Here is a 72,089-nt window from a genome sequence, read left to right on the forward strand (position 1 = left end):
CAATGCAATAAGCTATGCTTCAATTTCTGTCCAATGGATTAGTAGAATTATTCATCCTATTCTTAAAGACCCATTTGGTTCCAACTACACTTTGTCCCGTAGGTCTTTCTACAAGCTTTCAAACATCATTCCTAATAAATTGGTTTAACTCCTCTTGTGTTGCTAAGATCCAAAACTCATCAGACAGGACTTCGTTGATGTTGGTGGGTTTAGTCATTGAGATAAAGATAGAGTGGTTTACTTCCTTTCTAAGTCCATGTCTAATCCTAACTCCTACAGAGGGGTCTCCTAAGATTAGTTCTTTGGGGTGACTCAAAGAGTATCTGTAATCTTAGGCAAGGTGTGTGTAGGTTCAACCCTTTCCTCCAGATTTATATTTTCTACTCCTTAGGTAATCTCATCTACTCCTTCAGTGTTTTGGGGCTCTACCCTCTTCTCCAAATTTTTAACTCCAGTGGTAATCTCTCCAACTTCATCTTTATCCTCAACTCTAGACTTCCTATGATCAAATTCATCAAACATAATATGAGTAGTCTCCTCCACCACTAATGTTCTCTTATTAAACACCCTAAAAGACTTTCCAATACTAGAATACCCTAAGAACACTCCTTCATTAAATTTTAAGTCAAATTTTCCTGAGTGAGACTTCCCATTATTATGAATGAAAACCTTACAACCAAAGACATGAATGTGGAAAAAATTGGGTGTTCTACCATTAAGGATCTCATAAGGGTGTCTTATCAAGTTTGGCTCTAACATTCATCCTATTTAACACATAATAAGCTGTGTTTACCGCTTCAGACCAAAAGTATTTTGGAAGTGAATACTCAGCAAGCATGGCTCTAGAGTCTTCAACTAAGGTCTGGTTCTTCCTTTCAGCTACCCCATTCTACTGAGAGGTCCTAGGAGCTGAGAAGTTATGGCTAATCCCCTTATCCTCATAAAAGACTCCAAATCTCTCATTTTCAAACTCTCCCCCATGGTCACTATGGAGTGTCAAGATCTCACAACCTAGCTTTTTCTGAATCTAAGTGAAGAAGGCTCTAAACTAATCAAAAGACTTATTCTTATGTGACAAAAATCTAATCCAAGTAAACCTCGAGTAGTCATCGACAATCACAAAACCATAGACTTTCTCTCCTAAGCTTGTAGTGCTAATGGGTCCAAATAAATCCATGTGAAAGACTTCAAAAGGTCTAGAGGTGCTAATGTCCTTAATGGAGTGAAAAGTGGAGTGGACTTGCTTTCCTAATTGGCAGGCATCATAAATGTGGTCTTTTGAAAACTTAAGCTTGGGGATACCTCTAACTAGGTCTTTCTGGGTCACTTTGCTAAGGGTTTTCATACTGGCATGACATAATCTCCTATGCCACAATCATGAATCATCAGCAACTATTTTTTAAGAAAAATGAAGAAGCATATTCAATATTATTTAAATCAAGCATGTAAATATTATTGATCCGCTTTGCCTGCAAAATAGTGTTATTATTTAAGCTTATAAAGCAAGTGATTGCCAAGAATTTTAGGATGAAGCCTTTATCTCATAGCTGACTGATATTGAGCAAGTTGTATTTTATTCCATCTACAAGCAAAATATTTTCAATTAAAAGGCTCTTGGAGTTTTTGATTATACATACGCCTACCACTTTCCTGGTGGTGTTGTCTCTAAGAGTGACCTTGCCTCCAGCACTGGCCTCAAGTGAAATAAATTAATTAGCACCTCTAGTCATGTGTCATAAGTATCCGCTGTCCATGTACCACATGCTCTCAAGATTCCTTCTATGAGAGCAAACCTACAAAATTATCAAACATCAGATTTAGGAACCCAAACATATTTGGGTCCCTTCTTATGGAAAGTAATATGTATTGCATGTGTGTTATGCTATGAATCATGCAATTTGGGTCTTCACACCTAATATGTACTACGGTGAATGGTGCAAGTGTGTGTTATGTGTCCTAATATGTCATATAAAAAACATCTAACTCTAGGAAAAGGATGTACAAATCTACTCATGTGGTTATTCTTCTTTTATATGATGCATGCATTGAAGATTTTTTATTTTCAGAGACTTTGAAATTTGCTAACTCTTTTTTTAACTCAGCATGGGATGACTTTAAAGAATTATGTGCAATAGATAATTCATTGTGCCTTTTTTTAATACATCAAACTTATCAAGTAAAGACATGTGATTGTTATCTATTGTAGAATGATCTTTAAGAAGAATTTCATGTTCTTTTTGTAAATTTAAAAATTCTAATTTCAAGCTAGTATGTGTTTTCTTAAGCTTCCTATATGATGCATAAATTTTTTCAGAAACTTCAAGTAGTTGCACATAGGTAAGTTCACATATCTCTTCTTAGTCACTTTGGCCAAGATGATCATCTACCATTAAGCACAAGTTTGTTGTCTCCTCTTCAGCTTCAATCTTAGAGGAGTCTGATGTAGAATCTGCCCAGAATGCCTTTTGGAACCTCTTCTTATCCTTTTTGGACTTGGGTTTCTCCTCTCCCTTCTCCTTGCTTTGGTGAGATTTAAGTGTAGGAAAATCATCTTTAATATATCCTGTCTTCTTGCATTCAAAATAAATCATATCATTAGAACTCTTAAAATTTTTTTTTCTCTTACCTTTATACCACTTTTGATGATTCTTTCGCTTCTTCCTTAGAAAGCTTTTGAATTGCCTTGTGATTAAGGCAACATCTTCACTTTTAGATCCGGAAGAATCAATTTCCATGTTGTTGGCCTTCAGTGCCATAGTTTTCTCCTTCTTTTTCTCACCTGCATCAAGATTTCTTTGATTCCCCCCTTGCTCATAAGTAAGAGTGATCCAAGTAAATTATCAATCAAATAAGTATTAAAATCTTTGGATTCAGTGATTATAGTAATCTTAGCATCAAAAGAAGAAGGCAAGCATCTTAATATTTTATTCACTTTTTCATAGTTAGTGAGTTCTCTTCCTAAGGCATGCAAAGAGGTAACAATTTGAGTAAACCTTGTATACATTTCAGAAATTGATTCAGAAGATTTCATATAAAAAAGTTTGTAATCATGCAATAGAATATTCAATCGATAATGCTTAACTTCATTAGTTCCTTCATAAGTAATATATAATTTATCCCAAATCTCTTTACTAGTAGTGCAAGTTGAAACACGCATGTAATCTCTAGATTTTAAAGCACAAAAAAAATAGTTTACCAGTCGGAGGTGTATAAACATCCTTAACAAGCATCCACATGCGATAGTCAATTGATTGTAAAAATGTAGACATGCGAGTTTTTCAAAAATCAAAAGGAATATTATCAAACAAAGGTGGTCGGGTAATAGAATACCCTTCTACAGTATTATGATTGCCGGAGTTAGCCATGGATCAAAATTCAAAAAACAAAAATCAAACTTTATTTTTATGAATCTCACTCTGATACCACTTGAAAGTTTATTAGGGATGTTAAGCCCCTATAAACTAGCCCAAGGCTAACCAAGAGGGGTGAATTGGAATTTTAAAAAATTTCTTTCAATTAAAACTCAAAACATAAATCACAAATCACCTCAAAGAAAATTAAGAGTGCAAAAATTAAATGCAGAAAAAAAATAATAGTAAAAGAACACAGAGATTTCTAATGGTTCGGTCAACTAGAACCTATGTCCACACCCCGGAGGTGCCCTTTGAGTATTGCACTAAATTCAGTTACTCTCCTTTTACTCACATAGCAAAGTGGAGAAGCCCTTATAAAACCTCCATTCAACCGACACCGATGAGGCAGAAAACCTGACTCCTTTTTCTTCCTCCTGAAGCAAACAGAGAACCTTTACTAGTTGCTGAAGTAGACCTCCCTTGAACCCCCAAGGATAAGGGATGACGATCGGACAAGATGACTTGGAACCTTGCTTGGAGCAACCATTGTGAACCCTCTCACAAACTCTCCCTCATAAGTTCCTCTCTCTCTCTCTCTCCCTCTCTCTCCCTCTCTTCTAGGCTCTCTCAGGTTAAGACAGTAGTAAAAGATACCCTCATGGGTGATATAAGAGAGCTTATATAAAAGAGCTTCAAAATAGCTCATTAATTACAACTTGCTGACTTTATCGTCCAGGATGATATTAATATCATCATGTACGATCAGTGAAAATTAAGCTCAATCAGCTAGGACGATTTAAGATGATCAGAAGGTTTTTGTTCATATAAACCAGGATGATTAAATATCATCCTATATGATTAGTTCAAACCATAGAATATCAGCCAGACCATCGCACTGAATGAATGTCTAGATGATTGAAAAATAGCTTAATCGTCCCGGACGATTAGTGCAAATCCGTTAAAATTATCCAGAACATCGCCCTGAATAGACGCTGTCCGATATGTGATCGTCCAGGAATAACTAAGGTTTTTGAACTGATCATCCCAGACGATGTGATCGTATCCATTAAGCCTTAATTGCTTTCCTTAATCATCAGATTAATTTAGGCATAATTATGTTACATCATCTAGGATGATGTCCTAGATAATGTCCAAAAATAAAAAATACATAAATAGATATGGCGACTGATTCTTTTTTCTTTGAGCATATCATCCCAGAGGATACAAATATCATCCAAGATGATGATCTTAATGATGGTTGCCTTAACTATGATACCCTAATTAGGATTTTTATTTTTAACTAATCGTTCAGGATGATATTGGGATCTTCCTGGATGATGTCCTCAAAACAGAGAACTCTAAATTAGATAGAAAAATTCTCCCAATTGTGTGTGTGCAAGGTTATTTAGCATCAGTAATCACATTTATTATAAATAGACTCAAGAAGAAAAAAGGTTTACAAACTGACTAAGATACCCAATCTTAAGCTGGTTCAAATTGCAGTCTTGATCCTGTGGACCTGAAATGTAAGTAGGAAAGGCAGTCATAGAAAAATAGAAGTGTTTGCTATCATCAAAATTCTATTTTTGAAAGTAGATACGCAACATATTTTGTGATAGAAAAGCCCCCCTCAACTTAAGGGGAAATTCTATAAGATGTTGGTGAGATATACAATGCTCTATGGTGTAAAATGTTAGCCAATAAAATAGAAGTTTAATATTAAGTTAAGCATTATAGAGATGAGGATGCTTAGGTGGATGAGTGTCTTTACTCGTAGAGATAGGATACAAGAAGTGCAGATTTGTGAAAAATGTTAGAGTAGCTCCATTAAAAGATAAGATTAGAGAGAGACACCTTAGATGGTTTGGTCACATAAAATAATATCCTTTTGATGACCAAGTTATGAAAGTTAAGAAAGGTAGAGGTTGGCCTAAAAAGACATGGTTATAAAGTATTAAATTTGGCTTTTATTTATTAAATTTAAATGAGAATTTAACTTTGAATAGGACACAATTGAGAAAATTTATTCATGTATCCAACCCCATATAGTGGGATAATTACTTGATGTTGTTGTTATTTTTATTGTTGATGCTTTTGATTAAATGGAATGTTTCTTCTAATATGTTATTTTTCTATATGGATGTTATTGGTCACTCAAGCAGAGACACTTAAATAAATGATTATAAAACAATATTTTTTTTCCCTAATGAGACACTTAAATGATAATGTGGATAAGAGCATATGCATCCCTAGATCTCTATCAAGTTTGTAGGGGTGAAAATAAATATTCTGTACCTTCCTGCATTTCTAATATCTTCAAAGAACCTTGAAGGATAAACATTCTATGTCTAGGTATGCCAATATTCCTATTAATTTTAGTATTCCTCTGAGGTCATGTATCGCAGTAAATGTTAACTACAAACATAGCCATTATATGCATTAAATGGAGAATGGTAGATATTAAAAACATCCATAATTTCATTAAAGGCATAATAGTTTAAATCAATAATTGTATTATTTTTACTTCATTAGCAAGAAAACCTAAAAATTAACCATACATAGATAGAATTGAAATCAAACTCAATTTCATTTCACTCATAAAAGGAAAGATATAAGATAAAGAATAAAGAATAACATCACTAAGGTATTATAATTAACTTCTCCCCACTCCTTCCTCTACAAATGTAGGTTTTCTTACATTAGATTGGATAATATCTCCAATGAAAGTATATTTCCCTTCGTTGGCTTCCCTTAGATTTTTCTTTATGGGGACACTAAAGAGCTACACTAAATATTACATGACTCTACTAATGGTGACATAAGTTCTAAATAAAAGAACTAAAAACTATTTATAGTAAGTGTAAAAATAGCCTAAAGCATCACAATGCTCAAGATAGTGGTGCTGCCTCATTAGAAATTAAACTAGAGCCTCAACACTATTAAGCTTGCTCCACTGCGGCATTATGCTGGCTCGGCGTGTTTGTTGGCTGAAACTGTGTGTATGTTTATTGAATCAGTGTTGCTCTATCTTTTGTAAACTAATTTGTTGTGGTGCTAAAAAAAAGTTGAATGTTGTGGCACTTGAATGTGGAATCTAGCAATGTGGCGTTGTGATGGCCAATAGTCTGACATTTAACTTCCTAAGACTCAAGTGTTGCGGTATATATTTCAGGAGATGTATTCTTGTAGAGTGATGTGATGTTGACCTTTGTTTCATTAAGGGGATAAATAATTTACCATTTTTCCTGAGATGATAACATTATAATATCCTGATTTGGCACTAAGGCATAGTAGATGCTGCAGTGTATAATTGGGCCACCATGGCTTTGGTTCAATACATATGGATTTTTTCCTGTTCCTAGACATTTTCTACCCAAACATAACTAAAATAATATATTCTCACTAAATTTAAATATAAGAAATAGTTCAAAATTTATACTTAATAAATTCCCCCAACTTAAACTCTTGTTTATCCTCTAATAATGGTCTAATCACCTAATGATTAACTTAAAAGCTCAAATAAAAATTGGTAATTTTAAATTACCAAAGTGTCAGATAATGCGTCATGTGTTGAAGTAAATTGAAATAATTATAGTTGTAATGCTAATTTGAAAAACCATGTGTAATTAGCTTAAGTAATCATCTTTTTGTTACTTTAATTAAACTTATCCACTATCAGCATATGTGCAATATTAACTTTTGAATTAAAAAATGAGTAATATATTATTTAGAGATTAGTTGTGCTTTTAGTTAAATTTGAAGTTCATGAGTGCATTGTGATATGTATTAGTTTACTTATCTTATCTTATTTGATTTAAAGTATTATGATGCTTTTTGAACTTAAGTTTTAACAGATATAAATTTCTGAATGTACTCATCTTTTCTTTAACTTTTTAATTTTCTCTTTCTTGTAATTTTTTATGTTTTTAATTTTTCATACTTGGAGTACATATTAATGATTTTGAATATCATTTTTCTTTCAGTCCTTCAGCAACCCTACTTGAATTCATGTAAGGATTTATTAAGATCAATAATTTTAAATTCAAGTTTACTATAATCTTTCTAATTTTAGTGTCACACTTCTTTTCCCTAAAATCAATTATTCATTCTCAAATGTAATAGTCAGTGCAATAGTGTACAGTTTTGAAGTTCAATTCAAATCAATAACTTAAATTATTTTCTTTGTTAATTATTAAGATTTCTAAATTATGAACTACTATACTTTATTCATTCAATTTATCATCTAAGGTTTTATTATTTTCCTAATTTTATATAATTTTTAATACAATTTTTATTTTAGCTAAATAAATAACCTAAGTGCAACTACTATGTAGAGGATAAATTTTAATATTTAAGCATAAACATGAATTTAAATTAAATGTAAATGACAAGATGAAATAATATAAATAATAGTGAACAATGACTATAATCAAATACCAAAAACCTAACACATAATATATTCAAACAAAACACAATTGTGTTGCCTCTCATCAGGGTAAAGTTTATAGTCTTCAGCCATACTATGTCAATTATTCTTTTTTAGGATGAACAAAATTAGTAATATTCTTCAAATGATCTATGTTCCCAACTAAATAACATTTCAATCTATGAACACTAACTTTAAAGATGTGCAAGCCTTTATTGTCCTTATTTTCAAGAGCTCCATTGGGAAATACTTTGATAACAGTGAATGTTCTTATACACCTAGACTTTAGTTCTTTTATAAATAATTTTACTTTAGAGTTAAAGAGAAAAATCTCTTATTTAGAGGTGAATTATTTCATAATAAGCTTACGATCATACCTTTTTTTATTTTATCTTTATAAATCTTAGGATTTTAATAAGCCTTACTTCTAAATTCTTCTAACTCATTCAATTGTATTAATCTTTTTTCTTCCACTCTCTTAATATTGAAATTTAATTCTTTCACTGCCTAGAATGCATTATGCTTTAATTTTATAGGAAGGTGGAAGGCTTTTCTATAAACAAACCTATAGGGAGACATTCCAATAGATCATCTAGTTTAATATCTCAATCTTTCCTATTAGCACTAATATTTTTTTCAAAATTCTTTTAATGTTTGTATTACTTATTTCGGCCTGGCCATTAGTTTGAGGATGATAAGCTATTGTAACCCTATGATGAATACCATATTTAATGAGTGTTTTTTCACTCTCAAATTATAGAAATGACTTCCCCCATCATTGATTAGCACTCTAGGCTTTCAAAATATAGAAAATATATTTTTTAAAAAAATTTTAACCATAACTTGAGGATTAGTTCTAGGTGTTGCCACTCCTTCAATCCATTTTGACATATAATCAACAAAAAAAGAATATATTGGCATTCATGGGATTTCACTAATGGTACCATAATATCTAATCCCTAAACATAAAATAACTCAATCTCCAAAACATAATTAATTCCTTTGATATCAATTATCATCCATCTAAAAGCTTTCTTAAAATATCCTTAAACCCTAATCAACTTTCCTTCCTATTCTTTTTTCATGCTAGCAAAAATTATCACTGTGAAAGTTGAATCTCTGCTTAAAAAGACATGCTTAAGATGGCTGGGCAAGACTTTAAGTTCTAAAATAGGGGCTTCCTCTATAGATGGTCTTAAAGTTGTCAACATATAATGTATCTAAAGTATCAAACATACCCTAAAATGGTTTAGTTGTATCTCCAATAGATTAAATAGAGTCTCATAAGTCCTTAAATCTTCTTTCTAATTCCATCTGCTTAGATTTTTTCTTCCATCAATTCTTCTTTGAAACCCTCTACCACAAATAATAATTATCTTCATATCTTCTTTCAGGTTCGTGATTATAAAATCAATAAGGAAGATAAACTTATCTACCTTAATGAGAACGTCCTCTAACACTCCTTAAGATAAGTATAAGATCCATCAGCTATCTGAAGAGTGATAGAGGTAGGTTGAACCTCTCTACATATAAACTTCTAAAAATAAATAATGGCATAAGATTGATACTAGATCCTTAATTACATAAGGCTTTTTTATAAATTTATCTCCTATTTCAATGGGAATGGCGAAACTCTAATTATCTTTCAATTTTTTTTAAAGTTTCTTTTTAATTATAGCACTACACTTTTTAGTTAAAGCCGTAGTTTCAAACTATTCTAACTTCATTTCCTTATTCAAAATATCCTTTATGAAATTAGTAGAAGTGGGCATTTGCTCTATGGATTTAGTGAAAGGTATATTGATGGTTAGCTTCTTAAAGACCTAGAAGAACCTAGAGAATTGTTTATCCAAATTTTTCTTAATTAACCTTTAGGAAAAGTTGTTAGTGGTATCTCTACAACCTTCCTAATGGGTCCTTTACGTTCTTTGATAGGTTCAAGTTATTGGGTAAGAGATTCAGTTTCTATGGGATCTTCTACACCACTCTCCTTTTAAGGTTGATCATTGTCCTAAAAGGGCCTCCCAAATGTTTTCCACTCCTAAGTTGAATATTATTGCATTGGACTTTCAATTTTTTATTATTGATCATACTAATAAGTTGTTATATCTTGTTTTCTATCTTTCTAAGGGCTATAGATTGATCCTATAATTGAATTCCCATTTGCATTAATACCTCATCTAAAGGTGTCATTCTATTTATGAACTTATTATTTTGATCACAATCTAAATGGTAACACTATGGTGCTAAAATGTTAGGTGCAATGGCACTCACACATCAAGAATCAATAATAAGATTAGTGTAAATATTATGCATATGTGATCCAGCACTAACTCTAATTATGTATAATTTCTTAGAAATTATAGTTACTTAAGTAGTCAAAATATATAAAAACCATTTGATTAATCAACACTTTCTACTCTCTTAGGATTCATCCTATCAGAAGGTCAAAGGAAAATATTTGTAGTCATTTCCTAAATTAATTCATATGCTTCCTCAAATAGCTTACACATTAAAGTTCCTCCATCTATTGATTTTATAAATAGCCTAAGAGATCTTACTAATCCATTATAAAAAGTATGAATAACCAAACAATTAGTTAAAGCATATGAATGGAAGTTAGGAGATGAATTAGACTGTGTTAATGTAGGCGAAGGAGAATTTTTATGGAGAGTGGTTTTGAAGATGATATTAGAGGATCTTTGGCTGTCATAGGTTTTTCATTAGTCTGGCGTGGCCAACAAAGGTTCTTCATCTGGATTTTCTGCCAGGGAGGCATTCATATTAGGTTTTGGAAAAAAATTCACCCAAGTATATTGTCTTCCCCCAATCAGAGCGGATAAGTTTTTCCATATTTTATAGAGGTTTTGTGGGTGAAGGCGTGGCCAATGTAGGCTTACAGTATGGTTTTTCTAATGGATTAAGATTTGAGATTATTTGTGGTAATTGGAACTTAGATTTGTTTGGGTTATGTGTTTCTTGAGTTAGTGTTTGGAGCATATTTTTTTTATTTTTTATTTTATTTTTTTTTTTTTTGAATTGGTGTTTGAAACGGAGATGTTCTTGGTGTGGGATCTTTCATTGTTCAAGAAAGTGTTGTGTGGGTTTTTTACTTGTAGATTTGGACTTTTTGTTCAAAAGATTTGTTTATAATTGATGTGTTGATCCTCCATCTTCAATTAAGAACGGGAATTCTTCAATCGAGGAATGGAATTCATGAATTTTCTTGCTCAATTTCTCCAAACCAGGTTATTGAGTTTTGGAGCAATTTTTGTAGTTTCTTCAAAATATTGGAGAAAGGATTGATGCAATCTTGGTAGATATTATTACCACCTGGAGAATTTGGTTTGTTTTTTCTTCAGTATTTCAATGGATTGGAAGATTTGAAATGAAAGTAGGGAGTGAAGATGATTTTCCTCCTATTTTCAGGTTTGATGCTCTTTCACTTATTCTTATGTTGGAATGCTCAATTGGTAAGAATTCGATTTAAGTATGGAAATTTGTTGAAATTTCTTTTAGGATGTTCGTGGAGGTGTTGTTGATGTTGGTTATGTTTATGAGTTTTGTTATGGTTCCATGGCTATGAGAATTGGCAGCGATCTTATAGGGAATGATGATCTATGTGTTGATGCTTCTACTTTTGGTTGTGTAAAGAATGCAATCCTGATTATCCAAATACCCACTAAATTATTAACTACTAACATAATAACCCATTGACCATGTTAGCTATTTATTACACGTGCTTCTACTCCCTCCCTCTCTCTCCTATTTAAGACACACATGCATAAATTATATTTTTTTTAAAGAGCAATAAATGCATTACTAGAAAAAAAAAAGCAAACTACAATGTTGGTTCCTTCTTCAACAAACTAACGAAAGAAGGAGGAATCTTATTCAAACACAAATCCTCCCAAATGAAATTACTAACAAGAGCAAGATTAGCACACATATCTGCTAACTTGTTGCTACCTCTATCTACACATTTAAAGATGACATAATTAAATTCTTTAATGAACTCAAGTCTTCCATCTCATTGAAGCCATCAAGAAAAGCGTGATGTAGAATCCTCATTACATTCGAATTATCACCTTCAATAATTGATCCCTTATATTTGAACATCCAATCTTTGATGGCTTCTTTCAATGATTTGATAGCTAAAAGCTCCAATTGAGAAATGTCCCAATGTATGCAAGATTTACCAAAAGTCAATAAGAACCCCCCTTTGCAGTCATGGATCACACTTCCAATATCGGCTCTATAAAAAGAAACAAGTGAAGCATCTACATTGATCTTTAACCGATCGGATGGAGGGGGATGCCAAATATTAGACAGCCTAAAAGACTGATTAACATCCCATCTTTCCAAGCTTATGTTAAAAACCATTTTAGAAAATGAAGAAAAGCTGACGGCACTTGTAGCAATTGCATTTGCACTTTCTACAACTCCATCATGTAATAATTTGTTCCTAGCCTTCCATGAAAGATAAACAACATTACAAAACAAGTTGAGAAGCATACCATTATGTTTTGCAATTGATTCCATCCAAGAGCAACATTCTTCAAAATTTATGAACACGAGAATTCCAGGTCTCCACTTGTTTAACAGTGAAATCTTATCTTTCAATTTTATACATTTGAAAAGTACATGTTCCACATCCTTAATACCATTCCAGCATCTTGGACATGTTTCATTGATTTGCAATCTTCTATGTGCTAAAAACTGATAGGTTGGGATTGCATTTTTAAATAGCCTCCAGTAGAACACCTCTACCCGAGGATTCACTTTTGCTCTTTTAATCCATTTCTGAAATATGGGTTCATATTAAGGTTGTTGCATAGATTCAAAAATCAGTCCAGAAAGAGTCTTCCCTGAATTTTGGAAAATCAGCTCCTACTCATCATCCCGTTGAGTTGTTTTAATATTGATTTGTAGAATTAGTTCCACCAATTCACTTCCAAACACCATCAGCAATTCAGCAACATTCCAGTTTTTGTTTATAATAAATTTTTCCAACAGTAAAACCTCATCACCTTGAGGCACAACAAAAGTTTGCCATTTGTTGATGCTTCTATCGAATATCCACTTGTCTCTATAAACATCAATAGATGGTCCATTTGCAATATTCCATTTCATAAAAGGAATAAGAACTTTTCCACCATCACAAATTAATTTCCATGAAGATGATAAACTTTTCTTATTATCTTCAACTTCAACCTTGGTGCCATATTTAGGAGCTAGAGTTTTATGTAGGAAAGAGTCTTTATTTTGTAAAAACCGCCAAGCTAATCTAGCTCTAAGAGAAGCAACTTTAGATGTAGAGGAATACAAACCATGTTCTCCCCAATATAACGGCTTGCACAAATCACACCAACTAACATAATGAATTCCCAACCTTCCATTTGACTTGTTCCATAGGAAGCTCCTACACAATTTGCAAATTTCTTCAAGCACACGAATTGGAACAAGAGAGCGTGTACTATAGAAATTCAAGTAGGACAGAATAACCGATTTAATCAAGTTTAATTTGCCAGCCAAGGATATGAATTTGCTACCCTATATATTGAGCATCCTTAATGATTTTTCAATGATGAATTGGAAATCAGCACCCACCAATCTTCTTAAAGCCATTTTTATACCAAAATAAGAAAATTCTTTCACTACTTTGAACCCCATAATACGAGTAATGGACTTTTTTTTCCTTCTATTAACAATCTTACCAAAAAAGAATGACAGATTTGTTAATATTAATACATTGCTCGATCCATTTACTAAAATTGGAAAGAATGCCCTTGATCTCAATTGCCACCTTCTTGTTAGCTTTAGAGAAAATCATAACATCATCTGCATATAATAAGTGTGATATCCGTGGACCATTCGGACAAATGCTAATCCCAATAGAAGTTTGAGCAAAAGCATTAAAAAGGAGTTGAGAACAATGTGAATAGAAGAGGTGGCAAGGGGCAACCTTGACAGAAGCCACTCTCAAAGTTCCCGACTGATAAACCAAATAGTATTGTACAAATGTCCCATTTCAACACTTAATCATAACTTCTTGACATCCCTTGACCCAATTTGAATGCTTCTGCAAGGTCCTGGAACAAGGGCCAACAAGTCCTAATAATGAGTAATTCAGCTTTATGAAGTGAAATAAAATATAATGTTATTTGTATTGTAATAAAGTGGCAATACTATATAAAAATATAAATTGAATTATAAAAATAAATTAAATTTTTAATTATTAACAATTTAATTATTTTCCGGATTCATGTGAATAAATTATATTAAAATGTAATTTTCTAATTTTAACCTAAATTTACATTAAATAACATTTTAATTATAATTTAAATAACAATTAATAAAAAAAAGATCATATGTCAAGTAATTTTAATTTACAATTGTCATAACATGATCTAAAGAATATGAATGAGTTAAAATAAATTTGATTATATTTTACCATATATAATAAATTAAAATTTAATTTTAATATTAGGTATTTTTATTAGTTAAAGTGAGTTTGAGCCATCATTTTGCTAAAATATTAAAAGAATTATCTAAGATACTCATGATTCAAAAAATATCTGTGCATCGTTTTAATCTCGTCAGACATCTTCTAAAATCATTGATTAACATATCATTCAATTGATGCTGCTTTAAAGTTGAAAATCCGTACAATCAGTCAAGATAAATCAGTAAACATCTAATTATATATGTAATATCATCAGAATAATTTCATTTCCATAATAAACTTAAAAATACAGCTCTTATTAATTTGTTGGTTAAGGATTTTGCTCCCAATTAGAAGATTCTGAATTTAAATCTCACATAGATTTTGGTTGTGTTTAACCACTGCCTCTAATTTTTCAAAAAAAAAAATTATTTAAAAGTCAACAAACTTAAATATAAAAATCACAATTACAGAAAACTAAGATCACAGAAAACCTATCTAAATATCAATATAAAATAATGGTAAAGGAATGGAATAGGAAGCGCTCCCTTTTTTTTCATAATTTTTAATTCATGGAGAAAAAGAAGAATTTTCATCATATCCAAAATTAATTCATACTTATCAAAAAAATGGCCATTAAAATCTCAATTCATATTTTTACAGCCATGAAATGAAAAAAATAAAAATAGATAAGCAAGTTTATGCACTTTTTTATTAATTTATTTTTTACTTTATTTTAGGAGTATTATAAAAAATAGTTATATATTTAATACCAAAATTTTTATGTTCATCTTTATTAAACTTTAGTATCCCAGTTCTTACTGAAATAAATATTTATTTTAAATTATTAATACTTTTTTTTTTTACGAAGAAGCACTGTCCTTATGCCAGTGAAAATCCCGGCCGACCTAGCATGCAACCCACACCAATTTATACGGACCAACACTTAAGACTTTTACTGCTTGCTAAGGGATTCGAATCAGGGACCTAGGCTTTGCCCAGCCGTCTCTTCACCACCCGGACAAGCAGCGGTGGGTTTAATAATATTTTTAATGTGATGTTTACATTTTGAATATAACACATATAAATATAAATATTTAAATCTAGATATATAAATACATTAAAATATACTTTATGCTGATGCATGCAAGGCTTGAGATTGGTGCATATCATGTGAAGTGTCAGTGGGGTCATATCATCTTGTGCCCTGCATCAAAATGTCTCCCGTCTTTGCCACGAGATCGAAGTTTGTATTCATCCACTTTGAATTTATCATTTGTTGAATTTAGGTGGCTCTTTGGAGGAGCAGCATACTTGTCATGGCCCCATCTGTCACTACCTTTAGCGCCCCAACCAGTGTTAGCACATAGCTGAAACGCAATAAAAAAATAATTCTGATCAATGAATGATATGTAAGGATGGACATATATGCATAACAACAAGACAGAGAACGCATGGTCTAAGGAATTCGTAATAAAAAACGAAATTATCAAATCCCAAATCAGCTTACAAATAGTTAAGCGATTACTACATTTTTCATTGGTGGCTCCTGCCAAAGCTCACTACATGATGAACTTTATGTTTAAATGCAAGTTAAATGCTCATCTCTTATAGGAAAAAATTTTAGTAAATTAAATACTGGTGCTCTGTTCTCGTCTCATTCGACTTCGGTCTCGTCTCCACCTACTTTTGGAGACGTAAGCTCAAGGTTTGTACAAAATGGGAAGATGAAGTTTAAGACAGGTAAGCCTTTGATCATCAACGAAGGCAGTTTGTTAACTTCTAAAAAACCTATAGAAGATAAGGGGAAAAATATATTGGCCGAAAGCTTGGTTAAAATTTCAAATAAATCTAGACCTCTCCTAGATTCTAGATTTGATTTGAAATCAAACAGTGATGCTTCTTCTTCTTCTGGTGCTAAGGTGGCTTTGAATGTACTAGGAGATGCTAAACTTCTGACTGAGGATTCCGATAGGTTTGGTTCTAAAGTTGTGGATTCTACTGGAACTGGTTTGAAGATGATCCATGTCTCGGAAACTGATAAGTTGTATTTTAATCGCTGTAATTTTGTTGGCACTCAAAAACCTGAAGGGGCTCATTTTGTTCAATCGACAGACGGCAGCTGATCTGGAGAAGGACCGTATTTGTGAATCAGGAGATCTGGGTGAGTGCAATAAAGTTGATAATCGGCCAGCTGTTCCCAAACAACCGTCTAGCAATGTGTTGCAAAATTCTTGGAGTAAGAAGTCGAATATCAAGTCATGGATATGGATTATGGTGATTGTTTTACCGAGGATGGTTCTGTGGTTAAGCTGCATTTACAAAATGAATTGGAAAATTCAAAAAAGCTTCATAATCTGTTGGAGATCAAAGTATTTGGAGAGAATGTTCCCTTTCATGTGGTTAGCATGGAGTTGTGAAGACAATGGTCTCAATTTGGTAGATTTCACCTGGGGTGGGTTCTATGTGCGTTTTATGAACCAGAAACGTTGGAGTCAGTTTTTTCTAATAGACCATGGTATGTTAATAGACATATCATTGGATTGGATAGATGGTCTCCATCCTTTTCTCCTACCTCTTTGAAGGGGCTGTCGGCTCCTGTATGGATTATAATGCCAAATCTCCCATTACAATGTTGGGATGAAATTAATGTATGCAGGATTGCTTCCATGGTTGGTACGCCGTATATGATTGATGGAAACATATTTCAATGGGGGAAAAGGGAATTTGGAAGAATTCATGTTCGTGTCAAGTTGGATGGCAAGTTGCCATTGGGTGTTTGGGTGGAGGGAAGCTCAGGTAGATTCCTTCAGAGAATCGAATATGAAAGGATATCTAACTTCTGCTTCAATTGTGATAAGATAGGTCACTTAAAGAAGAATTGTATGGACAAAGCTTTGGAGGTAAATCAGGCTTCTAATCCAACAGAAAATATGGATAAAATTGTAAGTCCACCTGAGATGGGAAACTCAAGAGCAGCTAATGGGGCTGTATTTGATGGAGATGCAAGTAAAGTTGCGTATGGACCGGGGGTTCATGTTAATTATGGGATTAGAAGGTTTAAAAGTTCTGGTTTCAGGAAAACTGGATCCCGTCCTTTGAAGGAGGATAGTGGGAAGGGGATTGACTCGATGGAGATTGCTAGAATTGAAAGGGAACCTGAGGTTGTCAAGTTGCCTAACGGAAGTGCTGACTCATATCCATTGCTGGGAGGAGTGCTATATGAAGGTGCAAATCCATATTCAGCTTTAATTCAGGAATTTTCCTGTGCATATGCTTGCTTCGAAAAATGGAGGTATGGTTTCTAATTCTTGTATTCTTCCTATTGATGATAATAAATTTAAAGTCTTAAATGATATGGTTGATGAAGGGGAGATAGTCTGCACAGAGAAGGTTGTTATGTCGTCACCTGGCATCTTGGTTGATAATGGAGGATTAGGTTATGGGTCTATGGAGATGAAAATGGAGGTGATGAATGGGGATTTGAGCTTCAAAGCAGGTGGTCTTCTAATGTCGAGAAGAAAGGCTCTAAACAACTTAATGGATTGGGTCCTATTAAATTGGCTCCTCGGAGTAGGAGAGTGGGTGGTGAACAAAAAGATAAAGTGGGGATCTCTTCCCCTCTTGGACAATGATGTATTCTATAGCTTTCTGGAACTGTAGACAAGCTAGGAAAAGAAAAGCTTCTCTATATCTCAAGGAGTTCGAGAATGATCATGGTGTCTTTTTTTATAGGATTATTGGAAACAAAATTGTCTTTGATTAATATAAGGGATGTCAATTTGTTAATTGGTGTTGATTGGGATTATTTCCAACTTCCATCAGAAGGATTTTCAGGAGGCATTCTTGTTTATGGAAGTCTAGTATGGCTACATTTAATATTTTGGAATCTTCTCCCCAATTTGTAATTGGAGAGTTAGATGTTCTTAATAAAGGTAGATGGAGGATTGCATCTATATATGGGAATAAGGATGTTTATAGAATGAGGGTTCTTTGGGGGAAGCTGAATTTTATTCTTCCAAAGACTTTGCCTATGGTGGTGGGGTAGACTTTAATTGTTTACTTTCTAAGGACAAAGGGAGGGGGGGGATTTATTTTTTCCCAAAGACCTAAAGAGATGAAGTCATTTTTGGCTAGCAATGATTTTCATGAGGTAGGTTGGGTGTGTTGGCCCAAAATTCACTTGGTGTAATAACAAGACCGGTGCTGATCGGATCTTAGAGAGATTGGATAGATGTTTTTTTAATTCAGCTGCATTAAGTTCTTCCCATCATATGATGGTTAGGCATTTGGCTAGAGTTGCATCGGATCACTGCCCAATCTTATTAAATCTCCTGGAACTCAATCGTATGATTAAGAGAGCAATTAAATTTGAAGATGTCTGGGCTTCTATCCCGGCTTCAACTACGGTGGTGAGAGGAGTTCGGATGAAAAAAATCAGTTGGAAGTTTTTCTCATATACTGAACAACAAGATCAAAAGAGCTTTGAAGGCTTTGTTTTATTGGAGTAAAGCTAAGCTTAAATCTTTAGTTCAGTTGAAGGAATGCCTTTTGAAGGAAATCTTGGAGCTACAAGTAAAAGAAGCAGATAATGGAGGTCTTTCGGTTGAAGAAGATAGTTGGTCTCTCAAAGCAAAGGTGGGGAACTCAATTCAACTTTGGCTCGGTTGAACACATGGTGGAGACAACGTGCAAACGTTAAATGGTTGGTTGAGGGTGATTGTGATTCTAAATTCTTTCAAGCATTTTCTAGTGCAAGGAGAAATTCTAAATATATCTTTAAAATTAAAGATGAAAATGGCTCTATGGTGGAGGATCAGAATCAAATTGATAAAGTTTTTTTTCATTTCATTAAGTAGAAATGGAAAGAAAGGAGCTGTATACTGGAAGGTTGGCCTTCCTTGTGGAATTGTTTGGATGAAGATGACATAAGGATGTTGAATAGAGATTTCTCATTAGAAGAAGTGGAGGTTGTGGTCAAGCAGGCAGGCAACAATATTACTCCAAACTATGATGGTATTTCCTACTCCTTTATCAAATCTTATTGGGGCATTATTAAAGAAGATTTATGGAATGTTATTAATCAGTTCTATACGATGGACATGAGTTATATTTGGAAAGAGACTTTAATTGTAATGATCCCTAAGGTGAGCAATCCTATGGCTCCTTCAAATTACAGACCCATTAGCTTGTACAATACAGTTTACAAGGTGGCTGCCAATGTTCTTTTGAATAGTTTATCTTCTATTATTCCTAAATTGATTTCAAAAGAGCAAGTGGCGTTTCTGAAAGTGAGGTCGATGTTGGATCATGTTCTGGTTGCTCATGAGGTATTTTATAAATTCAGGTACTCTAAATCTTCCAAAGGATTTGTCTCATTCAAAATAGATATGGAGCAAGCTTATGATTCTATGGGATGGCCTACTTTGGTGAAAGCTTTGAAGTATTCTGGGTTCCCATCTATGTTTTCTAAGCTGATTTTGGAATGTGTTTAAGAACCAAGGTTCTCTTCGTTGATTAATAGCAACCTTTCAAGTTAGATAAATGCTGAGAGTGGCTTCCGTCATGGTTGTCCTTTGTTGCCTTTTTTTATATATTCTTTGCTCTCAACTTTTATCAAATGCTTTTATCCAAAAAGGTGATTCAATTAGAGTACTTGTGTGTTCAAATGGCCCAAGGATTTCTCATTTGCTCTATGCAAATGACATTATTATTTTCTCAGAAGCTAAAATGAAGGTAGTAAAGGAGATAAAAGGTATTTTAAATGACTTCAGTGGTTGGACAGGTCAAAAAGTAAAAGTTAATAAATCTTGCATTTTGTTTGGCAAATCTGTAAAGAAAAGGAAAAAAAAAAGAGCTTTTTCTCGTATTATGGGATTCAAATCGGTTAAGAAGTTCTATTAGAGTTAAAATTGCCTTGAGGAGGCTTGTAGGAGCGGATTTCCAGTTCATTATTGGTAAGGCCTTGAGGATGCTGAATGTTTGGGGAGGCAAGTTCATATCTTTAGCTGGGAAAATCACTCTTGTTAAATCGGTTTGCTTTCTTATCCTAAATTTCACTATACACATTCTCTGATCCCAAAAGGTGTTCTATATGAGATTGATAAGTTGTGTAGAAGTTTTATTTGGAACAAGATGAATGGAAGATTTGGACTTCATTATGTGAATTTGAATGTAATGTGTAGGCCAGCAAAGTGGAGAGGTCACGGCCTACATTCATGTTTAACCAAAGTTGGGCCTTTGAGAGCTAAACTTGCTTTGAAGTATGTTCAAGATAAAAAATCCTTGTTGCATAAGATTATTTTTCTGAAATATGGCTCTCTGTATGAAAATGGCACATCAAAGAAGGCTGGTTCAATCGCTTGGAAACTTATCACTGATGGAGGAAAATTTCTGAAGCCAACAGTTAGATGGAGCGTTGATAATGGTGAGTCTACTGATGTCTTCGAGGATACTTGGGTTTTAGATAAAAGTTTAAATAGTTGGCCAACATTTGTTGTGACTCAAGAATGCAGTGAATTAACGGTGGATAAGTTTATTTCGGATGGTTGCTGGAATGAAGGTGAAGTCAGTAAGTTCTTTGGAATTAAACTTGTGAAACTTATCTGTCAAATTCAAATGTTGTCGTAATTGGGTGAGGATATGATGGAACTAAGCATTAACATTTGAAGCATTGGTTCATGATAATTCTCATGTTCAAATCTAGGAATGGATTAAAAGGCTATGCTTATCCCACGGATGGAGGCATTCCGATGGAGAGTTTTCAATAATGTTATTCCTACATATCAATTCTCGTCATACAGGAGATTGCAAAGGAAAAATGGTTGTCCTAGAAGCTGTAATGAGATTGAAAACATTGAACAAGTTGCAATCAAATGTAAGAAGCTGTTAGAAGTTTTTCAACTTCTAAATAGATGGGGCTTTAGGATTCCATCCTTTCTTTCTTTCGAAGACTGTTGTAAGTGGTTGTCTTTATAGAATACTTTGTTATTCAAATTGTATTGCAATGCTGTTTTCTTTTCATGGAAAGTGAGAAATAAGTTGATTCACGAAGGAAATGATGAAAGCTCAATGGTCATTGCTGCTAATGTTGCGAGCTATGCTACAATTTCTGCATTTAATGTTAGTTTTAATTCAGGTAAATGGGGTGTTAATCAGCCTTTTAGGTTGTTGGATAATCATTGGCATCCTCCTCCACCCAATTGGATCAAAGTTAATGTTGACGCATCTTCACTACCGTCGTATATAGCTGGAATTGGTGGTGTCTTTTGAGACTACAAAGGAAGATTTCTTCTGGCGTTTGGACATGCTTGTGTTCATTGGAATGTTTCTCGATTGGAGCTTCTAGCTATTCAATCTCTCAAGGATGTTATTAAAGATTGGATATTCAATTATAAGGGGATTATCATTGAAGGTGACAATGCTAATATCATTAAATTTTTTCAAGATGTAATTAGAAGAGGTGGTTAGGGGATGGAAGATCTTACTTTTTATCAAGGACTTCAATCATCTGATTTTTAATTGTATAGATAGGAATTATAATAAGTTAGCGGATTTATGTGCTAACTATGTTCTCTTTAGTTTTTTTATTTGGGAAGACATTAGTATGAATAAGGTTCCTCCTTTTATTAGTTTGTTAAAGGAGGAATCTGATGTTAATAGCGGTTAGGGCTTCGAAGGGAAATTAAATTAGGAAAGATCTTGTATTAAACGGAATGAGAGGGATTATGAGAGATTAGATTTTGATTGATTGAAATTAGGGTTTCTTGGCGTTTGGGCTCTAGACTCTCTTGTCTAGAGATTTGGGAGAGACGATCCTCCTCTCGAATTGAGTATCTCTTGTATCTTGCTTTGTTCTTGTTTCCCTTTGTTTTCTATAAGAATTTGTTATCGTTTAATTGTTCTTCCACGACGATTTCTACGTTTTCTCACTATTTTTATCGATTATTGTTAGGTTTGCTTGCGAACTCAAGTAGATCCGATAGGATTACTTGCGAACTCAAGTATTTCCTATCAAGTTGGTATCAAAGCAAGTCTTGGGACTGGTGGAGGGCTATTTTCGGCAAATTCCAACAGCAATATTTTGCCCGAAAAAGGAGGAAGTTGTTGTTTTTTTACTCCAAAATTCAAATTTTTTTAATCTACAAACTCTGAATTGTGATGGCGGCCAAAAAGGTGGATGCCTTGGAGGAAAGGCTTGAAGTGGAGATGAATCAAATCAAAACAACGGTGGAGGAATTTCTTCCATGGAGGGACAAGTCACCGATTTCCGAGACATGATGAAGAAAATGTTGGAAATTCAAAACCAAACGACGGCTTCAGTGGCAGACGGGATGGAAGGAAAAAACACAAATTCTGAAATTCGTAGGGAGGAAGATAAGGTGGGAATCATGGAAGGAGAAAGAAGAAGACCCATCTGGAGCCTATCCAGAGGGAAGAAAGAGGAGGGGGATTTGGGGAGCGCCAGGAGGGATACTATGGCTACCGAGGTGCTGATTTTGAAGAAAGAAGGTGGAATTTCAAAGGAGATTTGGGCTATGGTAGGGCAAGAGAAGACTGGGAAACATAGGGAGGGCCTAGCACTTGGGAGAGGGGAAACTATGGAAGAATCAAGGGGAATGATGGCGACCAGAAGGTGAGGAAGTTGAAGATGCCATATTCGAAGGAGAAGATGCGTATGGGTGGATTTATAAGGTGGAGCGATACTTCGCCGTCAATTGGCAAACGGATGAGTAGAAGCTAACAGCAGCGGGCTTGTGCTTGGAAGGAAAAGCCATGTTGTGGTATCAGTGGAGAGACCAAAGGAGGCCTATCAAGAACTGGAGGGAATTCAATGACTGCATAATAGAACATTTCCAAACTGACCGGGGAGGAGATTACTATAAGCAGTTCTTTGCTCTGACATAGGAGGGATCAGTAGCAGACTACCGGAAGCGATTTGAGTACCTAGCTAGAAGGGTGGAGCAACTCTCAGATACAGTATTGGATGAAAATTTCATGAAGGGTTTGAAGGCGGAGATCCGAGCAGCAGTGAAGGTTTTGATGCCCCGTGACTTGGGGGAGGCCATGAAGATTGCATAACTGGTAGAAAATCACAGGAATCTGGAGAGGGGGGCTAGGAGTAGCAACACATGGGGGACTTATAGAATGACGACCACCCATCTAGCACCTAAAGGTCCTGCAACAGGAGGGAGTCGAGAGGCCACCAAGAAGAAGACAAGAGGAGGAAGTGGGGGAAATTTTAAGCGTCTGACAGAGAAAGAGATGCAGGAGAAGAGGGTTAAGGGCAGGTGCGATGAAAAGTACACGCTAAGATATCGGTGCAAGGACCGAACTCTTCAGGTTCTCACCATCTACGATGCGAGGAAACTGAGGGGGTGAGGATCAGACAGGGGAGGAAATGGATGAGAAGTTGCATTTGGATCTAGTTGAGGTTTTCCTGAACTCGATGATATGATTCACTACGAATCATACCATGAAGGTGAAGGGAGAGATAGAGGACAAGGAGATTGTGGTGCTAATTGATAATGGGGCTACTCACAATTTCACTTCCACCCAGGTCGTCGACCAATTGGGAGTGAGATTGGTGGATACCAGTTGTTATTAGATGATGATTTGTACGGGGAAGGTGGAGAAAGGCTAGGGGATTTGCAAAGGAGTGCGACTGACTATCCAGGGGATTCAAGTGAGGGAAGATTTTCTTCCACTAGAGCACGGGAGTACAGATGTTATCATGGAGATGAAATGGATTCAAACTTTAAGAGACATCAAAGTGAATTCGGGAGCACTCACAATGGAGTTTATAGTAGAAGGAAAGAAGGTGGTGATTAAGGGAGATGCGGGACTATCCAAATCCATGGTTTCTCTTAAAACGATGGTGAGGGATATACAGTTGGCTGGCGGAGGCTATTTGGAGGAGTTACATAGTTTGGAGGGAGCTCTGTTTAAAATTGTGCAATAAGAGGCGCACCTTGAGGCACGCCTCTGCGCAATTTGACCCAAAACCGCCTCGAGGCATACGTAATTCCTCTCCTGGCTAAGGCGTACGCCTAACTTGGACTGAGGCGAGCCTGCCTCAGAGGCGCAATTGCGCAATTCTGACAGAGGCGTACGCCTCATAGAAACGGCCCCACCCACTTAAAATGAAGACTTTTTCTTCCTTGATCCCGCACAGCTCCCAGTTATCCCGAAACTTTCATTCTCGTAGGCTGAGTTTGCGAAACAGAGAGCTTCCCGCACCCGTCAGCTTCCCTTCCCGCCGGCGTCGCCTCTCTCCGGCGAAGCTGAAGTGTCCGGCCGCCTTCTAGGAGTACTCCACAATCGATTTTAGGTATTTTTTTAGTTTAGGGTTAGAGTTTTCAAGTGAAAGAAAATCTAGGGTTTTTTATTTTTTAATTTTTTTTGTGTTTTTGAATTTTTGCTTTAAGAAACATGGTTAGAGGTAAAGAAAAGGGGAATACGTCATTGCGGCGTGACCCTTCTTGGAAATATAGTGTGAAAGTTGACGTCGGAGGAGGCGAGAAGACGTATGTGTATTTAAAATGCAATTTTTGTGAGAAAGTGGAGAAGGGCGGAGTAACCCGCATGAAAGAACAATTATCATGCTTTCATAAGAACATAGCACAGTACGCAAAAGTGCCGGAAAATGTAAAGGATGAAATAATTGCTTACATGAAGAAAACTACCACGGCAAAACACTTACAACATGAGCAATTTGATGAAAGGGTCGAACATGGTGCTTGCTTCAGGAGCGAGGGTGGAAATGGCTCTTCCTCCACTATACATAATAGAGGTGCACGGGGTCCTATTGATCAGTATATGACTAATCCAAGAGAGGATAAAGGACAAGCAGAGATGACGCCTGCGGCTGGTACCATAGAGGGTCGGCGACAGGTTTGTATGGACATTGGGAGGTTTTTTTTTTAGAATGTCATACCATTTAATGTTACGACATCGCCTGCCTACTTCAATATGCTGCGGTCTGTAGGGTTGTATGGGAGAGGGTTGAAGGACCATCTATGTACGAGTTGCGAACATGAATTTTGAAGGAGTTGCTGCAGAACACAGAGCGGAGCATTAATGAGATTAAACGGACATGGATTGAGACTGGTGTTACCATTATGTCAGATGGATGGTCTGACATGAAGAGCAGGAGCTTGATTAACATCCTTGTCAACAATCCCTACGGCACGGTGTTTTTATAGGAGGGACACACCCCATCTTATACACTGCGGGCAGAGAACTACACCGGTATCCAATGCAGATGAATAGTTGGAGGAGAAGGATAGGATATTAGCAGAACTCAAAGGGCATATACTGATAGAACAACAACCTATGAAGAATAAGACAGATGAACACAAACGATAAGTATAATTCGAACCCGGGGACAGAATTTATTTGAAACTGAGACCATATCGATAGAAGACAAAAGCCAAAAGGAAAAATTAGAAGATATCCCCACATTACTTCAGGCCTTATGAGGTGATAAAACGTGTTGAAGTTACTAGCATCATCATCGATACACCCGATATTCCATGTATCACAACTGAGTCAAGCTATCACAGATCACATATCCTCGCCCTGACAACCTACGACATTGACTGAGGATATGCAAGTGATTCTGGAAACCATGGAGGTTATGGGGTCATGGTCAGGACGACAGGAGCAAAGGAGTTCCTAGTGTGATGGATGGACCTATCGGATTATAAAGCCAGAAGGGAGCCATATTAGGAGATCAAGAAGCAATTTTCACCCTTCCATCTTGAGGATAAGGGTTTTTTTATTTGTGTGTGTGTGGGGGGGGGGGTGTACTTATATAGTGGAGGGGGTTTTGGCCCCTTTTGTGGGACCCAAGAAAGTAATAATTTATTATGTTAGGAGGAGAAGGAATAATGAGAGATATCTTATTTGAATTCAAATATGTGAGGGAATTAATTGGCAAGAGGGTTATTTTGGGGAGGAAGTAGGGAGAGCTTATTTAGGGCGAGTTATGTTGTTTATTTTTATTATGTATGTATGTTTTGATTTTCTGTTGTAGTTCTTTTCTTGGAGGCTCTTAGCGACGTCTACGGTTTTTGGGAGAGTCAATCTACCCTCTAATTGCAGCTCACTTGTATCTTGTTATTTGGCTTTGAAGGATAAGCCCAAATCAACAATTGCTTCAAGTAATCATGTAGATTTCTATTGTTTCTTCACTGATTTTACTTCCAAGGCATATCAAAATTGTAGTAAACATTCTATAAGACATCTGCTCATTGTGAGCTGAAGTTATTCATCAATTCATCATCATCAACAACCTATTGCAAGATTTTAAGTTTTTGGTGACCGGTTTAGGTTTAAGGATTTAGACTTTAGTAAGATTTAAGTTTAGGTTATGACGGAATGATTTTAGAGTTTTAAGGGCATTTTTAAAATTAAATAGCTCTTTCCGGTTAAAATTTCCTTTCAGTATATTTATCATTGAAGTGTTTGAGCATTTTTAACAAATTCACAAAGCATTCTAAGATCTCGCATTTGCGAGCTTAACGTAAAGATCGGAGCACATGCAGAACACCAACCCAAAAGTTTCAATACTTGGGATTTCTTGTTGTTGATTTGATTGGGCCGACCGATGAAGCAAGCTAAATAAATAGAGTACATGATGATCAAGACATTGAAGGTTATTTGTGTAGGACAAATAGTTTAGTGAATTGGAACCCGTTTGAGCGACGAGTAATGCTGTTTAGATTGGTTGTATTTTGTCAGACATGTAATGAAGTAATCTAGTAGTTTCAACCTTTGCTTTTCCAAGAAACTTTTGGCAATTGTAAGGAATCTACAATGGTCCTTCTTGCTAATAATTCAATCCAAAAATTGTCTCTTGCCATTAGAAAAGGAACAACCTATTATGATTACACATATTTTGGTCTTTAGAAGGCTTCCACCATGCAATAATATATTGTATGAGTGCTAAGTGAATGACTAATCAACCATTGATCTCTATATAAACCAAGTTTTCTATCTTTGAGTGCAGAATCTTAATGAATTATGAGACTATTAATTCCTTAGAGAATTTAACACTAGTTTTGGCTTTCAGTGTATTAATTTTCTCTAGATTGGGAAACATATCTATACGAATAGCATATAAGATCTGATTTGCATGCATCATAAATCAAGCCATCTCCATTGTTACAATGCTTATGGAAAATATAATGTTGCAAGACATCAAACAAAAATTACATGCCAAATGCTATGTTGTATATATTTCCTAAACATGGAATGTAAAATTTATATTCAGCTCTACCAAAATAAGGGTTATTTGGCCCAAAAGACTCATCTTCATGCTATTAGTCAATCTCGTAGCAATATTGGATTATTTATTATTCCAACCATCTCAGTAGGTACTCGAGATAGTTGAGGTCAAAGCCATAAAAATCATCGCCTGTGGAACCATTTTGAAGACCATTGGCCTGTGGAACCATTTTGAAGACCATTGGCCTGTGAAACTTTTAACATAATACCTTTCTTCATAGCTTCAATATCTCTTATAGAAGGTTCAATTAATTTGACATGATCCTCTAGCCTAGCAAAGGAAAACCTAGATTGATTGGTATTTTGTGAAATCTATGATCTTGAAAGTGCAGCAGAAGCTTTTTGGCCTCATTGCCACTGACTATCCTAGATAAGTTATCAGCTAGTAACATTAACTCATTCCATATATATATATATATATATATATAATGAAGTTTCACTCCTTTGTATGTACAGTTGCATCTTTATCACTTCTACTTAAATCATTAGTCACAATACTGTCTAAAAATTTTTCAGGTTTGTACATATTGCTAAGGCCTACTTTATTTCCCACATTTGAAGGGGCCTGATTAACAGCTGCATTTATGGGCAAGATAGACTCTCCTGATGAAGAGTTGATAGTTCCATCAAGTTCATATAAATTACTGTATGGCTAATGTTTGTAATTACTAAAGAGCGGGTAAAATAAGGTGAGCATGATCTCTAAATGATGTCGCCAGAGCCTAATTATTTAATATCAACAATAGCCAAAGAAATATCTTTATCCCCATCTTTAGTAGATTCAAAACCCATCTTTAATAAGTCTAAATTCCAACAGGATGTAGAAATGTCATCTGAAGAGACAGTCACTTCAAGGGATGGAATTTAAATTAAATTTCCAAGGTCTTCAGAAGCATGCTCGTCTTTTGTATGCAGTTGGCCTTTCATCATAGCAAGGTCCTTTAATTTAAAAAAGAAAAAAAGTTTGAGTATATGCCATTTGGTATGTTAACCATTAATCATTTGGAATGACAAACATTTTTTTTCTTTTGGTTAAAATATTGAATTAAATATATATGATTTATTCATTTCTATTATTGTTACTATTATTTTTTTATTAATTATGTGGGGTTTTTTTCCATTTAAAATTTCGGTAACCTCCCGGCATTACCCCCCCCCCCCGTCGGCCTTTCCCCCCCCCCCCCCGTGTAGGAGAGTATCAGGTAGGCACTTGCATTTGTTCATCCCGGACAGATCAAAGATACGATGGTGCATGTTTTCATGTATTCTCGTTGTTTTTTTTCTCCTGGCCAGGTCAAAGATACGACGAACGAGGGTCTTGGATACCTATCGTTAAAATAAAAAAGATAGAAATGTATACATTTTATTTTAGTGCAGAAAGAGTGACGTTAACGAATCGATCAAGTTAGGTTGAAGTTGTGGGAGATTGGGTCGGTCTGGAGAGGCATCAGGTCGCACGGGGTCGGGCGTAGGAGATCGAGACAGCTCGAGCTAGATTGAACAGACAAAATGAAGTTGGGTCTCTAGGGTTCCTGGGATGATTATTGCGTGCGCTGCTTCAACTAGAGTCCAGTGACACAAAGAAATTGAGTCGAAGAAGGGCTCAGAGGCTTTGGCTACTGCATTCGACTGAGGGAGGATGAGAAAGAATAAGTGAGTTCAATTCCTTCGGCTCCTGAGTGTGAATGAATAGAGAGCGAGAGGGAGATTTGGCTGCCTCCTATTATGTGAGGGAGTTACGTGAGTGGGTGGTTATGAGATCGTGGGGAGTTATGTGGAGCGGTTAGTGGGTTAGTGGGTCAGTGGCCATCAATATGTTTGGATTTCCCTACTATGTTAAGACAATGTGCATGAGTACTTATATATTGTGGCGAGCTTGCATTACATTACTAACTTGTGCGTGATGATGTAGACAAAAATTGAAGTGGAGAGATAACAAGTTTGTGACAAGATCAAACACAATTTCTCTCTCTTTCTTATGTTTTCTCTTTCTTCTTTTTTATGTTGATTTTTTTATGCTCAGTGTTCTTAACAAAATATATACATAAAAAAAGAAAGAGAATGGAGAGAATTATATGTAGATAGAAAAAAGGGTGAGGGTGGAAAGAGTATGATAGAGAGAGAGAATAAGAGTGAACGACATAGGGTTAGAGTTACAATGAGAGAGAGTGCTAGCGGTTTTATCGTGGTTACATGGATTAGGCAAGGCCGATGGCATTGAGCTTGGAACAAATATCACCGAAATTAGAAGAGGATGAGCAAGTTGTTGTAGTTCAGTGTTATCAAAGATGAGATTGATGGTTGACTTGAGATAAAGTGGTGGATGCTAGCATTTGTCAGCATCGAGCTTGGAACATAGGTATCCAACATCAGAGGATGGGCAAATTATTGAGTCAGGTGACCGGACGCGGAAATAGGTCCGGATATTAATAAAATATTATTTTAAATTAAGCGCAGGTAAAGCGCAAGTAAAGCGCAGGTAAAGCGCAGGCAAAGCGCAGGCAAAGCGCAAGTAAAGCGCAAGTAAAGCGCAGGTAAAGCGCAAATAAAGCGCAACTAAAGCACAAGTCAAAAGCGCAAGTCAAAAGCGCAGATAACGCGGCAAATTTTTATTGGATGTCCGAACTTATTTTTCGCCTCCGATCACCTGACCCAATAATTTGCCAGAGGATGAGGCATTCGGTGATAAGAATTGGATAAGATTTAAGCAGGATTTAACTTAAATACTATTGAAAAGAAAAAATTACAACTTCAAATCCTACGATATCTTATATCAGATTTCTCTATTATCCCTTAATAAATACACTCAGTGGACAATTGCACATGTCATGAACTCTTTTTCTTCACACGTTGGTCCCATCAAAGCATTCTCCAACAAATTCCTACTGTGACTTCCTCGCCATTTTTTCATCAACAGTCTCAGGAACTAGGGTGGGGGCAAAAGGTGAAGAAGGAAAGAGGTAAAAGCGAGAGCAAGTAGCAAGTTCTGAGAGGAAAACAACATGAGAGAAGTGCGTGCTGAGGCTGGAGATGTACACAAGCAGGATAGAGAAAAGATATCGCAGCGCATAACGAGAAATAGGGGGGATAAAAGGGAGAGCAGGGGTCAAATTAGGGGGCTTAATAACATTAGAGGGCTAGGGGGCGGCCTTGATGGATGGGCATGGGTATTAAGTTAGTGGGATTTTGAAGTTTTGATAGTAGAAGGTTGTTGTAGATTGACTGATTGATTGAATTTTTATTAAATTTTTAAAAGAAATACAATTATAAGTGCGTTCTTAGTCTAGTGCAGTTTTTCATTTTTTTATGCGTCTCAAATTTTGTGTAATTGTCTCAAGTGTGAGTAAATTTTGTATTTCATTTTCATACAGTAAATTGGTCAATATAAGTGCGTTTTCTATGTAATTTCAATGTTCCAAAAGCGTCAACATAATCTGTTTTACAAAATGGGTCATAGTTCCATGATTTTCATTCTGATTAAGGCATTTCAAACCAATTTCATGCAACGATGCATTTCAAGCTAAATTTCCATGACATTATGCCCATTAACCATCATTCGGTCATTTTTTATCAAATCGATCATAGAATAAATATAAGGATCAACATCATACGACTAAATGTTTTTCATAGAAAAAAGTCCTCTATGATTAAAAAAATTTATTACTTTTACCGAACTTTCACAAGCATCATTGACCTCGAAATAATAATTTATAAAGTCAGCCCAACAACATTAGTAGATTATAATGTTTCCCATAACTTGTACAAAAAAAAACCAACAATGAATGAAATAGATTCAAAGAGAAAAGGGAGAAAACAATATAAACTTACTTGTTCATCGTGAGAAAATTTACAAGAAGATCCACGATTACACTCGCCCCTTTGAAAAGAACGGCAAATTCCATGGGCATCTCTCTTCTCTCTCTCTGTTTCCTCATCTTCTTCTTCTTTTCTCTTATAACTGTTAACATGATCAACCCTTATAATTCGACCAAGAACCTTAGCACCATTCAAGTTATCTACATAAGACAAAATAATACACAATGTTGATCATTCTTTAATGAAAATAATGTTTCCAATGCGCCAGTGGGTAAGTAAAGGAATAAATTCAAGATGACCAACCTACAGCTAGAATTGTGCTCCTTTGATCTTCATAAGCAAGGAAGGCAAAACCCTTGGATTTTCCAGAGGCTTTATCCCTAACAAGATTAACATCCACAACTTCTCCATACCTAAGAATCAATTTAATTATCAGAAAAAACCGACTATGACATTTGTTTTAAGGAAAATAAAATGTATAAAGAACAATGATAAATTTACCATGAATACCACTTTGTAGTTAAAAGTTACAGAGGAATTCACCATAACACTAGCAAAACTACTACTCGTGGATCATACCAAAAATCAAAACAGATGCATTGATCAGTTAGAATTCTAAACAGGACATTGAACAGAAAATAATTCAAAGTAACAAAAGAATGCAAAGCTAAATCTCTCAATAAAAATCTTTCTAAGCATTAATATATAACTTGTGCAGAATATGGTACATATACATAACGGATAAATGAAAATCTTGAAATCATGATATGAAATTTGTTCCCTACAAAATATTCCACCCATGAGTTCTGAAATAAGGATTTATACGATGAAATGCAGTAGATAAGCGTTTATCCACATCCACTTCATCAATTTCTGCCATGTTACAGCCATATTTTTAGGGCCTTTTGGGATCACTTTTTTTTTTCTTTTTCTTTTTTTAAACATGTTCGTTTGATGTATATTTTATATGATTTTATTTATTGTTTTAAAAATATATCACATAGTTTTTAAAAATACTCAAAATAACTTTTAGGTGTCTTGAGTGTTTTTAAAAAAAATTCACCGCCATTCATCAACTCGTGCCCACTGTTGACCATTACTGTCACCCACCATCAGTTGCCACTAGTTAGCCACCACCACCACCACTATCACCGCTGGCCACCCTCATCATTGGTCATCGGCCAGCACCTATCACCTCAACTGACCACCTACCAATGCCTCAACCCATTGCTGGCGAACATTATAACCCACAGTCGTTGACTTCTTTTGACCACGATCTCCACTAGCAACCACCACTGCCACCATCAAATAAAAATAAATATAATACATTTTTAAGATCCAAATATATGTTATTTCAAATCAAAACATAAATAAAGCAAAACAAAAAAAAATAGTGATCCCAAACAGCCCCTTAGAAACTCATGACTAGAGCAACATTTGATTGGGTTTCTCACTTACTCTGTGATAGGATGTACTGATGCAAAACAAACGAGTACTCTATGGGTGTGAAAAGCTGCAAGAACTTCCAATATTTTTGCTTAAGACAGCATAACAGAGATTGTGGAGAGAAAAGTTGCTACTTTTCTAACCTTTGTTGACAAGTCAGTAACAAACCAAAAAAATGAACCGTGAAAGGAAATAAGATTTCAACTAGCAAGTACTGACCTCCACCAAACTATTGTATTTTGCAAAAGAATCAGCCATATTAATTTTCAGAAATCATAACTTGTCACACCTAGAAAGACCAATGGTACAATCTCCAAAGTCTTCATTATTATTTCCAGAGATTAATAAAAAATTCATAAGGCACAAAAAGCTTGATCTATTTACACATCATTCTTTTCAACTCCTAAAATCACGCAACCCTTCCATATAAATAACTCCTGGAATGAAAATCTTGAACCATAGAGTGCAAAATTTTTCCATAAAACTTAGAATGAGTTTCAAAATACAGTTTATTTGATGAAATACAATAAAAAGAAATAATTGTTATGATAATATTACATTTTGAGAAGTCTTTGTTGAGCATAAACCCACCTTATATTTCTAACTAGCATCTTTATAAAGAGAGCGCTCAATGGACATTACTTCGCTAGGTGTATTTATAACCCTAGAAAAATTACCTATTTAAAGCAAACTAAAGAAACGAGCAAAGAGAAAAGTATTTTGTGAAAACACTGTAATAGAATTAATGCATCTGCTATGTCGTTACTCTCGTGTCCTTATGTCTGATGTACATGTGTATTTATAATGCTTTGTGTATACAGGTGTGTAGCCGTGATTTGTTCCGTCTGTTACAAATGGATGGTCTGGATTACAAGAGCCATGTGATTTGTTGAGTCTCGTTCTTGTGGAGGAACTCGTCTGTCCTTTTTATCCCCCGTCAAGCTGAAGGATCTATGTGAACCTTCAGTTTGGCGCAAAGCTGGTGGAAACGCGTTGTGGAGAGAGGCTTTGTGAGGATGTAGGCGATCTGATCCTAGGTGCTGATCGGCAGAACTTGTATGATGTTAGAGTAGATCTGATGTCGAATGAAGTGATGGTAGATTTCTATGTGTTTCGTCCTTGCATGGAAGACGGGATTGTTAACTAATACTATGGTTGAGATGTTGTCGCAGTGGAGGTCTATCAGGTGCAAGATGGGTACTTTGAAGTCTTGTAGTAGCTGGTGTAGCCATATGATGTCTGTGATGGCCGCGACCAAGGCTCTGTATTCTGCCTCCGTGGATGCTCTTGCAACAGTATGCTGTTTCTAGACGCTCCATGAGATTGGTGTGTTGTCGAGAAATGAGCAGTATCCTGATGTATATTTCATTGTGTCGGTGTTGCTCGCCCAGTTTGCATCTGAGTATGAGTGGAGTTGAAGTGATCCATAGGAAATTGATATGCCATAGTTGCTTGTGCCTTTGATGTACCAGAGTAACCTTTTAAGATGGTATGAATGATATGGTTGTGGGTTATGCATGTGTTGGCAAAGTAGGTTCACATGGTAGGCGATGTCTGGTCTTGTGATGGTGAGGTATTGTGGAGAGCCCGTGAGTTGTCGGTATGTGTGGGGCTTGTTGAGAATAAGGTCAGGCAGTATATTTTGTGGGGGTTTTGTGCATGAGGGGTTGGATAGAGGTTTGCAAAGGTTGAGGCCTGCTATGTTGAGTATGGATGTGGCGTAATGAGTTTGAGAGAGAAATAGGGATTGGTCATGAGTTGTGATGTTGATGCCAAGAAAATTATTGGTTGTACCTAAATGTTTCATGGCAAATGTTTTATGCAATTTCAATATGATGCTGGAGATGAGAGAGTTATTATTACCTGTGAGTAAGATGTCGTCAACGTATGTGAGTAGATATATCTTCTTGAGAGAGTATGAGTAGAGAGGGGTCTGCTTTGCTTGGGTGGAAGCCAATTTGTTGTAGAAATATTGAAAAAGTTGTGAACCATTGTCTGGAGGTCTGTTTAAGTCAATAGATCACCTTGTGAAGAAGGAAAATGTGGTTCGGGTGTTGAGCGCTCTCATATCCTTGAGGTTGTTTCATGTATACGTTGTCTGTCAATTAGCCATGTAAAAAGGCATTGGCTACGTCTAGCTGGTGGACTTCCCAATTTATGTTGAAAGCAATTGTAAGTAATAACCAGATGGTTGGGAATTTGGCTACTGGACTAAAAGTTTCCAGGTAGTTGATCCCATATTATTGTTTGTGCCCCTGAGCTACCAATCGTGCTTTGTTTGTGGCTATGGAGTTGTTGGAGTGGAATTTGGTTTTGTTTGTCCATTTGCAACCAAGAATGGAAGTGTTTGATGGGGGTGGGACCAGAGTCCATATTACTTGCTGTTGTAATGCAAGAAATTATGTGGCCATTGCTTGTCTCCAGTGTTGATGTTTGGATGCCTCATGGTATGTAGTTGGGTCTTGAGGTAGGTGGTTATCATTCTGGGAATGTTGATGAAGTAGGTTTAGGATTGTCTTTGGTTTGAGGGATCCCGTTTTAAGCCTTGTTATCATTGGGTGACTGGATACTAGTGGTGGTATTGATGGGTGGGGAGTTGAGGAGGATGAAGTGGAGGTAAGGGTATTGGGTGAAGGGTTTGTGGGAGTGGTGGTTTGTGATTCATGGTTTGTAGTGTGATGGGAAGGGGTAATATGTGTGGAAGGTATGGTGTTGAGTTAGGTTGTGAGTGTGAGAAGCAAAGGATTGGATGGAGGAGTTTGGGTGGTGATGTTATTGCAGCTTGGGCAAATGGGAATGTGGTCTCATGAAAGTTTACATGTCTTGAAACGGTTATGTGGTTGGTGGTTACTACAGGAAAATCGTCAATTACCGGCGGATTTTTCCGGCGGCTTGCGGGCGGCATATTTTTCCGTCTGCTTTCCGGCGGCCTAAATTTTAGAAAAAATTCCGACGGTTTTCCGGCGGATCTTCCGTCGATTTTCCGGCGGCTTTTAATAATTAATTTAATAAATTAATAATTTTGGTTTATTTTACCTAATTTTTAATTTATTTTAATATATTATTAATTTAATAACTTAGTCTAATTAAGTATTAATAAAATAACATATTTAATTAATTATTAACTTTAATATTTTATTTTTTTATTAATTTTTAATCATAATTTTAATAAGATATAGTTTAAATAAATTATAATATAAAGTTTAACACATTTTCAATGTTAACATAGTGGTTGGGACTTAGCAAAACTGAGGGGACCCGGTTCGAATCCTGGGCAGGGAGCATGCAGCCGGGCAGTGCAGGTAGGAGTCCAGGCGGGCAGCGGGCTTTCTGGGCGGGCAGCTCGAGCAGACCGTCCTGCGGGCAGCTGGCAGGGCGGGAGTTCGGGCGGTCAAGGCGGGAGAACGACCGGGCAACGGGCAGTGCAGCTCGGGCAATGGGCAGCCGGGCAGGGCGGAGGTTCTTGGGCAATGTTTTTTTTTTAATTTAATTTTAAATATTTTCCGGCGGTTTTACCGCCGTAAATATTTTTCCGACGCCTCTTTTACTGGTGGAAAATTTGTCGTCGGAAAGCCGTCGGAAATTTATAAAACCGCCGAAAAAAAGACCATTTTCCGCCAGAAAATGCCTCCGGAAATGATTGATTTTCCTGTAGTGGGTTAGGTTGAGGCACTTGTACCCTTTGTGAGATTTGAAGTATCCCAAAAAAATGCATGAGGTAGCTCAGGGAGCCAATTTGTATCGGTTGTGTGGAGGAATGCACGGGAAATAAGCACATACAAAGGTTCTTATAATGGAATAGCCAGGGGTTTTATTGTATAAGAGTTGTAGTGGGGATTTATTGCGGTTTGTATGGGATGGGAGTCTGTTAATTAGGTAATAGGCAGTTATTGTTGCATCTGGCCAGTATGAGTAAGGTAAAGATGTTGTGTTTAATAAGGTTCTTGTTGTTTCAATGAGGTGTCAGTGCTTGCGTTCAGCAATGCCATTTTGTTCCGGGGTATAGGGGCATGAAATATAATGAATAATGCACTGTTTTTGTAGATATGCTTGTAAGGTTCTGTTTATATACTCTGTTCCACCATCTGACCGAAATTGTTTAATTTGGTATGGTATTTATTTTTCGATCATAGTATGAAATGTGGTAAAAATTGATAGCACCTCTGATTTACATGTCATAGGAAAAATCCATACAAAATGAGAAAAATCATCTATAAAAATGACATAATATCGAAACCCCTGATGTGAGGTGATTGGGGATGGGCCCCATACATCTGAGTGGATAAGTTCTAATGGCATTTAAGAGCGGGAACTAGAATTCCGAAATTTTAGTTTATGGCCTTTAAAGACCTTACATGCTGAACATAAAGCAGAGAGGATAGGTATGTTGAGCTGTTTGTTGGTGTTAGAGATGGTTGTCATGGTTCGGGTGCGGGCATGTCCAAGTGTTATGGCAAACGGCTGCAGCTTGGTGATTGTTTATGGCTGAGAAGGCAGATTGTTGAGGGATGCGTGGGGGAGCTGGGATTGGGTAGAGCCCATTACAGCTTGGGCCCTGTAGTAAGGTTTCGTTTGTATTGATATCTTTGACGTTGAAACCAGAAGCATCAAATGAAATGGTAATGTTATTGTCTTTGTTTAGATGATAAATAGAAAGAAGATTGTGAGATAATGTTGGGATATAAAGAAGTTGTGGTAATTGAAGCTTCCAGTTAGAGCTTGGTAGAAGTTCAGCTCCAGAGTGAGCTATGAGTAGTGTGCTTCCATCTCCAATCAGTATGTTGTTTGTTCCATTGTATGGTATTGGGTCACCCAGTGTAAGACTATTGATGTCGTTGATTAGGTGAGATATTGCACCAGAATCTAAATACCAATCCGGATTGGGGTTGTCATTGGTGACAGTAAGAGTTGTATTGAATTTTTGTGGAGGGGTGTAATTTATGTTGAATCGATGCCAGCAGGTTGTAGCTGAATGTCCCTTCTTATTGCAAATTTGACACAGTGGTGCTGGTTGAGTGTTGAGACGAATATTTTGCTGAGTGAAGCGGATTCTACCTCTTCGTCCTCTGCCTCTGGTTGAGTATAATGATGTGTTTTGGTCTGAAGGATTATAATGTATGGCTGCTTTAGCGTGAAGATTGATTTCTTCACTAATCAAAAAAGCATATAGATCATCTAGACTGAGAGGTTGTACCATGGTGCGTTAAGTGCTTTTAAATGACAGGTAGGCTAGTGGTAAACCATTTAGTGTGTAGAGTATTATTTCTTCTTTGTCAATAGTAACACCTATTGCTGCTATTTTGTCTACCAGGGTCTTGATTTCGTTTAAATATTCAGCCATGGTGTGTTGCTTCATTGAGACATTATGTAGATCGTTTTTGAGTTGAATAACTCTTGACTTGTTAGACGGTTGTAATTGTCTTTCAACAATTGTCCAGATGGCTATAGAGGAGTCTAGGTAAAGGACATATGGGAGGATAGCTGGGGTTATGGTGGAACAAAGGGTTGTTGCCAGGTTCTAATCAATCATAACCCATTATGTGTATTTGGGGGTTTGTGATGGTCAAGCCATCTGATGTTTGCTGGAGGCGGGGTGGTGGGGAAATTGTTGGGTCTATGAAAGTAGCAAATCCATTTGATCTGAGTAATTTGGTTACTTGTGATCTCCATATGGGGTAATTATCATTGGATAATTGGGTGGGAACTATGGTTTTAATATTTGAAATGACAAATTTCAAGGATGTTGGGATTTTGCAGGAATCTGCTGGTGGATCTATTGATGGATTGCCGATTTGAGAAGAGACGATTGGGCCATGAGACGTTTTCAGGAATCTTACCTCTCGTTGGGATCATCTGTCTTCACTAAGATCTACTGCTCTGATACCATAAAGAAATGAGCAAGGAGAAAAGTATTTGGTGGAAAAGCTGCAGTAGAATTAATGTAGCTGCTATGTCATTACTCTCTTGTCCTTATTGCCTGATGTACATGTGTATTTATAATGCTTTGTGTATACAAGTGTGTGGCTGTGATTTGTTCCGTTTGTTACAGATGGATGGTCTGGATTACAAGAGCCATGTGATTTGTTGAGTCTCGTTCTTGCGGCGGAACTCGTCTGTCCTTTTTATAAACAATAATCAATAAATACCCAAACAGACCTCCCCAATTCCCTTCCATTTCCTTAATTATTTTCCTCTCAAAACAACTGTCAAATCAGTCCCTATATATTTCATCTTCAATTAAAAAATATTTCCTAATTAATTCTCTCCAAATCAGCCCCCAAATCAGACCTATTCAATTAGGAAATATTTGTTAATTAATCACCTCCAAGACAGCCCACAAATCTAGCCTCTTCAATTACAAATATTTCTTAATTAATCAACCTCTAAATCTACTCTTTTCAATAAGGAAACATCTCCTAATTAATTTTCTTTGGTTAAGAACCTTCCTAAATAGCTCCCTCATGATTAGGAAACTTCTTAATTCCCTCACAATCAAATCAACTGGTCCATCAATACTCTCCTCCAAAGTGTCACGTTGTCCTCACGGTGGAATGAACAAAACTGCTGCTTAAGCACTTGATTAATACCACTGAATTGAAAAATGGACTGACATTAGGCCGAACGATCCCTGCCTCGAGCATCTCCTTGAATTATCTCTCAATCTCTTCGTTCTGGATTTGGAGATGAAGATATAAACGAACACTGATAGGTGAGACTCCTTCCTTTAAGATGATAACATACTCATTTTTCAGCGAAGGATTTAACCCTTGAACTTGCTAGAACACCCCTCGATACTGTTGTAGGGGTGATAGAATCATGTCTGGTGCTTCTAACTTCTCCCCATCCTTAAGCCCTTCCAAATTCTACAGCTCCACTAAAAGTCCCACTCCACCCTTTCCGCTCCTTGGAAGTAGCTCCAAAAGTGGCATCCCCTCTTCTTCCCCCAACATTTCTACCTCCTGATCTTTCCCTCTCCTCATCTAATTAAGGTTTTCTTCACTCCCTTGGTCACCGGTGGCTCCCCTTGCATCTGGAAACACTGTTTTGATTTGGAACTTGAGCATCTTTCTCATCATCTCTTCCATGATGGCAAACTTCTCATCGATCTTCTCATGGATGGGTAAAAATAGCTTTTAAAAATTTGAAATCTTTTCTACACAATCTTATTTCAATTGTCCAATCTCCCCTTCCAATACTTCTACTTTTCTTCCAGCCATGGGTGCCCATATCGAACAACTCTGATACAACTTTGTTAGAAAATGCTTGCAGAAATTTAGGAAACTCCTTGGCTGAAATCTGATTTCAGGAATTTCAGAAAACCAATGACAAAAAACCCGAAATAAAACACATGAACACTTTTTTATTGAAAGTTTTATGAAGGAAAAGACAAGATACAAGTGGATCTTCAATTGGAGAGGTAGACCGATTGAAGACCCGGCTCTCCCAAATCTCTAGTTGTCAGCTAGAGCCCAAACACACTAAGAACAATCTAATTTCAGCAAACAATGCATATCCCTAACCCTAGGAAAATCACCTATTTAAAGTAAATAATAAATAGTAAATACCCAAAGAGACCCCCCCCCTAATTCTCACATATTTCCTTAATTATTCCCCTCCCAAAACAGCCATCAAATCAGCCCTAAAATATGTCATCTTCAATTAGAAAATATTTCACAATTAATCCCCTCCAAATCAGCCATAATAAATTAGAAAATATTTCATAATTAATCCCCTTCAAATCAGCCCCCAAATCTACTCACTTCAATTACGAAACATCTCGTAATTAATTCCCTTTGATTAAGACCATTTCTAAACAGCTTCTTGATTAGGAAATTTCTTAATTCCCTCACAATCAAATAAGCTGGTCCATCACTTTCATAACTAGTGTCTTTATTTAATAAATGATTACAATTAGTCAGCCTCAATAGAATTTATCAATCTTTTTTTATATTTTTAAGGTGGAACTAAACAAAAAATTAACTTTCTTCATCAAGAATAAATTGACTGATAAAAATCATATACTCTATAACATAGTTTTAAACAAGAAAGTAATTGAGAGCATAGCTTGGAAATAATACATATGGATATTAGTTTTTAATTCATCCAGTGTGATTAAAATCATACAGTAGGGGCCAAGCGAAGTGACATGTTGGCGTGCGAACACCTACATGCAAAGCGTGAACTAGCAGCGAAGCACATGCTCGTCACATCATTTTATTATATCACATTATAACATTCCATGCTCAACTTCAACTTCGAACAAAATCATGGTTCAAATTTACAGGTTTAGCTTAGCAACAACTGCAATAATTAGGCCATAAATACTTGCTTCTCCTCCTTAGTTTTCTCATAGCACTAGGTCACAACTTGTTTGTTCTTCTTTCTCACTTGCTAAAGCTCATTACTTCTCTCTTTGTACTCCTCTACACGTTCTTTCACTCGTCTTTCACCCATCACTTCAGGCTACTAGTGGTAGTAACTTCTCACTCACAAGGTTCTCGAAAATGCTTCTTGATATATCCTTCGTACACTTCTCAGTTCCTTTATCTTCACTCTCTCATTTAATATTACCTCCGCCTCTCAATTTCTTATAAATCTTGCAATCTTAGAAGTATTCTTGATCATTAAGTATTATTTCATTACAAAATCATGGTTCAAATTTAGAGGTTTGGTTTAGCATCAGCTACAATAATTAGGCCATAAATACTTGCTTCTCCTTCTTAGTTTTCTCAAAGCACTAAGTCACAGCTTCTTTGTTCTTCTTTCTCTCTTGCTAAATCTCATTACTTCTCTCTTTGTACTCCTCTGCACATTCTTTCACTCATCTTTCACCCATCACTTTAGGCTACTAGTGGTAGTAGCTTCTCACTCAAAAGCTTTATCTCAAAAATGTTTCTCGATATATCCTTCATACACTTCACAGTTTCTTTATCTTAAACTCTCTGACTTAATATTTCCTCTACCTCTCAATTTTTTATAAATCTCTCAATCTTAGAAGTATTCTTGATCTTTAAGTATTATTTCATTACTTAATTTTTTATACCTTAAATTCCTTCATGGCTTTCAAATCATTGGAAAATACAGTTATTGAATATACAATTATATTTGCTAAAAATAACTACTTGGTGTGGTTTAAATTTGGTTAATTAGAACAATATTATATGAAAGTAATATATTTAGATATACAAGTCATGAGCATTCTAATTAATGAAAGAGTTAGTTCGCTTTGCATTTTGTGCATTGCAGCAAAAATAAATTATTGTCCACCGCATTGCGCTTGGTACTTCAAAAACAATGAATTTATCAAATTCTTATTTTATAGCTCTCACACAATTCCTTATTTATGAAGATACCAAATGGATTAATCATATTTATTGTGCCGTTCATGAACTATTCAAATTGGTCCATTGATTCATAATTGGGCATTGTTGTAGATGTGGATCACTTCTCACTGATTTGTATGGAAAATCTACAAAACTAATTTTTCAAGGAGACCTCATAATTGGATAACAAGTTTGGGCTTGAGAATGATTATCTAATCATAACTGATTGATAATGTGTTGAAAATAAAAGTTAATTTTGATCATTCCATGAAGATGGTGAATTTAGAATGCATACACAATTAGGGTTTTGCATATATTGATTTATCATATATATCACAATTCTTAGCAAACTAAGTGAAAAAGGTAATGGAAGACTTACTGAGCAAAAATAGCAAGAAGATCCCCTTCCGTGAGATCATATGGGATGCCACCGACGAATACATAAGCTGAGTCCTTGTACTTGGCATGCCACGAGGCATCCTCTGATATCCCAAGCGTTGCCTCAGTGGAATTAATCTTCTGGATGCGCTTAACCAATGTCAGAGGATTCATCTGCTACAACCCAAGTTGTGAATTTTGATAAAAAGGCACTTCTCTTTAATCACGAACTACATATAAAAATTTAATCAATAATTGAATTTTTTCACACAGAAAAACATATTTGAGAAACCAAATAGATATCAAACAGCAATAAAAAGTCCAATAAGTAGCTAAAAACAATTAAGACTTAAGAGAGAACCCAAACTAGCAAAAACCAAACCACCTTCAGATATTTTTCTATCTATTGGCAATAGATTTAACAAAATCAATCAATCAATTTAAAGTTGCAATGGAAGACATCAACTAGCTATTGGCTAGCATTGATGTAGTTAAGTAGTTTTGAATCGAGAAAAATAGATATAAATAATTAATTATATAAATTAGCATATGCAACTGTTAAAAAAAACTATCATTTAAAATATTGTAATAAATAAGAGATCAGTTAGAATTTAATTATGCTAATTATTTAGAATGACCTTTGACAATAATTTCATCTATCAATATTATGAGCGCATTTCTATCCTGTATGATGCATGTCCAAACCGTTAAAGTCTACATTCACTATCTAATATTAAACAAATGTATTCTCGCAACATTCCTTACATAATTTTCATTCAGTCTAAACATTCTTTAGGCCACCTATGTATTGAGCAACCAGTTGTTGGATAGATTCGTTCAAGTTGTTTCAAACACTAAGAATAGAATTCTTCATTGTAGTTGTCCAACGTCAGAGTCACTTGAGAACAACGTTGATGATGTAGGTACAACAACTAACCGAAGTTAGAGGGAAGATAATGGCTGCATAGTAGTCCTTTTATGCTACCTAATTATTCATGTTTCATTTAGGGTTTGTTTGGCAACGGGATTTATGCCCGATTTGAGCAGGATTTATATTAAATCCTACCAAACAGGATTTACACTGACATTCAAACTTACAGCAAAATAAATCCGCCATCTGGTCATTTTTACTGTAAATCCCGGATTTACTAAATCCTACAGTTCAATGGACTTAACATTTCACCATGAGGGAGTGCGGACAGAGGAGTAGTTGGTGTACCTGGCTTTGAGCATTAAGATTCCTGCTATGCCATTCCTTTATAACGTGAGCTCAATCTTCTCCATCTCCGCCTGTCGAAGCTACCCTCTCTTTCTTCGTACTTTCTATTTCAAGGCACTGATAATTAGTCCAATTACCACATCTCCATAGATTTGCCTACACTTCGGCATCTAGCGTCATTGTTCGACCTATACTTCTTGCAGTTCGACTCCTGTAAGCCCATCCGTCGACGAAATCTCCATGTTAGGTATGTTTTCCTTTTCTGTTCCCAAGCATGCTCACCTCAATGGCTGCATCTGAGACTCCAATCTTCTGTCTGCTCCATCCCTTTATTTTTATTGTTTAATCTTTGAAAAAGTTCTGATTAATTTCTCTTAATTGATGTTACGTTTCTCCAAATTGGTCAAGATTTAACCTTATTAGCTTGATTTTAGTGTTCAGTAGTTCTTGCTATTATAGATTTTCCTATAATCAACACTTTGGCTTCTCTGTGAGCATGGATTTCAGTTTCCTAGGATTAATTAATCTTAAGATGCAAAGTAATCTTGTTTGTTTGGGACGACGGGTTAAGTGAAGTTCTGTTTCGATTGCAGGAACAGTTCATGAAATTTAATATTATTTTTGGGCTTGGCATAAACATGATAAGCTTGAGTTATGACAGGATATATTAATATGTTTATCAAGCGTTAATCCCCAGACTAATCGCACCACTGACAGTGCCTATCAGGCATTTTCCTATTGCCAATGATGAGATAACTTGTTAGTACTTAGTAAACCAACTATGCCAGCAATTGTGGATCCTGAGTAACAAATAATCATCTTTAATTTTATGGTTAAAGTATAATAAGACTTTTTTATGAAATTTGAAGTGAATTTACTGATGAGAGTACAAACTTACAGGCATTCAATCAAGGACGTCTATCAGCATGATTGAGATCTGTACTTCCAATGATGGACACCATCATTGTCTTATTATTAGATGTTAAAGTAATGTTGCTTTAGATTTTTATTGTGTTCTACTGCACTCCACATGTCCATCAAATTTTTCTTTGTAATATCAGTTCTATATTGATCTTGGTACTTTCCAGCATTCAAAATTTTAATATTTAAATTTTAATCAGTATGAGAGCTAATGAATTTTAAATATAATTCATATTATAAAAAAATCATCTTAAATTTTATATTACATTAACAAACAACTTCACATTCACATGATTTAACAATTATGTTGCCAAACAATTTTAAGAACTTAACTTAAGCAGGATTTACTAAATCCTATTCAAGTTAAATCCTACTTGTTGCCAAACAACTAAAGGGCATGCTTGCAGGATTCAGGTCAGATTTCGGCAAGATTTGAGCTTAGACGTAAATCCTGTTAAACGCAAAAAAAAAAAAAATACAGCCAAGAATACAAAGTTAAATCTCAAGTTAAGTCTAATCTCTATTTCCCGGCGTTTTCGCCATTTTTACCCTATATCCCGGATTTCATAAATCCTATTTTTTTACGGATTTCCTAAATCAGACCAAGGAAGTAAAGTTCCCAGCGCGGCTCCGACTCTTTCAGAACTCTACTTCACCCAAAGTAGAAGAGCAACAAATAAATGCAGAAGAGGAAAAGCAAACCATAGACAGTTAAAGGAAAGTGTCGTTCGAAGTTTTACCTCAGGCAAACCAGTGAAGCCGAAAAGCTCTACCTCACGCGAACGGTCCGATGGAACCGAAGGAAAAAACCTACGCGCCTACCTATGAGGATTAGATTAAACAACAACTTTAAATACAATGGAATCGTAAGTGGTTGTTTATTAGTCAATTTTAGGGGCTGTTATCGGATTTAAGTCGGATTTAAGCTGAATCCAGCCAAACGGTTTTTGTGCGCGTTAAATCCCGGCGATGGGTAAATCCCAGATTTAAAGGATTTACGGATTAAATCTCGGATTTACCAAATCCCTCGGTTCGGCGGATTTAAGGGATTTGGCCGAAGAAACGCGCGAAAGGGAGAAAGTTACCTTCACAACCTGCGAGCTCCCGTTGTTGCTTCCGGTCAAAATGTCGTAACTTCCGATCCGACAGGAATGGAAAGTCGTCGAAGTTGCGAAGTCGAACAGCCACGAAGGAGCCGAAGAAGCGACTCGTGCAATCTCTGCACCTCCTGCGAAGCAACGAAGCCGAACAGCATCGACGAAAAGAGAAGATGAAAGACAAACCTAGAGGCCTCTAACTTATTATTGATTAAGTTAATTAATATAATTTAAAATATAATAATTAAGTAAATTAATTAAATTATTAATATTATAATCAGTGCATAAATTAATTATCTAATTTAACTTAATTGAATAATTAGCAATTAAATATTAATATAATTAGCTTAATTAATATAACTTAAAATATAAATTATTAAATATATAATTAATAATATAAATAATAATTAATGAGTAACTTGTACTTAACATGTTATTAATTCATAACTTTTTTTTGAAAATATTAATTAATTAATTCATAACACGTTAATTTTTTTTTAATTATAAATTTATTTTTTTTATTTATATTTATCTTCTTCACATTTAAATTCCTAATTGTTAAAAATCCTAAAATTATTACCAAACAGTTTCTTAAGATTTAATAGGTTTGTCATACCAAACAGTTTTCACGATTTAACACCCCAAAATTTATTAAATCTGGATTTACAAGATTTACTAAATCTCACTTGCCAAACAGCCCCTTAAGTTCGATTTATGTCAAATTTACACTAAATCCTACCAAACAGGCAAAAAAGTACGTTGTAAATCCACACCCAGCATAATTCCAGAATTTTTTTTTTTTTTGTCGTAAATCCTTGATTTACTAAATCTCATAATTCAGCAAAATTTGGGGTTTAAGGACTACCAAATTTTCGAACATGCAAATAGTTGTGGCGATTGTGAGGGAGAAAAATGATTACCTTTGCAACAACCAAGCTCCAGCCCTAACTTTCGATCAGACATTCTGAATGGTGGCAATGAAACTTTTTTAGTGACTCTTTCAAAACTACTTCATGCCAAGCACGCAAGGCCGAAGCTACAATGAAAAGTTGCACAAGAAAAAAAAGAAGGGAGAAGATGAAAAGCAAATTCTAGACAGCCTCCATCCTAAATCAGAAACATTAATATTTGATTAGTATTATAAATAAAAAATAAAAAATATATTAATTTTTTATTAGATTAATTAAATAATTTGTAGTATAATTAGTAATGTAATTAAATAATATAGTTTAGCTGAATTAAATAATTAGTAGTTAAATAAATATAATTGTTAAAATAATATAATTTAAAATAGAAATAATTAATTATGTAAATAATGTTACAAATATTAATTAAATTAATAACTAGTGATTAAATGAATAAGTGAGTAATGAGTAACTATTAGTTACTAATTATCAATTACAATATTTAAGTGGTTATGAGATAATTAAAATATTTTATACTATTTTGAACTCACACTCTAGCTAGTTCAATTTTATTGTATTTGAAAACTATTAGATTTAGCGGATTTTATAATACACTATAAATTCACTACCATTGTCGGCACAAATTGCCAGTTATAGCCACCAATCGTCATCGTCACCATTGCAGTCACAATCTATTGCCTCCATTAATAGTGCTGACTAGTATGGTTAGCAATTAGTAATTATCAGTTACAATCTTTAAACGATAAATGACATAATTAAAATGTTATAATTAAAGATTTTAAACTATTTTTAATTCACCCTCTAGTTCAATTTTAATGTATTTGAAAATTATTAGATTTAGCGGATTTTCAAATACACTATAAATTCAATATCATTGTCGCCGCAAACCACCAGGTGTAGCCGCCAATCATCATCTTAACCATTGCAGCCACAATCGATCTGTCGTCACCATTACCATTGTCGACTACTACCGTTAGCCATCGGCCACCATCATTGTTGTTTTTACACTTCATTTATTTTACTTCAAACAAAAAAAATAATCACATGCATTTATCTTAGAATCATCCAAATGACTCATATTATTTCAAATATATTGCATTTTTTCACATTGTGTTTCATTTTGCAATGTTTTTTTTTTTTTTTTTTTTTTTTTTTTTTTTTTTTTTTTTTTTTTTTTTTTTTTTTTTTTCAACCAACCAAACAACTCCTAAAACAAGTTCTATTTTTTGACCCAAAATATAGCCTTGTTTTATGTCAAGAGCATTCAAAGTAAAATGTTTTAGTTTTTTTTTTTTTTTATATATTTAGGCCAGTTAAGGTAAACTCACATGCACATCGCATACACAAATACTCAAACTCAAAACCTCTTAGTTGGTAGCCTAAGCACTTAACCAACAGGCTAATATGAGGTGTGTAAATGCCTTATAGTTAATAAGCTCAAAGCAGAAATGTTAAAGAATGAAAATGATTTCATACAAAGAAACTGTAACCAAAGTACACAGTTCTATATCTTGGATAATTTCAAGAGCTTGAACTTCTGTAAAAAATATTTTTTTCCAAAATAGATGTAATACCTAATGCAATATTCAAAAGGGGGACTAATTGGAAGACCCATAATTCATCTGAAATAATTGGTATATAATAAACACATTGAACTAAGAACCAATTACTTTTTGACAAGAATAAGTTCTTGAAGTAGTTAGAATCGAGTTCCAAATGTGAACTTTAATTAAGGCTTCATTTTGGATAGCTTTCTAGCTGCTTCACTTTTTAGACTGTCACCATAATTTTCGTTTATTCATTGTTTTTTTTTCTGCTTTTGAAATTTTTTCGCACTAGCAAGCTACTTTTTACAATAGCTTTAAAAAATTATTTTCTTCATAGCAACTTCACAAACCAGTAAAAAAATTGTCCCAAACGAAGCTTAACTAAAGTTTAGTTTGGGACGGCTTTCTTACTGTTTCCTAAAGCAATTTTTAGTAAAACATTTTAATTTTATACTAAAAAGCTATTTTAATAAGTAGTAAAAAAATCCGTCCCAAACAAAGCCTAAATTTTAGTAATATATATTGGCTTAGATGAATTCACTTCATGCCAACTTTGCTTTTGTGATAACTTGGGTTGAAGTTTCAATTTACTTATCCTCTCAAATAATTTTATAATTTTATTATTTTACTATTACATGAGTAGAAGAAAATTTGTAAGCATCTTTATTATACTAGTATAAATATACGTGCCAATGATGCACGTAAATAAAAAATTTAAAAAATAAAAATAATACAATAAAATTTAAAATTAAGTCATGGCATGCTATATTAATAAAATTATCTATAAAAAAATGAAACCATTTGTGAAACTCAAGCACAATTTTATCAACATTCAAACAGACAATTCAATTAAATTATTTACAAAAATCAAAATGTACAACTTATTAATTGTGGCAAGACAAGAAATCGTCATAAATAAATTTTGAAATTTTACTGGAATCTATCTAATGAAGGTTGGAAGTAAGGAGACCAAATGTATTCGCTTTATTTTATATGACAAAGAAATCCATCTTTAACTTTATTTTATTCATATATATATTTGAAATTATATAACCTAAAAAAAAAAACACAATAAGACATTGATACCTTTCTGCTAAAGCAAACTTAAGATTTTTTGTAGAGGAAGAAAAAAATCTCCTGGTGGAAGCACGTTATCAACAAATATAAAAAAGGTATTCTCTGTACTCAATTTGATTATCTTACAAATCACATAAACGTACAAACTGCCCTACTTTCAATTTTGCAGGAACTAAATATATGAAATGACAAAGCAATGCTTGAGAGATACAATGTAACTGAAAGATTTACAATAGTCAAACTAAACAAAGCGATTGTTAAACATAAAGCGTCAAACATAATCAAAATAAACTTTATGATAGTATATTCAGAATGCATTAATTCAAAAGAAAAAATATAGTTGAATTTAAAATTTTCATAGGTAAAATATACTCAAACAACACTTTGCTTTTGCTCATGGTCGTAATGTAATATTAGTATATTAACTCTTTGCAACCTGCTTTTCTTTAGCTTTTTGGATTTTCAGAACCTTCTTCACAATCTTCTGCTGCTCTGCCAAAAATGCTTGAATAATCCTATTAACAAACGTGTATTAGCATATCAATCAATCTAATGAGATAAAAGATAACTCTATTATAACAAAACAAACAAAACATTTTTATGAGCTAGAAAAAAAGGAAATTCAAGTTTTTAACTGAATCAGATGTGCTAGTTTGTTATCCATATTTTTTATTTAAATGGAAAATAGTTAAACATATTTTAGATCTAGAATAGATTAAAAAACTGGCAATTAGTATATATTGGGAAATTTAACATTTGTTCTTGATCTACAACTATTGTAAGATAATATTTTAAAATATACAAAAATAATCATTCAAAATTATCTAGTTTGTTGTTTTGTCTTAACAGATATATGAAGGAAATTAGTTATTCGGTAAGATAACTTTTAAATCAAACATAATAGAAAAATTTCTTTCAAGCATTTAATTTTTATCCAATTTACACATCTCTTCTTGGTTTATTGATTGGGAGCTTTGGCTATCAACCAAGAGGTCTTGAGTTCAAAACTTATGCATGTGATATGTGTGTGAATTTGACTTAATAAACCTAAATGTCCCAAAATATATTTAAAAAAAAAAAACCAAATTTTCAGCCAAGCTAACAAAAGCCCTGTAAGAAATCCTTAACCTTCCATGCCCAAAGTGGACATGCAAGAAAAACAAGAAGAGAACCATCTTAAAAATCCACTTTTTTTTTTTAAATAAATACAGAGACAAAGGTATAGTAAACATGGCAACAGGGCCATGATTGCTAGTTGTCTACCTTATCTGAGACCTATTATGAGCTAAACTCCCAAAGGTAGTTAAAGATTTTGGTAGTGGAAGACAGCATTTCTTTACTTCCAAGAGATAGTTGTTGATCCATTCTTCCATTTGTCCTCTATGATATTTCCTTTTCTAACTGGTTTGGTCTGTAAATGGAGAAAATATTTTTGCTTATGTTGTTGGAAAGCTGATTGCTCGAGAACAAAATACAAAATGGTTAAAAAGAATTAGAAGAAATTCAACAAAAAAGACATAAAAAAGAAAAATAATTACTTAAATGTTTAAAATAAGAAGCACACCTTCTGTCTCAGGCTCAATGCTTTCAAAGGAACCTCTCTTCGAATAAGGAAAAGGCTATTTGGATACAAGATATAAACATGATTTATGCTGCGAAATGGTATTTGAGAATATTTTAAATTTCACAGCAAAATAAATCCTCATATTCCATATATCCCAGATTTACTAAATATGGGAAAAAATCAGATTTACAGGATTTGGGCAAAGAAGGTGAGATCCTTTACTGTGAGCGAGCTCCATTGTTACTCCCGTCTTTACTTTCAACTTGTATAAATGTACGTGCACAAGGTGCACGTAAATAAAAAAAATTAAAAAATAAAAATAATATAATAAAATTTAAAATTAAGTTGTGGCATGTTATATTAATGATATTTTCTATTAAAAAAATGAAACCATTTTGTGAAACTCAAGCACAATTTTATCATCATCCAAACAAGCAATTCAGTTAAATTATTTACAAAAATCAAAATGTACTTATTAATTGTAGCAAGACAAGAAATTAGCATAAATGAATTTTGAAGTTCTACTAGAATCTATCTAATGGCGGTTGGAAATGAGGAGACCAAATCTATTCGCCTTATTATATGTGACAAAGAAATCCATCTTCAACTTTATTTTATTCATATATATATTTGAAATTATAGAACCTAAAAAAAACAAGAAGACATTGATACCTTTATGCTAAAGAAAACTTTAGATTTTTTGTAGAGGAAGAAAAAAATCTCTTGGTGGAAGCACATTATCAACAAATATAAAAAAAGGTCTGCTCTGCACTCAATTTGATTCTCTTACAATAAACAGACTGCCCTACTTTCAATTTTGAAGGAACTAAATATATGGAATGACCAAGCAAAGCTTGAGATATACAATGTAACTAAAAGATTTAACAATAGCCAACCTAAACAAAGTGATTGTTAAACATAAAGTGTCAAACATAATCAAAATAAACTTTATGATAGTACATTCAAAATGTATTAATTCAAAAGAAAAAATATAGTTGAATTCAAAATTTTCATCAGGTAAAAGACACTCAAACAACATTTTGCTTTTGCCCGTGATAATAATATAATATTAGTTGATTTACTCTTTGCAACATGCTTTTATTTAGTTTTTTGGATTTTCAGAACCTTCTTCACAATCTTTTGCTACTCTACCAAAAATGCTTGAATAATCCTATTAACAAACATGTATTAGCATATCAATCAATCCAATGAGATAAAAAAGAACTCTATGATAACAAAACAAACCTTTCTCGGATGGACCACCAGATAGAACCCCACCATAAGCATGACGAACTGTCTTGCAGTTCCTTGCTAATATACTTCTCTTATACTCAGTTGGTCTTAAGTGAGGAATCCAGTGGCGGAGCCAGAAATTTCTTATAGAGGGGGCACACATTTATTATCTAATTCATTTAAGAGATAATTTGAGAAGTATATATATATATATATATATATATATATATATAACTGTATGGATCATAGCATTTTAGGGGGGGGGCACGTGCCCCCCCTTGCCCTCCCCTCCCTCCGCCCTTGGAGGAATCTAAAGCCAAAAAGTGCAATTAGCCTCCATTAACATCAAGCAAGTATATCGAAAGTGCATGACATCACTACTACCAAGAAAATATAAGAATATAATAAATAAAACTAAGTAAAAAACAATTAAATTTTATATATCTCCTACAATATTATGGATTGGCATTGCCTATTTTGACATGTAAAAGAAGAGACTTAGGATCCAAAGTTTTAAAAAGGAAATAACATAGGTACATAACACATGTTGATAGCAAAATTCTACAGCCCACGCCATTTCACTTCAAAATTCCATCCACCTACAAAGCTGATTATTCTTTTTTTATTATGTTCTATGAAATTAAAATCAATTTTTATATAACGAAGAAACATAAATAAGTTAGAACTCTATCCATCTGTTGGCACTTATTATATGTTGTGCTGATCAAAGTTGAAACTGTCATAACTTAATAATAGGATTACATTAAATATTGAAACTTAAGACACATGAATAAAGTTGTGATACATGTTTTGATTATACGTATTTATTCTGAGTTGAGAAGTATATTCTTCTGCATAAACATCTATCAATAACAGAGACTTATAACCTAAATTAAAAAAAAAAAAAAAACTAAGAATTTGTAATGAATGCTTTCATATAAGCATTTCTCTGTAAGGAATTCCTTAAAGAAGTTGTAAAAAGTTTATGTATCAGGATTAAAGATCTAATAACTAAAGAAAATTCTAAAGCGGAATTAAAACATAAAGCAGATACATCTAAAAACAAGTATTGTAGGTTTACATATTATTTGGATATAGTATTTTATTTGCAAGTGATCTTGTTCTAATTACTACTCCTTCAAAAGTGTTTCCTGATACCGCATATAAGTTATTAATACTTCTATGACATATAGGCTATTAATACATTTTTTTTTCTCTTAGGTTAGTTTTTCATAAAATTAGAATAGCATAACGTAAATTGAAAGAATTTGCTAGATCATGGTTGCAGAACATTAATTAATGCTATATTATAAGATTTGGAAATTACACTAAAAGCAATATTTTATCACCTTACCAAAAGGAAAAAAATATTTTCTAAAATTAACAACCTCATACAAAATTAACATCATTTCTAACTCTCAATGAGATGTCTACTTCTCATTTTATATAATAGGGGTAATCATCATAATCTAAAAGCAAATAATTAGAAGTTTGTGTCGAAATTTAATTATTAAACAAATTAGAAGTAACATTATAAAAAAATGAAATTCTATAATTCTCAAGATCAACATGAAGCTGAGAATATTGTAATTCATTTACCATGCTTCATAAATTTGAAAGGTCTTATTTTAAAACAAAATGCAGTAACTTTGCAGTGAATGAAATACTAAGAAAATAAATTAGTTTACATCTTTACATCATAAACAAATAGAGTTTAAAAAAAAATAGAGGTTTTATTTGCACATGCACAAAGTGATCATTGCTAGAATTTAAAAAACAAGATTTTTATAAAATTACAATACTTATATGAATATTATAATACTATTATTGTTCAAATTTATTAATATTGTAGTTATTATCTAATCACATAAATTATATTAAACTATAAGGTAAAATGAGTGCATCATATGGATAAAAAAACACTTAGAGATTAATAATAATGTTGAATGATAAAAATATGCCTATTTAAATTTCCACTTGTATAGATTTTTTTGTTAGGTTGATTTTCTTTGAATTCTTATGATATATTAGTATGACATATCTAAAAAAAGTCAAAAGACTTCACCAGCTTGTTCAACAAATATCAAATTAATAGCTTATGCTTTTTCATGAAGTAAGCAGTATATAATTTAAAAAAATTTATGAGATAAATATCTTTTTAATTCCATAAAATAGTAATATGGCATGAAGAACTTACTCCCATGGAACATCACCAACCAACATTCTGTCACCTTCATCAACCACATAGATTAGAGTATATTAATCGCACCCATCAAGTGAGCCTGTAATTGCATGTTTCTCTACGTTCTCCTTCATTGTAGCAATATAATCCATTTAAGCTATCAACATACAGGAAAATGTTATATGAAGTTAGACAAACGGATGAAAAATCATCCAAAATCATTTATAAATATTTTCATGGAGTTGTGAGTGATACAAAAACGTTTAACCAAATAAAAATAGCCTTAGTTTTCACCTTATTGTTGTCAATCCTTTAGCGTTTTAGACTCAAATTATAACAAATTCATCTAAAATATGTCACAATATATCAATCAATCAAAGTTCTCAATTTTCTTTCCATACCTATGGTGGCAACAACAACCTCTCAAGCTTAGTTTAAAAAGCATCATTTTGTATACCAACCAAATAAATATCAATAACAGATGAACATATAGTCATTCACAAGTCACATCTGCGACAATTGTGAAGGATTAAGCAATATAACCTGAAGAGAGTTTTTCATAGCAATCATAAACAAGTATATCTTTCCTTCCAATGGGAATCCCTACCATGTTGATTTTAACAAAGATTTTTTTTTTTTTAATGGTTGCAAGCTTTGGGGCGACGTCTCTGATCTTCAAGTGCTGATTCAACTATTTTTTTTGAAGAACTTACAATATTTTTTTCTAGAAGAACGAATAGGTGGCAATCCAACAACTGGAGTAGAAGCTGACCCACATTTTTATGAGCTAGAAAAAATGAAATTCAATTTTTTAATTGAATGAGATGTGCTAGTTTGTTATTCAGTTAAAAAAATTTGGCAATTAGTATATATTGGGAAATCTAACATTTTTTCGTGATCTACAACTATTGTAAGATAATATTTTTAAAAGATACAAAATAATCATTTAAAATTATCCAGTTTGTTGTCTTGTCTTAAATGATATAAGAAGGAAATTAGCTATTCGGTAAAATAACTTTTAAACCAAACATAATAGAAAAATTTCTTGCAAGCATTTAATTTTTATCCAATTTATGCATCTCATCTTGATTTATTGATTGAGAGCTTTGATTATCAACCAATAGGTCTTGAGTTCAAAGCTTTTGTATGTGATGTGTGTGTAAGTTTGCCTTAATTAACCTAAATGTCCCCAAATAAAAAATTAAAAAAAAAATAAAAAAAAACCAAATTTTCAGCCAAGCTAACAAATCCCTTATAAAAAATCCTTAACCCTCCATACCCAAATTGGACATGCAAGAAAAACAAGAAGAGAACCATCTTTAAAATCCACTTTTTTTTTAAATAAATACAAAGACAAAGCTATAGTGAACATGACAACATGGCCATGATTGCCAGTTGTCTACCTTATCTGAGACCTATTATGAGCTACACTCCCAAAGATAGTTAAAAATTTTGGTAGTGGAAGACAACATTTCTTTACTTTCAAGAGATAGTTGTTGATCCATTCTTCCATTTGTCCTCTAAGATATTTCCTTTTCTAACTGGCTTGGTCTGTAAATGGAGAAAATATTTTTGCTCCTGCTTTTGGAAAGCTGATTGCATGAGAATGAGATACAAAATGGTTAAAAAGAATTAGAAGAAATTCAACAAAAAAGTCATAAAAAAGAAGTATAATGACTTAAATGATGCAGTACAGGTTTGGTAGTAAATAACGACGGGACAAGTTAACAGCTCTAACGAACTTTTATGCTCCCACTACCTATTTGCCATTTTCAGCTTACATCACTTTTTACAAACTTTTTACCATATTTCTAAAATAGATGAAATTAGCTAGGAAGGAAAAATACTTATAGGAGAGTAGAGAAAGGAAGAGGAAGTTGTTATCTTCTTTACAAAGTTTTTACTCATAGAGAATACATAGAATACAGAGGTATTTCTTGTGCCTTTTCCTTGTTTGTTTGCTGGTGTGATTGTGTATTTGTCTTCCAGGTACTGCAGATCCTGTACAAGGACAACATTAAATGTTTAAAATAAGAAGCACACCTTCTGTCTTGAGCTCAATGCTTTCAAAGAAACCTCTCTTCGGATAAGGAAAAGGCTGTTTGGATACAAGATATAAATAGGATTTATGCTGCCAAATGGGATTTAAGAATATTTTAAATTTCACAGCAAAATAAATCCATATTTTTCCTCTTTTTCCATATATCCCGAATTTACTAAATACTGGAGAAAAGCAAATTTACGGGATTTGGGCAAAGAAGGTGAGATCCTTCACTACGAGCAAGCTCCATCGTTACTCCCATCTTTATTTTCGATTTATTTCGTCGAACTATCGTGACATCCAATTCGATAGGAATGGAACTTCGTCGAATGAGGCTAAGAAGCTAGCGACTCAGTTAAAACTCTATCTCACATGAAGCAGGCGACGTCGAACAACAATGAAGAAATGTAATAGGGAAAAACAAACTTTAGACGGACTTTTTTTTTTCGCTCGAACAATTAATTTCCTTAAAAAGAAGATACTTCATAGGCTAAATTTCAAAATATAGCAGGCCTTCAAAATTAGTCTATCAATATAAAAATCTGCATCTATAGATTTCTAGGAAGATGAAATAAAGTATGTAATGAAACGAGATCATCTATTGCTTTCCTAATCATATACTTACTGTGACCTGCAAATCTTCATATGTTTTGTTTCAACCTAATTAGAGCAACAACCAAACCTTTTTTTAGAAGAATCATCATTTATATCAATTCTCTCCCTTTTGCTTGGAATAGCTAAAGCTGCATCTTCACCAGCTTCAACTCCTTTCCTACTCACAATTTGGTAGATTTGAGTCAAAACCTCAAAAAAGGCATTCTCCACATTGGTGGACTCAAGAGTAGATGTTTCCATAAAAAGCAATGATTCCCTCTCTGTCAATGCTTTGCCATAATTAGTTGATACAACAAGAAGATAAAGATGGTTAGACCAACATAACAACAATGTTTGGATATGTGTGCTCCCTTTGCTATCTTAGACAGCGTTCGATATTCTCAAATGTTGCACGACGGGTGACATCAAACACAAGTAATGCACCCACAGCTCCACGATAATAAGAACTTGTGATGGCGTGATACCTCTCATGACCGACAATGTCCCAAATTTGAGCCTTCATAATCTTGTCGTCAACATTCAAGCTCTTGGTGGCAAACTCCACCCTGATGGTAGACTTCGATTTGAGGTTGAACTCATTTCTCGTGAACTGCGTGCTAGAAGAAGCTAAATAGAACAGTAAGCAGAAAAGTAAAGAAAAATAAAGAAGGAAGAAGATGAAAGTAGTTTTTCACACAGTCATTTCATTTCATCAAGATGGTTAAAATCAGCTTTTATAATGCTTGTATTTCTATTTGTAAAGGTTGTTAGCTATCACTATTCTATTGTGGAGAGGAGGTGGAGAGACTGCATATTCAGTTGTGAACAGAGTCCTTGTTGGTCAGAGTAGTGGAAGAAGCATATGCTGATATGTTGGTTCACTTATGTAATGATAAGTGCTAACAACCCCCCTCAAACTGATGAGCTATAGGTTGGATCGTCAGTTTGTTGCGAAGAAGATGAAATCTGTCTGAGGACAGCAATTTGGCGAGTAGAACTGCTGGTTGATCGACTGTGTTGATATGATGAACTATAATTTCTTGAGAAGCTATGCGTTCATTTATGATGTGAAAGTCGATTTCAATGTGTTTTGTTCTAACATGGAATATCGGGTTGTTAACCAAAGCAATTGACGATGTATTGTCATAGTACAAAGTGCTAGGTGTAGTGGAAGTTGCTTGAAAATCAATAAGAATACGTCATAGAAAATAAACATTTGTTGTTTTAAGCACTTGAATGTCGAGAAAGAAAGAGATATGGCCAAGGTATTTGAGAGAAAATTCAGATTTGAGTGTAGCTATAAAATTTGAAATTGCAGCTTAATCATTGCCAAAGAGAAGTATATTGTCTATATAGACCAACAAATATAGATAAATGTTATTTTTACTGAATATAAGGAGAGAGGGAATAGATTTACTGAAAATAAAACCTTTATTGAGAAGAAATGATGTGAAGGTATGGAACCACTATCTTGTATCTTATTTCAGACCATAGATCACTTTGTGGAGCTTACATACATAATATGGATAAGATGTATCAGTAAAGCCTTGCAGTTGATGCATATAAACATCCTCTTGGGCCGGCCATGTAGAAAGGCATTTGTAATATCCAATTGAAGCACATGCCAATTGCAAGTGATTGTAATTGTGCGAAGGATTCAAATTGTAGGCATTTTTGCAATAGGACTAAATGTATCTTTGCAATCAATGCCAAATACTTGATTGAATCCTTGAGCTACTAATAGTGCCTTGTATCAATTAATTGTGCCATCTTATTTTAGCTTAGTTATGTAGGTCCATCTGCAACCAAGAATATTTGTATTGGGAGGGGCGGGAATAAGGGACCAAGTCCCTTGTTTTTGTAAAGTATTAAATTCCTTAGACATATCACATCTCCAAGAACGGTGTTTAACGACCAGAGTGTATCAGGTTGGTGTTGGATTTGAGGTGGAGGTAGCAGGTAAATTAAGAAATTGTTTAGGTTTAAGATTACATGTTTTGAACCTAGTGAGCATGGGGTGTGTGGAGAGGACAATGGGATTGAGTGGTAGAGTGGAAGAACTAGAGGGTAAAAGCTGATTTGAAGTATCAATTAGGGGAAATGGAATATGAGGAATAGTTGGTGAGTTGGGTCGTATGGGGATAGAATTAGAGGCTAACACAATATATGGAGTAATGGATGGTAAGGCTGATATAGGTAGTAGCGTGAGAGGCGAGGGAAGGGATGTTGAAGGATGAGATTTTGTGGAGGGAGGAGATTTACTGTATGGGAATGTAGTTTCATGAAAAACTACATGTCTAGAAATATGAATTTGACCGGTTTGTAGATTGTAGCATCTATATCCTTTATGCAAAGAGGAGTATCCTAGTAGAATGCATTTAGTAGAGTGAGGTTAAAGCTTGTTTTTGCTTATGGGGAGAAGCCAAGGAAAGCAGAGACAACCAAAGAGTTTGAGATGTGAATAGGTTGGTTGATGTTTGTAAAGTAGATTTTATGGATTGTCAAGTTAAATTGCTTTGGATGGGAGAAAGTTGATTAGATAGTTTGTAGTGAGTAATGCTTCCAGTCAGAATTTTAGTGGTAAGTTGGCATCATGTAGTAGAGTATGAGTGGTGTTGACGAGATGCCGATGTTTGAGCTTAGATACACCATTTTGTTCAGTTGTGTATGGATAGCTTAGTTGTTGAGTAATGCCATGATTGGAGAGAAATGCTTGACATGATTTTGAGATATATTCGCCTCCATTATCTGAGTGCAAGGTTTTTATTTTGTAGTTAAGTTGTTTTTCTGTTATATAAAGAAGATGCAGAAATTTATGAAGAGTTTTCGCCTTCGTATGCATAGGATATAACCAACAAAATCTCGAATAATCGTTAATAAAAATTACATAGTAAAAATATTCTCTTATAGATGGAATGGGGGCGGGGCCCTAGACATCAGAATGTATAAGTGATAAAGGAAATTGCGTTTGTATTGAATGGAGCGGAAATGAAAATTTATGGCTTTTGGCCACATTACAAGTAGTGCAAAATATAAGGAGTACTGCTAATACATAAAGAGGAGTTGTTTCGATCTAGGATCTGCAGTGTTTGTGGATGTAGATGACCTAGCTGCGCATGCCATAGTGAAGATAGATTTAGACAAGCTTGGAGAGCTGTTGTAGTTGGTTGAGTTACAGTGGAGATGGGATATAAGCCATCTCGACTATGACCATAAAGGATTGTTGATTGGTCAGATTGTCCTTTATGATAAACCCATGAGATTTAAAAGAGATAAAATAATTATTATCAGTTGTTAATTTGTGAATAGAAAGAAGATTGTGAGTGAGGGGAGGGACATAAAGCAAATTATGAAAAAGTAGCTTATGGTGAGAGTTTAGTAATGGAATGATTCCAGTGCCATTTTGCTGAATTGGTAGAGACGTTCAATTGGCTATGGAGATGCTATGAAAGCCTTGATAAGGGTGCGATTGCTGAAGTTGAGAAGGATCAGAGGTAATGTGTGAAGATGCCCAGGAATCCAAATACCAATCTGCAGAAGTTGGTGGTAGCGGCTGAGAGAAGAGAGCTTGTGGAACTGCAGAGTGGGAGGGCATGTATCGATGCCAACATGTGATTGTTGTGTGTCCAACTTTGCTGCATATATGACATATCGGGTGTTGATTGTTTGCTGGTCGATTGGTTTGACCAGTAGAACCTCTACGGGGTGAAGGAGAATGACCACGGATAGGGCGTGAAATATCTTTAATAAATGCTTTAGTAGCAGGACCTTTGTACGTGTAGAAGGTTGCTGAATCAGCCAGAGGAGCAGCAAATTTTGACTGATCATTTTGAATGTTAATCTCTTCACTACACAAAAGAGAATACAAATCATCCAAGCTGATTGGAGTGAGAGTTGTGTGGATTGAGGTCTTAAAAGCATTATAGGAAGGTGGAAAACCATTTTAAATGTAGTGAATAATGTCCTCTATATCAAGATGTGAACTCGCTACAGATATGCTGTCAACGAGTGTTTTAATTTGAGCTAGGTATTGAGTAATGGAAAGACCTTCATGGAGATGTTATGAAGCTCTTTTTTGAGTTGAAGAACTCTTAAGCGGTTGGTCGACTGTAGGCGTTTGTCAAGGGTAGTCCAGATTTCGTGAGTGGTGTGGAGAGTGAGAACACACAATAAAATGGATGTGGATATGGTGGAAAATAGGGATGCATCAAGGTTTTGATTGGTAAGTTTCCATTGTTGGTTGGCGGGGTTAAGAGAAATTTCACCGGGGGAAGAGGAAATGTGTTGCTAAGGACGGGTTTGGGTTCCAGTAAGGAAGCCTTCAAAACCATTAGCTACAAAGATCTTAAGTACATGTAGCTTACATATGGCATGGTTGTCGGAATTGAGCTGAATCTTTACGAGATGTTTGATGTTAGATATGAGAAATTCGAGAAGAGGGGGAAAATTGAACTCAGCAGCCGCCGTGATGATAGTTGACACATGTTGTGGGGAAGAAGTATTGCTCTCAGCCATGAAGAGGTGTTGGAAATGGCCGTAGGGCCATACAACTCTGATACCATGCTAAAAGAAGCTAAACATAAAAGTAAGTAGAACAGTAATGAAAATTAAATAATGAAGAAGATGAAAGTAGTTTTTTATACAGTCATTTCATTTCATCAAGATGGTTAAAATCAGCTTTTACAATACTTGTATTTATATTTGTAAAGGTGGTTAGTTCTCACTATTCTTCTACTGAGAGGAGGTGGAGAGAATGCATATTCGGTTGTGAGCAGTTTCCTTGTTGGTCAGAGTAGTGGAAGAAGCATATGCTGATATGTTGGCTCACTTATGTAATGATAAGTGCTAACACTGTGATAGAATATTCAACTTGCCCACATCGAAATCACCATTCAACACCAACTTAAACAAGTAGTCAAAGTCATCCCCCGATCCATAACTCGCCATCATCTCTCCTCTTCATCTGAGATTTCTCTGAGACCATAAAGCAAAAGCCCTAATGTGAAGGCCAAGAGGAATGAGAAGATGCATTCTCTCAGGATTCTATATATCACGCACAGTGCTTCTGCTGGGTGTGTTCCCTTTTTCAATGATTTCTTGGTTTTTTTGCGAGGCCAGGATTTTGGTCGGCATCTCTAGACAAACTTAATTTTATGAAGAAGTTTGCAAAATGGGTGAAAGATCATTACATTCGCAGAGAAAGTCAAACAATAATGAAGAAATGGAGAAGAGGAAAAGCAAGCCAGTTTACCTTCACGGCTAGCAAAAGCAGGCAAAGTCGTACGACAACCAAGAGATGGAGATTTAATTTGAGAATTTGCAATGAATACAAATACTAAGAGGCGTAACAGTTATAATGAATACAAACCGAAGAACCGAAGAGGCGCACCATTGGATGCTCTAGGAAGAGGAAGGTAAATCGATCTTGAATAGAAGAAGAGAGTTAACTTTGAAGAAGTTCAGAAGACCCAAAATAATAGGAGAAATGTAAGAGAAATGAAGAAACGTTTCGGAAGTCAATAAGTTAGGGTAAGCAAAGAGGGGAAGAGTAAAGACAAAAGGCAAGAAAAGAGAAAGAGGTGATATTAGATGATGAAATATTAACCCACGAAGGAAAAAGAGTAAAATTATTTTAGTATGAATGTATCTAAGTGGCATTAAATTGTTTAATTATTTTTTTAAACTATTAATTATTATTCATAATAATTATTTTTTAAAATGAAAGGTTGAGATTCATCTTTCATAAATTAAATGAAAGGCTATGATTATATTTGGGTGGAATCCCAAACCACACTTATATAGTAGTATAGAAATAAAAACCAAAACTAAGACTAGCTACCTAACCACATAAATGGAACTCATTTCTAGCATTTATGAGCGTGAGTTCCAAAATTAGAAATTCCCGAATAAATGGTCGAATTTAACTCCATAACTAAAATCCAGCCACTTCAAAACACTTAACCAAACTGAACTAACAAAGGTGTGAATTGAGAAGAATAATCAGGATCTAAGAATGTGATAGCATTCTATTCAAGAAGGCCACTAGTAGATGGTTATTCTCAACCAAGCAACTTCGAATAGAAAGTAAAATATTGAATGCTCAATAAAAAAGATTCCAGTGAAGTAAAAAATAAAGGAAAAACCGACTCAACTTTCTATTTGGTGGAACTTGTGGAAATGATGGGAAAAAAATATTGAGTTAGTGTGAGAAATCTTCTAATCACCCTAAATACTGTATTATTACTACTCACATTTGCATTTCCAAAGGGAAGTTTTGGGGGCAAGGTTAGTTACTTTTAGCCTGCTAACAAACCAAACTTCTTAAAGAACATTTGTGCTTAGGGAGACCTAAAAAATGTTTATTATTTGATGTTCTGATAATATCTCACTTAGTTCTAGATTATTGAATAATTTCAGAGTTATGGACACTTGGACAAATGTCGTTGATATTCATTATATATGCATCCACTCTACTCTGAGAGGAAAGTTTGGCTGAAATACACTGGCCATGATGGGGGCACGTGGACTGGCTTGACAAAAAAATTTTGTTGTAGATGCAGCGGGTAGAGGTGATGAAGAAGGGTTGCACGGAGAAGAAAAGTTGAGGGAGAGTGGAGCAACTGCGGAGCCACAATGAGGAAGAATTGCAGCAGGAGCCACTTTTTATAAGTTTATCCCTCCTAAAAGCATGCCCTGAGAGTCTAGATGTCAATCAGGGACTCTAAGATCTCTCTCTCTCTCTCTGTAGCTTTCACAATTAAGATGGCTGAGGAGTGTTTGAGTGGGGACAACAGATTCAACCATTTGAAAAAAAAATGTACTTCAACTGATTTGAATAATTTTCATTAAAATGATTTTTTTTCTTTGAAATAATTATCTAAAAAAATTTGGGCTTTACTTATAGAAATGAATGCCCTTTTTTTCTTGTTACTTTGATAAATTAAAAACAATATTTTTCACATATTTATCTTCTCACATTATTTCTATTTTTATATAAATTTTTTCTTGAGATATTTTTGACGTCGTATTACTAAAAGTTTTTTTCTTAAAATATAATTTTAAATTGTTTTTACGAACTTTTTTTGATAGATGCTAATTATTATTAACTAGTTTTATATACTAATTCTAAGGTAATTCAATATGATTACTAATTTTAAAATAATCCAATCTAACTGTATTTGATAACCATTTTATAATAAATAAAATAATTCTTTAAGAACCAAGGTTTTGAAAACCGGACCGGACAATGGTCCGGAAGAAGGAGAGGTTCACGGTTTGACCGGTCGAACTGTGGTCGAACCGGATGACGTAATAAATAATAATATTATTAAAACTTATAAAATGAAAAAAACAAATTTCCTCTAATACATTAACTAATGACTAATAAAAGTTGAGGGCTTAAATTCCCGAACTTCAACTGAACCCTAATCAAAACATAAAAGATTTTCGTACCCTAATTCCTCGGTGGACGAAACTGAAATACCAATTCAAACAAAATGCAAATCCGTCGCCAAGAAGGAAGAGAATCTCCTCACCGCCGGCCAGTTCGCCAATGATGCATGCACGGACGAAGGAGGAGCTGCAGCGATGAAGGAAGAGAATCGGAGGAGACGGGCGGCTTCGGGAGTTACGAGAGGGTTATGGGAGCAGTAGAAAATAAAATTAGGTTTACACTTTTTCCTATTTTACACTATTATAGTTTTACATGTTTTACTAATACCTAAAATACCGTATGATCTCAATCAAACGGCTGGAAATTGAGTTTAAGCTTAACTGGCCGGTTCTCACCCGGTTTCCGGTTCGTCGGTTTCATGGTCTGACCGGCGGTCCGATCGGTTCAAATCCGGTCATTTTCTTGCCCGGTTCCAGATGAAAACTGAACCGGCCGGCCGGCCGGGTACCGGTTCAACCGATTGAACCGGCCGGTCCGGTCTGGTTTTCAAAACATTGTTAAGGACTACTTTTAATGCATAATAATCCATTTATTAATAAATCAGAATAATTTTTTGCATATGAGATTATTATTTTTATATGATTTATGTTTTTTATAAATTTTAAAATTTCAAATCTCTTTTGGTAGGAATTTAATAAATTATAATTGTATATTGTCGAGAGTAAGATCGCAATCTTCACTTTATATTTATATTATAATTTTATCTTTTAATAATAATAGGGCTTAAATTGTTAAACATTTAAAGTAAGAAATGGAAATAATAGAACTTTATGTAATGCAACTAATAGAAGATAGAATTAATAATTTATTTAAAATAAATATTGCTATTTTTGAAAGTTTAAAATATTATTTCACAATAAACTATAAAATTAAAAGATGAAAGTAACAATCCTAAAAGATTTAGTGTATTTTAAAATTATTAATTTATGCCCCCATTAATGAAAATTTTCGGTTCCGTCTCTGCTAAACTATATATATTCTGCTTGCAAAGATCATTTATAGGCATAATATTTGATGGTTTTTTAAAATAGATTTTAATATTTGTACTTGTTTATTATGGTTTATTATTAAAATTGAAATGCATGGCCATATTATTCAAAATTGGAGGAAAACTATTTAGAAGAGGCACTTATGTTTGAATTCTAGAATTGTGTCAACATGAGGAGAAATTATTATGCGCAGAGTTAGGACGTAGCTCTATGTCAGGACTCCAATAAAATCATGACACATTTTTTTTACACATTAATTTTTAATATTTATTTTTATAGCTTGTCACTTGACAACCCAGCCAAGTAAATTCAATTAATGCTCATTTTAAGAAAATAACCCGCAAAATGTCCCAAAATTTTAGGGTTCCTAAGTTTTAGAGGTTTATAGGAATAAAACTTTTGATGCTGAGAAAGAAAAATGCGAGTTATTTCTCTAAAACTTAGGAGAAATGAATATTCTTTGAGGAATGAATGTTCTCCAAACCAATCTCCATATTCATATGAAATAACAAAACACAATCAACAAATATATTTTCATAATTCACAATAAGTAGAAATAGTTCCTTAAACAAATAAAAATGCATATATTTCACAATCAACATAATATATGAATTCCACATTCAGATGTTTCAAATACACCAAAAGGTTCTTCAAACAAATAACAACACTAATTATCATCCGTATCCTCGTTGCCCGATGATTCAGGTGTAGGCTCTTGCTCTTTCTTCTTCTAATTTTCATCTCGATATGATCATAGCTCACATGCATCTCATTTTGAATCTTTCTCATCTCCTCTATCTCTCTTGTTAGGGCATCAACCCCTTGGCTAAATGTCCCTTCAATTCAACTAATATTATAAAATATTGATGTTAATATACTGCCCTTATAAGCATATTCATGCAAACCTAAGCCATAAACCCTCACCCTTTTCCTTCCTGCAACAACATCTGACCATGTTGGATACTTAGAATAACTGGTCAATCCTGAAGATGATCCCTCACCAGTAGACTGTTGATTTTTCTTAACTTGTATAAATCATCCAGTAAGAATAAATCCATAAAATGAATTTCTATTTATTTATTATTACTATTCAAAAAATTATACTCACGTGAGCTTTTTTTGCCTTATCATCAACCCACTAATGATCAGCTTGATATTGGTGAATCCTCGTATACATCTCCAGTGGTGTCGGCTCTCGCCCAAAATACTCTTTCTGCAAATAAAAAAAAAATAGTTAAAATAACATACATATATTTATTAAACTAATTGAAAGCTTGTACCAATCAATGTCTATGTTCAGTATGAGACACTGATCCACCAGTATGAAGAGAGCTTCCTAAACCACCATAATCAGATGCTCTATTTTGCTTATTCCACTCTCTCAATTTTGTGAACTCAGGCAATATGAAATATCTTTCTTTTAATGATGTTATTTTCCCGAGTTAGTTTAAACTGAGGCTCATTGCATGTTTGATAATAAACTTCTATCGCATTATCCTTGTAGTATAACTATATAACATACATCCAATTATACAATAATTAATTCTTATAATAGTGAGACCCAACTTAGATATTAATTTCTTTATTCGATATAAATTTATGGGGATTAAATTGTCAATGACTTAACCCACCAACCTAAATCAAGTCTTATCTAATGAATTTTATATTTTGGCCATGTAAGATGATCTGAATCAATTTATAAGGATTAATATTTGAGAGCTAGTTGGAAGACCTAAGGACCGGAGTGTAGTTGGAATAAATAGGTTTTTAAAAATAAAATGTATGATTATAGAGTAATAGTGATGATTAAGGCAATATTAGTGGATAAGGGGTATAATCAAGTAGAATAGATTTACTTTAAAGAGACTTTTGCCCCTGTAGCTAGATTGAAATCTATTAGATTTCTACTAGCCTTTGCTTGTTTTATGAGATTCAAACTGTATCAAATGGATATTAAGTGTGCCTTTTTGAATGTGATAATAAAGGAAGATGTGTACGTTGAATAACCTACAAACTTTGAAAATCCATAATTTCCCAATCATGTATTTAAATTAAAAAAAGGTATTATATGGACTTGAACAAGTATCTAGGGCATGGTATGAAAGGCTAATCACATTCCTACTAAAAAAAATCTTTTATTAAGGGGAGTGTAGACACCACCCTATTTCAAAAAAAAGTAGGAGATGAATTACTGATTGTTCAATTTTATGTTGATGATATTAATTTGGATCTCCTGATAAAAATGTATATGATGAATTCTCAAAAGAATGAGTAAGAAATTTAAAATGAGTATGATGGAAGAATTGACTTACTTTTTGAAGGATGATGGGATTTTCCTTAGTAAATCAAAATACATTAAGGACTCAAGAAATATGAGATGGATAAAGCCAAGCCAATCAACACTCCTATGAGTTCCAATATTTAGTTAGACAAGGATTCAAATTATAAATATGTTGATCAAAAGAAATATAGAGGGTTAATTTGATCACTTCTTTACTTGATTGCTAATAGACATGATATTATGTTTAGTGTTTATCTCTGTGCTAGATTTTAGGCTAATCCAAAAGAGTATCACTTGACTGCTATTAAGAGAATTCTTAGGTATCTCTTAGGAACCTCTGACTTAGGAATCTTGTATCCTAGGCATACCACCTCTTTTAAAATCATAGGATATTCTAATTTTGATTTTACAGGATGTCGAGTTGATATAAAAATCAACTATAGAACTTGTCAGTTCATATGATAGTCCTTAATCTTCTAGTTTAGTAGAAAATAGAACTCAATTACCCTATCCACTACAGAAGCTGAATATATTACCTTAGGAAGTTGTGTGGCCCAAGTCCTCTATTAAATAAATAAATTCTTGATTTAGGATTACCTATCGACATAATTTTAATTCTCTACGATAACAATAGTGTCATCATTATTTTAAAGAACCTAATCCAACACTCGAGGACCAAACACATTGATATAAGGCATCACTTCTTTAGGGACCATATTACTAAATAAGATATAAAGCTACACCATGAAGCCACTCAAAACAAACTTGATGATATCTTTACTAAACCGTTGGCATTCGAAATTTTTAACATCTTGAGAACCAGATTAGGTGTCGTAGATATTAATGCTTGTAGTCATTGCTTTCTATTTTATGATCTTTCTTTTATTTTTGTTTGCATGTTTATTTCTATTTATGTACTTTTATTTTTTGTTTTTATTTTTTTTATTTTGCCCTTTAATTTTTTTAATCAATGGTCACTGCTAGTATTGATTTTTTAAATGACATTTTTGCCTTGCTTTTGGTTTTGAAAATTTGTAAATAATAATTGACCTCCCTAAATCAGTTAGAGGAAGAAATATCGTTGATTGTTTCTCTTCCTCTAACTCCATTAGTAGTGTAATTTTATCTTTGAAGAAAAAACTTTATTTCAAATTAAAAGTTGGACTTTGAAATTGAGATATTTTCTATCTTCTTACAATAATCTATGTCATATAAATAATGTTCATAGTCATTAAATCACTTTTAAGTTTTCTTGATCAGGATGTTGTATTTATCATATGAATATGATTCTAATTTATGGTTTATTCTTCCTTATATTAGAGAATGAGTTTTTCTTCTCTTATATCTGGAAGATATTCTCTTAATTAAGACTCTTTAAGGGTTTTGAAAGGGAGCTAGCTCAAAAAAATTATAAGAGGCATAAAATGAGCCCTTCATGTGTCACTTGATATCTTCAAACACTTGATTTTTGAAATCCATGATTTGACTAATTAGTTTGCTATATTATTCTATTAGATAATTTTCAGGAATAAAGTTTTGTACATATCACTTTTCTTATCTTATTTCTTTTATGAGTTAGATCTTTATTTTCAAAAGATTTTTTACCTAGTAAGGAGTCCGAGCTGGGGTTAACAAGATTGGTTGTTCTACCATTTTTGAATTCCAGTATTATTAATTCATTTCTTACTAATTTTTAATCCAATCACAAGGGAAATATATCATTTTATAGTGTTGATTGATTAAAAAAAATGTTTTTTATTTTAATATTTACTTTTTATAATATTTTTCTTCTTCTTTTTTTGGTATTTTGATTTGATTTTATTTTAATGTTTTGGATCCTACATGATCATCCCTCTCCATAATTCAATCTTTCCAAAAAATTTTATTCACAGTGTCATGGATGATCCACATCATCCTGTACAATATGATCGAATTCCTGATCAAACCAAAACCTACAGCCAGCTCAATTATTTGTGATCGTACTAGACGATATGATCAAATTCTGACTCTATTATTGATGATCGTCCTAGACTTTTCCATCTTCATCCTGGATGATCCATGAGGCAAAAATAGTTGGAGAATTTAAATTTGATCAGTACGATCCATAATTACTAATCATCCTGGACAATACACCTGTTTGTCTTGGATTATCTTTATAGTCAAATGTCGTACTAGCTGGCTCCTTATGAAGATCTCTTATGTGTAATCATTCTGGATAATATCTGATCGTCATAGATGATATGATCACCTTTTTTGACAATATTATTGTTTCTGATCATCCTGGATGATTTTCCTAACCACCCTTTATAAATAGCTTATTTGATCCATTTTTATTCACTTCAAAATCCACCAACGTTTCCTCCCTCTCATGCAAACTCTTAATTCTTGCCAATGGCTAGCGGTAAAAGGTGTCATGCACTTACTGGCAGCACTTCCAGGAGTGCTGTCAATACCAAATTTATTGAAGTAGCGGATAAAGCTGCTTACAAACTCTATAAAGTTGTTGGCATTAATTCTTCCAAGATCATTAACCAATCCACTATGAAATTTCAGGAACTAAACCTCTTTTCCAACACAACTCTTGTATTCATTATGAATCTTGCCTTCCCTTTCAACTTCAAACTGCTCTTAATTTTGATTTTACTGCTCTTTAGTCCTATGTGAATAGAAGGCCTATAAAGACAACTATTAGGACTTCTATGAATATTTTTACTTACCACCACTGGTGACAAACTTCACATCTTAGCTTCTAATCCTGATTTGAATTGGACTCATGTTAACCATATTTTTAGGGAAACTAATGCTCACTCTCATGATTCCACTATCAATACCATAGTTAAAGATGATCGTACCATCCAACACATCCTTTATACCACAATTATTCCTAAAGCTGGGGACTAGATTCATATTAGTCCTATCATTTCACTCACCACCTACTACATCATGGGTAACCTTTAATTTAATGCAACTGATCTTATCATAAAATACATCAAACATTTAACCTATATTAGCAATCCAAGCCTAAAAAAGAAGCTAAACCTTGCCTTAGGACATTACATTGTCTATGTCCTCGAATCAAAATATAACCTTTAATTCCTTGCTCCACCTGATCATAACCCTATCATCTACTCTAATAGCTCCTTCCACACCCTTCACAGTACTCATTAATAAAATGTGCCTAAGTATCTTAGGGAAGAAGAAGGACCTATTCATGTACCTATCCCTCTCTGCTAGTAGCCTCAGATTGATCAGCTGGTGCAGAGATTTGATCAGTGGGAGGCTAGATTTGAATCATATATCATCGAGCAGTAGTGACAGCATGTAGAGGATATTGCTTGTTTTGAAAACTATGCCATCCAATGGCAGCAACAGCATGACCCGGATATAACCTAGTTTGGCGAGCAATTTGCCTCTCTTCTTTTTTTTTTTTGAAGAAATGCTAATTGCATTAAAAGAAAAAAACCTAATACAAACTAGAAAGCAAAAGCAAACCCTTTAAAACTACTATAATGGATATGCGTTTCACTAAATTCCATTTTAGATCCATTGGGGTGATGAGGATACCAAATAAAAAAACAACCTAAAAGGTTGATTAGTATCCTAGCTTTCCCAAAAGATGGAAAATGAAACCTAGTAGAAAACCCATATTTCATCATAGTGGTTGTAAAAAGCTACAAGAAACCTATAAGCAAAACTAACAAAAGATAACAAGTTATAAGGAAAACAATCACAACTACTAATCCAGCTTTCCAATCTTCAACCAAACCCCATCAATCTTAGGGTCCAACAAGCTCCAACCAAGAGTAGAATTCTCTGATGTTGCATCAACACAAACAACAGCATTCACCAAGAACGGACCAATCATCAATGACAAGGCATAAACACCAACTATCTTCTCAATAGTCCAAGAGTAATCCTCTTCATAAGCAAGGTCATGTAGACTAAAAATCACCACCATATCCATCATACTGGAAAAAAAAATACCAATAATCTTCCAATGTAAAGCCATAACACCGACAACCACATCAAGAAGCCAATATCTGGCCTCATCAATGCTAAAGACAACTGAATTGATAATCATCACCACTCTGTTCTCATTAACGAGATGAAAACCAAAAAAACTTCAAACCCTTCAAATCTTTAACCAATAAGATTTGATCTTCAAGGAGCAATTGAAAAACAAAGGACCAAACCACCAATCTGATATAAAAAATATAAACCAACAACTTCCTCAGCCTGATCGATCCACGTGCAGTCCTTTTTGACGTTCCAGCCAAAGTAGACAAAGCAAAACCTACTGCTCCAAATTCATTAGGCCAATTTATGGAATCAAGAAAATTCATAAACTCATGCAATCCCGAACTCCAGTTTACATTCATAAACATAAAATTTTTCCCCAGCAATGCCTCTAGGACAATCCAAAAAAAAAAAAAAAACAGAACAAGCAATTACAAACTGGATTGCTTTAGAACTTTCACCAAAAACTTT

The 72,089-nt window shown here is 34.3% G+C and overlaps 1 protein-coding gene and 1 pseudogene across 3 annotated transcripts; both read right to left on the reverse strand.

Moving 5' to 3' along the window:
* Positions 1-15,195: 15,195 nt before the first annotated feature.
* Positions 15,196-45,754, reverse strand: LOC110097002 (zinc finger CCCH domain-containing protein 25). 3 transcript variants are annotated; one of them, XM_020823199.2, is made up of 6 exons: positions 45,703-45,754; positions 45,358-45,439; positions 42,479-42,651; positions 31,634-31,743; positions 31,343-31,530; positions 15,196-15,594 (listed from the first exon to the last, which is right to left on the reverse strand). In XM_020823199.2, the coding sequence occupies exons 3-6, from the start codon at positions 42,649-42,651 to the stop codon at positions 15,415-15,417; spliced, it is 651 nt and encodes a 216-aa protein (XP_020678858.1). In that variant the 5' UTR covers positions 45,358-45,439; positions 45,703-45,754; the 3' UTR covers positions 15,196-15,414. The 3 variants fall into 3 exon arrangements, with proteins under 3 accessions (XP_020678858.1, XP_020678859.1, XP_020678860.1); XM_020823200.2 differs by having other exon boundaries at positions 42,479-42,707; positions 45,703-45,753; XM_020823201.2 differs by having other exon boundaries at positions 45,358-45,435; positions 45,703-45,734.
* Positions 45,755-56,944: 11,190 nt separating this feature from the next.
* LOC110097008 lies at positions 56,945-61,825 on the reverse strand (annotated as a pseudogene).
* Positions 61,826-72,089: the final 10,264 nt, after the last annotated feature.

This window comes from Dendrobium catenatum, unplaced genomic scaffold, assembly GCF_001605985.2.
Source record: "Dendrobium catenatum unplaced genomic scaffold, ASM160598v2 fragScaff_scaffold_725, whole genome shotgun sequence".
Taxonomy (NCBI): Eukaryota; Viridiplantae; Streptophyta; class Magnoliopsida; order Asparagales; family Orchidaceae; genus Dendrobium; species Dendrobium catenatum.

Excerpts from the sequence above, each read along its gene's own strand:
- LOC110097002 (XM_020823199.2), bottom strand. The coding sequence starts at position 42,651 with ATGAATCCTCTGACATTGGTTAAGCGCATCCAGAAGATTAATTCCACT. Across the intron at positions 31,744-42,478 it reads CTTCTTGCTATTTTTGCTCA|GTATGGAGAAGTTGTGGATG; the intron begins GTAAGTCTTCCA and ends ATTGATTCTTAG. Across the intron at positions 15,595-31,342 it reads AATTTTCTCACGATGAACAA|CTATGTGCTAACACTGGTTG; the intron begins GTAAGTTTATAT and ends ATTGCGTTTCAG.